The sequence below is a fragment of the Hyperoodon ampullatus genome (assembly GCF_949752795.1).
Source record: "Hyperoodon ampullatus genome assembly, chromosome: 7".
In the NCBI taxonomy this organism is placed as follows: Eukaryota; Metazoa; Chordata; class Mammalia; order Artiodactyla; family Ziphiidae; genus Hyperoodon; species Hyperoodon ampullatus.
Window position 1 is genome coordinate 73,226,124 of NC_136920.1, and position 57,099 is coordinate 73,283,222.

At 39.0% G+C, this 57,099-nt stretch overlaps 2 protein-coding genes across 4 annotated transcripts in view; both read right to left on the bottom strand.

The window, feature by feature from the left end:
* Positions 1-375: 375 nt before the first annotated feature.
* TSG101 (tumor susceptibility 101) lies at positions 376-50,747 on the bottom strand (the record flags this gene model as incomplete). 3 transcript variants are annotated; one of them, XM_079707508.1, is made up of 10 exons in its annotated part: positions 376-722; positions 2,009-2,248; positions 3,523-3,725; positions 19,270-19,361; positions 25,129-25,195; positions 28,917-29,043; positions 38,347-38,405; positions 42,381-42,446; positions 44,686-44,770; positions 50,706-50,747. In XM_079707508.1, 10 exons carry the CDS (start codon positions 50,745-50,747, stop codon positions 633-635), a joined length of 1,071 nt encoding a protein of 356 aa, XP_079563634.1. In that variant the 3' UTR covers positions 376-632. The 3 variants fall into 3 exon arrangements, with proteins under 3 accessions (XP_079563634.1, XP_079563633.1, XP_079563635.1); XM_079707507.1 differs by having other exon boundaries at positions 38,347-38,510; XM_079707509.1 differs by lacking the exons at positions 19,270-19,361; positions 25,129-25,195 and having other exon boundaries at positions 38,347-38,510.
* A 4,128-nt stretch (positions 50,748-54,875) lies between these two features.
* UEVLD (UEV and lactate/malate dehyrogenase domains) overlaps positions 54,876-57,099 on the bottom strand; it is a gene marked incomplete at both ends in the record, with an annotated part of 31,189 nt that continues 28,965 nt past the window's right edge. The window contains 2 exons of the mRNA XM_079707821.1: positions 54,876-55,043; positions 55,872-55,995. Coding sequence (XP_079563947.1) covers positions 54,876-55,043; positions 55,872-55,995 — 292 coding nt within the window. The remainder of the gene's footprint in view (positions 55,044-55,871; positions 55,996-57,099) is intronic.

Here is a 57,099-nt window from a genome sequence, read left to right on the forward strand (position 1 = left end):
TTGAGGCCAGACCACCTTAGTTAACATAAGTTCTCAGGTGTGCAGCTTGGTGCTGGCCACTCTGCTCCTTTCTTAATGAAAACAGTTACGGTTCTGTCAGGCCTGGAAAGGAAACAAATCTAGGCAGGAACTGGTAGGAGGGTACCACCCAGGACCTTTCACAAAAAAAGTCACTCAAATCCCTCAATTTCAAATATTCGAAAATTTAGATTTGTGTAGTATTATATCCCGTATTGAATAGAATTCACTTTATATGCTAGAGGATAAATAATGCTAAATTTCAACTCACGATGGACATTATACTTTGCTAAATTAGAAGCCGAGCTTCTTATTTAGGTTTCATATATTTTTTCTAAAGATGTTCAGTAAAAGAGAAAAATTATGCAACAAATTTTATTTAGCATAGTCAGTCCCAACATTCAGCACAAAAAGAGTTTACAGAGGATAGAAAGTGCATTAATAAAAGCCAGTCTTTACCAAAAGAAAACAGAAAATATATTATTGATTCAAAATATTTTACACTTGAATGATAAACTGCAATAACTTATTCTGGGCACCTACTGATATAAGAGAAAGGAAGAGAAGAAAAGAATGCTTTAGAAGAGCTCAGTCTCCAGCTGGTATCAGAGGAGTCAGTAGAGGTCACTGAGACCGGCAGTCTTTCTTGCTTTCTGCATTAGTGCCCTCAGCTGGAACTGTTTACGGGACAGAAGACGTACATGCTGTGAAGGGGGAAAAGGTTTCAACAGTTTAGACTGGCTCTGATCCAGGCCCAGGCATGAACTATCAGACAGTTTGTAACCTAGGTGGGAGCTAAGAACCTAAACTCATATCCACTCTCCTTTGGAGCCAATACTTTATTACATGTGGCTTTTTAAACTCACTGGATTGATGCTGGCAGGTTGTGTTAAGGAAAGTAGTCTTCTGAGACCCTATACAAAGGCCTTCTTCACAGGGAAAGCACCACATTGCAGGATCTGGCTCAGGAGTTCAAGCTGCACTTGAGACAACCAAGATGGCAGGGAAACTTGTACTGTGATCCTAACAAAAGTTACAAAAAACTTTTGTACAAACTGTGACTGTTTGTCCCCACTTGGCTAAAAAAGGGGAAGGGCAAGGATGAGTATAGCACAAGGCCAGCTTTTGTCCAGTGCCTAGCAAACAGTGTACCTCTCTTGCCTCTCCATGTGTATCTTTCCCTAGGCTATGCCACCCAAGCAGGGGACAGTGTACAGAAAGGAAATCCTCTCTAGGGTCCCAGCTATTCATGTGCTTGCACCAGGTCCAAGAGTGGTTTGGCCACACGCTCATAGTAAGATAGGCAAGATCAGCAAGCAACCTGACCAGCCTCGCATGTGCACTGAAGCATCAGCAGCAGCTGTACTGAATATCCAAAGGATGGCTGCTATTACTCCTAAAGCCATGCTCTTCGTGACCCAACAGAGAGAAGCAGCCAAACTTGGCTTACAGATCTTCATGTCTGTACAATAGCATTAAGCCTGGAATAACCTTTATTCAGAAGGGCTCGATTACCAGCAGGGCAAACCCAATACTTCGCAAGGCTGTTTGATCTGGGAAAACAGGTATAAAACTATGCAAGTCTAAAAAAATTAACAGAGGAAAAGAACAAAAACAATAAGGGTGGGGCAGTCAATGATCTCAGTTTAAATGATGTGACCTGAAAGAATCAATGGAAATCTGACTGTACCTCATGATCCACCCAGGCACAGTAGTAAGAGAGAAGGATTACATTCAGCTTGATGCTATCTTGTGGGGTGGGGAACTGCAGCCACTAGCCCACTTTTCTTCCCCTGCTCAGATGATCCTCAGCCCCCTCTGTAGGTGGGAAGACACTGCTCACAGCCATTTATCTCACTTGCTCTCTTTTGGAAAGACAAAGAATTTTAACCCATCTCCTACAGAGAAACCCTCTTGATCCGTGGTTTTCAAGGTCAGTGTCTCTAAAACACGTTCCAAAACCCTGGAAAGCAGAGCGAGGAAGACATACCTTCAGGAAGACATCCAGGTCTATTACTCCCCGCCTCAAGGCTTCTCCCAGGTAAAAGATAGTGTCTTCAATAGCATTTTCCTCTGCATACAGATTTAGGATCTGTTTGTATAGTGGGGCTGTGGGAATGATAACTTCATCAATATCATTGTTTTCAGATTGATTTTCCATTTTCTCCAGAGCAGAACTGAGTTCTTCATCCTTCTTTCTCAAAAGTTCTATGTTTTTATCAACCTCAGCCTGAAAACAGAATAGTCCAAGCATGATGATTTTATACTAATTGTAATGATCTGCTTGTCAGACATCTACAATTCAACTTCACAGAAACAGACGTGCTAATAAAACAATGCTTAAACAACTCATGGATGAGATTCATGTATCACATTAGTCAAAGTTAGAGGAAAAGGTGTGCTCTAACATGCCGAGTGAAAACAGGAGATGCTGAGCTGAGCACTTTTGATGGCAGTGATAAGCTTGTCACTTACCAGTGACAAATGATACTGCAAACTAAGCCATCAGACAAGACACTTTCCAGCAGGAGGTTCCTTACATGAAAATCATAAAGGAGGTCCTTCTTTCAAAACAAGTGGCCATCTGCCTCAGAGGAATAACTTTCCCCAGTCTGTACAGATGATTCAACACATAGAACTCCAAACAGTTGAACTTTATTCACAAGATACGGCAGGTGGCGGTTGCAGGCTCTGAACTGTACTGGTGTCACTTTCCTGAACTTTTGAAAATAGCTGGCTATTGAGAAGCTCACTTTACACACTAGAACCATTTTATTAGAGTAATGTGTACATACAAATCATTTTCTCCAAAGCCCTCAAACACTTAATAACTCTTTACCCTTTCATCAAAAATGCACACTTGCTGGAACAAGTTCTCCATCACAGGAATGAAAGTGAAGAGTGAAGCTGGCACTCAAATTATGCTAGTGCCTCTACATCACTAACAAAAGAAGTCACAGGGCTGACTTACACCGACTCTTCAGGGCACAGCAGTCTGATAAAAATGTGAGAAAGCTTAAGAGCTAAAGGTTGCATACACTATGGGTTATTAAGTTAGAAGGGCTCACCAAAGATACTTTAAATATAGTTCAAACAACATTTGGAAACAAAAAAGAACTGACCCTTATGTTTGTACCCAGGGTCTGCAGATCTTTATCACGACTTAGAGCTCTCTCAAATTCTTATTTCCTAGTAACTGTCTGGTAACATCAAGCACTCAAACAGTCCTCCTTTGGGTCAAAACATTATCCCCTGGGGTGAAGGTGCAAGCAAAAATCCTCTAAATACATCCACTCCCCAATCAAAGACTACATTCCAACCACAGGCTGCATTTTTTTTTAAACAAAGCTGTAGTGGAGCTATGTGAAAATGCTTAAAGGCGTGTATAATTTTCTGAACTCTTAACTATACCCACAATGTTCAGGGTAACCACAGTACATACAGAACACTTAGCCATGGCTACGATTCAATCTAAATAGTGCAACTATTCAATGAGTTACTTACTACTTCTTGATCTAAACGGGTAACCATCTCTTCCAGTTTCTGGTGACCTTTTTTCAGGTCTTCCTCTGTTCGTTTCAAGGCATTGAGCTCTGCCTGGGCACGATCCATTTCCTCCTTCATCCGCCATCTCAGTTTGTCACTGACTGCTGAGATGAGAGAGGCTCGGATAGTGTCCTCGCTGATTGTGCCATCCCTACTGGGACCTGCAGGAGAAAAAGGCAGAACACTTGCTTACTTCCCAGTCTTTTTCTATTCCTTTCACAAGAGCCATCACAAAACAGGACAAAATATGAGTCAACACTTTCAAAGTGCGAGGAAAGAAAAATTTTATGTCACAACTTCATAAAACATAACATTTAAAATCTGAGTTGATTCAGAAATACTTTCCCTGCAAGAGATTACTACTAATCCATATTTACCCACTTTCTTGCATTAACAGCCCAAACAATTAGTTATTTTCTCAATGAGGCAGAGGCTATATCCCTACAGATTACAGTTATTCCTAAATCTCCAACAAATGGGACAACAAATTTATACCAAGGTAGAACATCTGATTCAGGTCAAGTCTGTTCTCAGGCTTTACTGCTAAGCTGGAGGAGGAAGGAACCCACTCTAGAGGCCAGTAAGACTGAGAATGGGCAGTTTCCTTAAACTAATATACAGGTTACCATGGCTTCCCTTCTGTAAGACGTTTACTCCTTTACCCTTTACGAAAAGAATAGGAAAGAGCAGACGTGCAAAAGAGAATGCCATCCAAAAAATTCAACAGCTGATAAAATTCTGCTTATTCTCAGATTCTTTACTCTTCTCTCCCAAATGTACCTTCCTAATCAGTGTCTTATATAAAACTTACTCCTCGGATATTTTCTTCAAAAGGTCCTCCCTTTTAACATAAGTTTGGATACTCTTTATGACTGTCAATGTTCTTTAGTTAGGGTCCTAAATCAGCAAATGATAAATGGTATTTTCAATTATGTTTGATGATGGAATACACGTGGGGAATTATACTTACCTTTATTGCTTACAATGAATAAAGAATGATACAGATTAACAGAAAGTATCACTTCCACTTTGAGCTGAAAACTGTTATCACCTTGACACTGAGTTCTGCTTACTAGGGGGAAAAAACCCTTCAAGTCAGTTTGTAAAAATGTACCCAGAGTCTCACCACTCATGTTCCCATCCATTATAGGCTCCTTCCTGGTACCATGCAAAGTTGACTGTTTCTACAAGGAAACTGCACTGTCCAAACTACACTGCAACCAGCGCCACCTGTGCTCTTCAGCGTCCCATCTGATCACAACTCTCGCTATTCCATACACTGGTCTGGTCACTCTACTTTTTGTGGCTTTTGATTCGTAAAGTTGTTTTCTCCCAGAAGCTGGTCCATACCCAGGATACCCTGAGTGCTTTTCTGGGCTTTTGTAAATGACACTGGGAGACCTTGGAGTTCTCAGGTGTTACAGGTTTCAAAAAAAGTCTAAATCTTGGGCTTCCCTGGTGGCGCAGTGGTTGAGAGTCCGCCTGCTGATGCAGGGGACACGGGTTCGTGTCCCGGTCTGGGAGGATCCCACATGCCGCGGAGCGGCTGGGCCCGTGAGCCATGGCTGCTGAGCCTGCGCATCCGGAGCCTGTGCTCCACAACGGGAGGGGCCGCAACAGTGAGAGGCCCGCGTACCGCAAAACAAAAACAAAACAAAAGAGTCTAAATCTAGAGTTGTTGTGTTTTTTTCCCCTCTTTTTCTTGTTTCCACCACAGAAGAACTATGTTTTTTTTGACTTGGGTTCTACTAAAATGAGTAAAGACAGTGTCTCCCATGGCCAGGTTTTCCTGAGGAGTGTCCTTCGTCCATCTGTCCTAAGGACACTGCTTGTACATGGTGAAAGGAAAAGCCCAATATCAGACTCTCCCACTAAGAGTCTCCCTCTTTCCTGTTAGAAACCTCCTGCTGAGGAGAGCCCTAACAGTATCCATCCTCCAGTGTTTACAAGGAGGCAATTAATACTTCTGATTGATTGTTAAAATACAAATCCATATATGCTTTTCAGAGTTCACTTCTGATTTTACAAAAATATGTCAGCGTATTATTTCGTATTTCTGAGAAGCGAAACTATTAACTTTCAGACAATGAGTGCTCTGGAATTCAGAGTTGTAAAGCGAGAGGGCAATCTGAGGTCTTGTTTTTCACATCCCTGGCCTCTCAACACCTGACTTTTCCAAAGTGTTCTCATCAATTTACCAGCTACTGCATCACCTCTGGGCTCATTCCACTCACATTTTCCTGTCATTTTCCTCTCTGACCACCTCTTTATTCACAACCTCCTGTATAGACACCAGGATGACTCTAGCAACCTCCACAAATTCATCAATTCTTATCTCCACTCATTCCTTTTTGTACCTTCGACCTCCCTTTCACTCCTGGTCCCAGTATGTCCACTCAGTCCCAATTCCTTGCCCATCTCTCTTAGTCCTGTATACAGGCTGCCTGCCATGGCAGCCTCGCTCTCATTCTGTCAGATCACCAGGACTTCTAATTCCAAAGGCCTCGCCTGCCATAACCTAACCCAAATCCTCAATCCTTTGGATTCTTTCTTAAAGCCTTAAGCCCTCCTTTTACCATTTTCCCACAAAGGCAAAAAAAATCCTCACAACATCTTCAAGGATTGAAACAACCAGATGGGAGTCTTCCACTCTCTTCTCCCATTCTGCTTTGGAACAAGAATCCTAACCCTTTAATTATGTGCTTCACTCCTCACCATTCAAAAGCACTCGCCTCCCTTTCTCAGCAAGACAACTTGCTTTTCCTCTCAGTATGATTTAAAGACTTTGCTGTTTTAGGCAAAACAGCCGTTTTATTCTCTGATATAAATCGCACCAATGTTTCCTTAGGTCAGTCTCCTAAGGCAATAGAAATAAAAATGAAAATAAACAAATGGGACCTAATCAAACTTACAAGCTTTTGCACAGCAAAGGAAACCATAAGCAAACTGAAAAGACAACCTACAGAATGGGAGAAAATATTTGCAAAAGATGTGACCAACAAGGGCTTAAAATTTCCAAAATGTACAAACAACTCATATAACTCAACAAAAAAACAACCCAATCAAAAATTGGGCAGAAGACCTAAATAGACATGTCTCCAAAGAAGACATACAGGTGGCCAATAGGCACATGAAAAGATGCTCAACATCGCTAATTATTAGAGAAATGCAAATCAAAACTACAATGAGGTATTACCTCACACCAGTAAGAATAGCCATCATTAAAAAGTCTACAAATAACAAATGCTAGAGAGGGTGTGGAGGAAAGGGAACCCTCCCACACTGTTGGTGGGAATTTAAGTTGGTGCAGCCACTGTGGAAAATTATGGAGGTTCCTCAGAAAACTAAAAATAGAATTACCATATGATCCAGCAATCCTACTCCTGGGCATATATCCAGACAAAACTATAATTCAGAAACATAACATGCACCCCTATGTTCATAGCAGCACTATTTGCAATAGCCAAGACATGGAAACAACCTTAAATGTCCATCAACAGATGAATGGATAAAGAAGATGTGGTACAATATATACAATGGAATACTACTCAAACATAAAAAAACACATGAAATAATGCCATTTACAGCAACATGGATGCAACTAGAGATTATTATACTAAGTGAACTAAGAGAAAGACAAATACCATATGATATCACTTATATGTGGAATCTAAAATATGACATAAATGAACCTATCTATGAAACAGAAACAGAGTTAGGGACATATAGAATAGACTGGTGGTTGCCAAGGGGGAGGGGAGTGGGAGAGGATAGGAGTGGGAGTTTGGGATTAGCAGATGCAAACTGGTATATATAGAATGGATAAACAAGGTCCTACTGTATAGCACAGGGAATTATATTCAATATCCTGTAATAAGCTGTAATGGAAAAGAATATGAAAAAGAATGTATATATAACTGAGTCACTTTGCTAATTAACATCATCAATCAACTATACTTCAATTTTAAAAAAAAGAAAAAAAAATGACTTAGCTGTTTATTTGTACAGAATTTATGCCAAACCAAAATCTCTAGTTTCTTATATCGCACTATTAAGTCCTAAGTGAGAGCAAAAAGGGGTAATTTCTACAAGTTTAGAATTTTGTGCCCAAAGGATGATTTACAAAATAATGACTAGTGGAGATGGTATCTCATTAAGTCCCCATTTTATGATAAAGATGCATTAACAATAGGAATTTAAAAACTTGTTCCTAAAAGAAGTTTCTTATTATATTCTATATGAAATGGCTCCTGTGAGATACAACAAACATTCTCCCAGAGATTGGGGAACCCAAATTATATGAATATGGTTAGGTATTCAAATGTGTGGTCAATCATATGCAGCAGTTAGTGTCCCATTTATCTGTGTAGAAGTTATCTGAACTAATACAAGCTTAAGGTCTTTTTATAACTAGTCTGGATTTTTCACACACAAACATATCAACAAACTTTGTTAAAATCACTACATTAAAATGAATCAAGGGACTTCCCTAGTGGTGCAGCGGTTAAGACTCCAAGCTCCCAATGCAGGGGGCCCGGGTTCAATCCCTGGTCAGGGAACTAGATCCCACATGCATGCTGCAACTAAGAGTTCGCATGCCACAACTAAGGAGCCTGCTGGCCACAAGTGAGGAGCACATGTGCCACAACTAAGACCCAGCACAACCAAATAAATAAATAAAATATTAAAAATAAATAAATAAAATGAATCAAGTTATAATGATGTTGAATTTTTAAAAACCAATTTTAAAAAACACACTTAAATCCTGGAATTTACATTCTGTTTCTCTTATAAAATACATTAAGGCACATGCTACAATACAGGGCCAAATAAGTCCTTCCAAATAAGTCTCCAGCTAAAGCCATTAACATTCAAAATGGGAATCAAGCTGAGGCAGCAGTCACCTGGCTTTCTATAAAGGTCACAGTTCACCCGAGGAGGCTAGAAATGCCAAGTTAGACCTCGTCCTCTCCTCTATCACACATAGACCTTATTATACAGTATGTCTGAACACTTTAAATCCATCTACTTTCTAAAAAGAAGAAAACTGTAATTAAGATCTGCAATGTGAATGCCAAGAGAAAAACCCAGATTAAAGTTCAAAATTGAATGAACCATGAACCACTTTAAGAGATTGTTTATATAAACAAGTAAGAAAAACATCTGGTAGAAGATTCTTATTCTTGATCGCTCTTCAAACAAAAAAATCTTTTTTTTTCTCCAGTCTTAAGAGAAATTTTAATATTCTTTATACCTGCTATAACAAGCCTTGGATTAATGAGTTTGTGGCAAACTGCCATACCTCAAGTCCCCACACATTGTTGACCTTTACTCATGCAGAGTTGGATTTCAGAAGTGCCCTTCTACAATTCCAGATTAGCAGCAATTGAAAAGGTAACACAGATTTTGAGAAACAATCCAGAACAAAAACTTCCTTTAAATATCAGATAGGATCCAATCACTAAACTTAATCCTTAGGAAATAAGACGATTTTTCTACTATTAGGAAACCAATACTCAGTGGATCTGATAATTCAATGAATAATTTAGGCCAGTATCTTCAAAGTACACTGGTATATACACTACCTGATTTTTAAACCATCTTTAAACACTTAAAGATAATCAGTTTTATTTATCTCCTAACAGTACCTACTGATGATCATTACTTCCTACAACTCAAAAAGGAGCTCATTTATATTAGAGAAAGAATCCACGGTAACCCCAAAGAAAAATACAAAATAACTATGAACAGTAAGTTTTCTGATCTTACCTCTAACCAGCAAGTGAATCACTTGCCCCCGCCCCCAGCATTTTTCCTTCCTGAAGTTATTTGCTCAAGACCCACATACTGATCTTTGGTCGGGCATTTGTGCTACAGAGCAAACTATGGAGCCTAAGCAATCTGAAACGGAAGATTATTGACCCATCTACTGAGAAACTGGGTCAAGTCCATGTGGATCACTGGATCAAGCCCGTATTATTTCCTTTCAGAATAAAAACCGAAAAACAGGTCAATCTCTGAAATAGGAAAAACATTTCAAACAACTATATGAGCAGAGTCATTCTGATTCGTGCTATTAAACACAAATCAGGCAAATTCATTAAGCTGCTTACAAAAGGCTTTTATTTATAGTCTATGAATATATAAGCTTCTAATACTACTGGCCAGGCTCTGGGCAGGCTATGGAACTTTCTTCCAAAGAAATCAGGGGACCTCAATTTATCTTTTAAACACTATTAGAGCAGTACTCTTCTTTTTTTTTTTTTTTAAATGGTTATGTTTCCAATGTTTGTTTTACATTTAATTTTTTTTAAATTTATTTATTTTTGGCTGTGTGGGTCTTCGTTTCTGTGCGAGGGCTCTCTCCAGTTGTGGCAAGCGGGGCCACTCCTCATCGCGGTGCGCGGGCCTCTCACCATCGCGGCCTCTCCTGCTGCGGAGCACAAGCTCCAGACGCGCAGACTCATTGTGGCTCATGGGCCCAGTCGCTCCGCGGCATGCGGAATCCTCCCAGACCAGGGCTCAAACCCGCGTCCCCTGCATTGGCAGGCAGACTCCCAACCACCGCACCAGCAGGGAAGCCCCTAGAGCAGTACTCTTTATTTAAACTCTAGAAAGTTTCTATTACCACAATCAATGAGAAAAAGAAAAACAGCAGGTTTACACTTCTTGAAAATAAACACACAGCACAAAGATTTAGATTAATTTACATAACAATTCAAGTTTCAAAAGTGGAGGTTAAGTATAGACCTTATTAAAATAGATGCCAAAGTAGTAACTACTTCAAAAAAGAAATGGTGCTAAAAAATCATTCAACTATCATAATCATGAAAGATGCTACAAGCAGGCTTAAGTACAAAGGCCAATTAATCTGAAGGACAAATTCCATCCTTTAAAACAAAATGGGTCAGAATCAAAGTCATACCTTAAAATTATTTTGTGAACAAGAACAATTTAAGAATCTACCATGTTAAAGAACAAAACTGGAGGTATCATGCTCCCTGATTTCAAACTACACTACAAAGCTTTTCAGTGATCAAAACAGTATGGTACTGGCATAAAATAGACACATAGATCAACTGGACAGAACAGAGAGCCCAGAAATAAACCCACACTTATATGGTCAATTAATCTATGATAAAGGAGGCAAGAATACAGAACGGGGAAAAGACAGCCTCTTCAATAAATGGTTTTGGGAAAACTGGACAGCTGCATGCAAAAGAAACTGGACTTTCTCACACTATATACAAAAATAAACTCAGAATGGGTTAAAATTAAATGTAAGACCTGAAACCGTAAGACTCCTAGAAGAAAACATAGGCAGTACTAGGGATGTAATGTAAAACATGATTAATACAATTAACACTGCTATATTTTGTTTATTTTTGTTTGTTTATTTATTTATAGCTGCCTTGGGTTTTCACTGCTGCACACGGGCTTAGTTGCAGCGAGCAGGGGCTACTCTTCATTGCGGTGCGCGGGCTTATTGCAGTGGCTTCTCTTATTGCGGAGCAAGGGCTCTAGGAGTGCAGGCTTCAGTAGTTGTGGCACGTGGCCTCAGTAGTTGTGCTTTGTGGGCTCTAAAGCGCAGGCTCAGTAGTTGTGGTGCACGGGTTTAGCTGTTCCACAGCATGTGGGATCTTCCTGGACCAGGGATCGAACCCATGTCCCCTGCACTGGCAGGTGGATTCTTAACCACTGCACCACCAGGGAAGTCCTGCTATATGTTATATAGGAAAGTTGTTAAGAGTAAATCCTAAAGAGTTCTCATCATAAAGAAAAAATACATATATTTTTGTATCTATAGGAGATGACAGATATTCACTAAACTTACTGTGGTAATCATTTCATGATGTATGTAAGTCAAATCATTATGCTGTACACCTTAAACTTATACAGTGCTATAAGTCAATTATATTTCAATACAACTGTAAGAAAAAAAAGTTAAAAAAAAAGAAAACATGGGGAGTACTCTGACATTGGTCTTAATATTTTTTTGGATATATCTCTTCAGGCAAGGGAAACAAAAGCAAAAAAAACCCCAAAAAACAAACAAACAAACAAACCAAATGGGAGACTACATCAAACTAAAAAAGCTTTTGACCAGCAAAGAAAACTATCAACAAAATGAAAACGCAGCCTACTGAATGGGAGAAGATAGCTGCAAAAAATATCCGACAGGGGGTTAATATCCAAAATATACAAAGAACTCATACAACTCAACATCAAAAAACCAAACGGCCTGATTAAAAAATGGGCAGAGAACCTGAATAGTTTTCCAAAGAAGGCATACAGATGGCCAACAGGCACGTGAAAAGATGCTCAACATCACTAATCATCAGGGAAATGCAATCAAGACCACAATGAGGTATCACCTCACACCTGTCAGAATGGCTTTTATCAAAAAGAAAACAAATAACAAGTGTTGGTGAGGATGTGGAGAAAAGGGAACCCGTGTACACTGCTAGTAGGAATGCAAATTGGTGCAGCCACTATGGAAAACAGTATGGAGGTTCCTCAAAAAATTAAAAATAAAACTACCATATGACCCAGCAATTCCACTTCTGGGTATTTTTCTGAAGAAAACAAAAACAGTCATTCGAAAAGATGTATGCACCCCTGTGTATTACAGCATTATTTACAATAGCCAAGATACGGAAGGAAGCAACCTAAGTGTCCGTCCATAGATGAATGGATACCCCTCCTCAGCGTATGTGACCACATCCTCTGTCCCCACACTGGTCCGAGCCACCATCTCAGACCCGGATTCCTGCAGTGGCCTCCTTGGGGTGGGGAGCTCTGCTGCCACCCTTCCCTCCCGGGGTCTGGCACAGAGGCACCTGTTATAATAGCAATCAGATCAGATCACTCCTCTGCTCAAAGCCTGCCCATGGCTCCGCAGCTCACGTAGAGGAAAAGCCACAGGCCTCCCCCTGACCCACAAGGGCTTACTTGAGCCAGGCCTGTTTCCCCTCTGACCCCATCTCTCTGTGCACCCCTCGCTCACACCACTGGCCTCTTTGCAGTTCCTTGAACCATAAACATACTCCCACCTCAAAGTATAAGGCACAGAAGCCTTTTTCCAGTCTTGCAGATCTCCAGGTCACAATCCAAGCGAGCAGAGCGCGGATGGGGCTGAAACAGCAAACCAGTGTGTTTGGGGCTCAAGGAGTGGCAGGAGGCCAGTGGTGTGAGCAAGGTGGATATAGAGGAGGTGAGAACAGAATGCAGTCCTCACCCTCCAGGTCTTCCTGTGCCCCTCTTTCTACTGAATGTTCCTAGGTAGCATTTATCTCCATCTAGTGCATTGTATACTGTGCTGTAAGTTTGTTTTCTGTCTTCCCCCACTGAAATGTAAACTCCATGAAGGCAGGAAGTTACTTTGTGTTGTTCTTACTCCTGGCATGTAGCAAGCACTCAGTAAATATATGTTGAATGACTAAATGAATAAACAAATAACTGAGGAAAAAAACAGATGAATGGATAAAGAAAGTGTGGTATGGGCTTCCCTGGTGGCACAGTGGTTAAGAATCTGCCTGCCAATGCAGGGGACACAGGTTCGAGCCCTGGCCCGGGAAGAGCCCACATGTGGCGGAACAACTAAGTCCGTGCGCCACAACTACTGAGCCTGCACTCTAGAGCCCATGAGCCACAACTACTGAAGCCCATGTGCCTAGAGCCCGTGCTCTGCAACAAGAGAAGCCACCGCAATGAGAAGCCCGTGCACCGCAATGAAGAGTAGCCCCCACTCGCCATAGCTAGAGAAAGCCCGTGCGCAGCAACAAAGACCCAATGCAGCCAAAAATAAATAAATTAATTAATTAAAAAAAGAAAAAAAAAGAAAATGTGGTATGTATTTGTGTGTATGTGTGTGTGTGATGTACTGATGGTACATCCTCTGATGAACTTCATAAAGGAGCCAATTTGTCCACTGACTTTCTTCACACGTATATTCATAACATGTAGAGGTTTCGTTGAGTGGGACCACACTTTTCTGGGTACCATACTGGACCACACCCTAGTAACATTCTTGAACATTTACTTGATAAATCTTTTTTTTTTTTTAAGATTTGTTTATTTATTTTTGGCTGTGCCGGGTGTTAGTTGTGGCATGCGGGATCTCTGCTGCAGCGCATGGGCTTCTCTCTAGTTGTGGCGCACAGGCTCTAGGGCGCGTGGGCTCTGTAGTTGTGGTGTGCAGGTTCCAGAGAGTGTGGACTCTGTAGTTTGCAGCACGTGGGCACCAGTTGAGGTGCGCAAGCTCAGTAGTTGTGGCATGCGGGCTTAGTTGCCCCGCAGCATGTGGGATCTTAGTCCCCTGACCAGGGATTGATTCCACATCCCCTGCATTGCAAGGCATATTCTTTATCACTGGACCACCAGGGAAGTCCCAATAAATCTTAAATCTTTCTTAATTTGGATTAAAATATCAAACAACTTCATCACTCCCAGATCACTGCCACCTGGGTGCACCACCAGCACATCAGGGTCTGACAGAGAGTGCTATGCATGAATCAAGGTGGAGTGACTGGTCCCTCATGCCACTCTTCCCTATCCAATAGAGTTTGGAATTCTCAATGGGAATGCCCAGCTGGGGACCAAAGCTTTCCTTGAATGCCCGTTTTTCAGCCCTGAAAACATACAGATGACCAATATCCATACCTGCTTCTGCTGTATTCTGGCATGTGCTATTAAGAGAACAAACAAGTATTAATGTTGTCTCCTAAACTTATTCTTTGTAACTTGGTGGCGGTCAAGTAGTTTTAAACCTTTAAAATCAGAGTTCAAGTTCTCTTATAGTTTTGGCAATGCCAACTTGGTAAAAGTTATATGCCAGTCCTAACAAAAATGTTTTACTCTTAAGAAACATAATTGAATCTGAAGAAACAGAAACTTAAATGTTTAAGTTTTTTAGATATCAAGAAAAGTTTACATTCCTTCTCATGCTTTTGTTGATATATAATGCCTGCAATGGGCAGAAAATCTAAGGAAAACTGTCCAAATTCCACATCTTTTCCCACTGATCTTCCAGTAGAAAATGTTTTTGCTAGTCACTTGCAAAGATGATATACAAAAAATACACCTGGGACTTCCCTGGTGGCACAGTGGTTAAGAATCCGCCTGCCAATGCAGGGGACATGGGATCCATCCCTGGTCCTGGAAGGTCCCACATGCCACAGAACAACTAAGCCCGTGCACCACAACTATTGACCCTGCGCTCTAGAGCCCGAGTGCCACAACTACTTGAGCCCACACACCGCAACTACTGAAGCCCACGCGCTCTAGGGCCTGTGTGCCGCAACTACTGAGCCCGTGTGCTGCAACTACCGAAGCCTGTGCGCTTAGAGCCCATGCTCCGCAACAAGAGAAGCCACCACAATGAGAAGCCTGAGCACCGCAACGAAGAGTAGCCCCCACTCGCTGCAACTAGAGAAAGCCCTCGTGAAGCAACAAAGACCCAACGCAGCCAAAAAAACAAAACAAAAAGAACACCTGGTCTTACAGTAACTTCAACGAAGAATTTAAGTTATAGATCACAACTTTTCCCTCATTAAATAATACAAATGAATTAAAATATCACTACAATTGCCCAAACCTGATGGAAAAGCACCACCAACAGGTTTTTCACTATTCAACAGCTGCCTTCACTGCTTAGTCAATGCTGTCAGTGAGCACCAATCTCATGAAGGTGGTTTTAAAAGTCAGGTTAGGCAGGAAGCTGTTTGCCAGGTAACAAAAAAGCTATAAAAAAAGATGACAAAACAAATTCTCTGATTTTCTTATAAAGGTGGTTGTTCAAAATCTACATGTAATGGAGTGAGAAAGAGCTGTTTTAAGTACCAAGATCTGCATCAATCCTCAGTCTTCTGCAATATTTCACAAGAGACTGCTATTAAAAATGTAATCTCTATTACTTCTTTTTTTGTTTTCCCAACCTCACTGCATAGCATGTGAAATCTTGGGATCTTAGTTCCCCGACCAGGGATCGAACCCTCGCCCCCTGCAGTGGAAGTGCGGAGTCTTAACCACTGGACCGCCAGGGAAGTTGCCTCTATTACTTCACTTTAAGTGGTTCTTTTACTTCAATATTGCTGGAGATGGTTAAAAATCAACGCTTGCACAGGCATCCACATCAATAATAAGACATGAGTTAATTAATGATGCCGTGAAACAGGTGTTTGTTTTACATCATAAAATCAAAATCTTTAAAGTGAAACTATCAAGTTCCACAAAGGATAAATAACCACTTTCATTCTTTCTCATGGCCTTAGTAGCACAGAGAATAATAGCACAAATCCTGATGGCCACTGACAGACTGAGAAAATGTTGGCTATTTGTGAACTCTAATATTCAGATGATACTTTTATGTTTCTGCTTTCCTTTATGACAATTTTGAAGTTCAACAGTGTTTTGCACAATGTACTACTAAAATATGATGAAAAAATCAAGTAGGCAAGCAACAAAGGGTAGAAAAACAACATACATTAAAAGGATATCCTAGATTATCATAAAATGATAATTTGTTTCTAGCCTTTCTAAGAAAGTACTCTTAAAAATACAATAAAGGGCTTCCCTGGTGGCGCAGTGGTTGAGAGTTCGCCTGCTGATGCGGGGGACGCGGGTTTGTGCCCTGGTCCGGGAGGATCCCGCATGCCGCGGAGCGGCTGGGCCCCTAAGCCATGGCTGCTGGGCCTCCGCATCTGGAGCCTGTGCTCTGCAACGGGAGAGGCCACAACAGTGAGAGGCCCGCGTACCACAAAAAAAAAAAAAGTACAATAAAATATTAATTGCTTTGATTCTTGTTCTAAAAACAAACATTAGATTTGATTTAAAATGTACCATTTTCCCCATATTCCTATTTTTTTTATGTATGGATATCATCTATTCTAAGTTATAAAATGCTTCATACCTATTGTAGTGAAATGAGTTAACATAAAAAAGATCTTTAGGAACTGAGGTTCTCTACAAATCAAGTGCTATCATCTCAGTGAGAAACAGGGTAACAAATAGCACTATTCCTATTTTACTGATGATGCCTGAGCCATAATGGAGAGCTTAACAAGATTTAGTGTGTTTTGCTTGTGAATTAATGATCTCCCATCATCAGGTTTCTAACTTGAGCATTTAAATTACATTGTTAAAAAAAGAGCTATATTACAGAAGGATGAGAACATTTTTAAAAAACAAAACCACTGCCACTAGAATCTCAATAACTAGAACGTATCAATGACAAAAACAGCTGAAGAAAATGTTCTTTTTGGGGGAAGGGGAGATGTTTACGGCAGATCTCAGGATGCTTACAATTGATCAGAAAATGTAACAGAAAAGTAAACTTCACAAGATTCTACTTTCAGACACTCAGTAAAATATTTAGATGAACTTCTATATATCAAGCACTGTTCTAGATGTTGGGCATGTGTGTATATGTGTGCGGGGCTGGTGATAGGAGTAGATTGGTCAGGGTAGGCCTGACTGCTCCACACAAAGGAAACAGGTAGTGGACGAATCCTAAAACAGAAGAGTAGTCGGAGATGAGTTCAGAGAGGTAACAGGGGGAGGAAAGCGGGATCACAAAGGGCCTTCTAAGCCTCAGAAATTTGGATTGAATGCTGAGTGAAATGGGAAGACATTGGAAGGTTCTGAGTAGAGGAGTGATATAATTTATGTTTTAATAGGATCATTCTGGCTGTTGTGTTAAAAACAGATGTAGAGACTAAGGAAAGAAGAAGGCTTTTTAGGAGGCTTTTAAATTAGATGAAAGATAACGGTGACTTGGATCAGCACTGGATGTGATCAGATTCTAGATGTATTTTGAAGATAATTGGTTCTTGATGAAGAATCAAGGATGACACCAAAGTTAGAGTATTGAGTAGGTATCACTGGAGGTGGGAAAGCATTATAGGAAGATTGAGGGTTTAATTTTGGTCACACTGAGTTTGAAATGTCTATTAAATATCCAAATGGAGATATTGAGAAAGGAGCTGGATATAAGAATCTGGAATTCTGGAGAGTGGTGTAAGTTGGAAAGAAATTTGGGAAGTGTGGACACAGAAATGGTATTTAAAGCTATGAGATTGGTAGAGATCACCAGGAGAGTGAGTATAGAGAATGCCAAGGACTGAGCCAGGCGGCATTCCAATATTAAGAAAAGGAGGGAATAGGGCTTCCCTGGTGGCGCAGTGGTTGAGAGTCCGCCTGCCGATGCAGGGGACGCGGGTTCGTGCCCCGGTCTGGGAAGATCCCACATGCCGTGGAGTGGCTGGGCCTGTGAGCCATGGCCGCTGAGCCTGCGTGTCCGGAGCCTGTGCTCCGCAGCGGGAGAGGCCACAACAGTGAGAGGCCCACGTACCGAAAAAAAAAAAAAAAAAAAGAAAAGGAGGGACTTATAAAGGAGACTGAGCATGAGTACCAGTGAGATGGGAGGAAAAACAAGTGAGTCTGGGGTCTTAGAAAGCAAGAGAGGAAAGTGTATCAAGGAGATACAACTGTGTCAAATACTGCTGACAGGCCAAGTAAGTGGAGACTATTTAATTGGCCATTGGATTTAACATCATAAAGGTCAATGGTGACCTTGAGAGAAGCAGCTTTAGTGGAAGGACATGAGGGAAATCCCACATGGAGTGGTTCAAGAGTGAAAGGAAGAAGAGGAATTGAAGGTAATGAGTACGGATACTTGTTTCAAGGAGTTTTGCTGTAAAGGGGAATGAAGAAATGGAATACTGGTGGCAGGGAAAGGGAAATTAAGAGGAGGATTTTTAAAGGTTTTTAGGGTATATTTTTGGGTGCTGATGAGAGCAACCCAGTAGAGAACAAAAACTGATGATGAGAGGGGAAACTGCTGAAATGATGTCCCTGAGTAAATCAGAGAGGATAAAACCTAGTGGGTAGAAATAATGATCTGTGGTAACAGGGAGAAGGCAGATATGGTAGGGGCAGATAGTCATGTAGAGGGGTGGGGGTCTGTAGAAGTTCATGTATTGCTTTCATTTTCTCAACTGAAGAAAATTATATTTCAGGTAACTCTACTAATAAGCAACATAAAAAACCAAGAACTACTGGTCTGCAATAATTTGTCTTACTTGATCTACTCATATTTCCCAATGGTGCTTTCTTCTAAAGATGCTCATCTGTTTTTACATATAACCAGGCTAGGAAAACCTAAGTATCTGTTAATAGTTCAACACACATTAATGTTGACCGATAAATATGTGAAACACAGGAAAGAGTGATAAGAGTCAATCAAATTTACTTTTATGCCCTGGTAGAAGGCTCATTTATATGATGATAAATCATTTCAAGTTTTAGAGTACAGGACTCTGATCATTAACAGTTTTTGCTCTAAAAAGAAAAGAGTATTCTAACATTTCACATGTAAAAGTGAAATGGGGGGAGGTGTGATAAAATTGATGATATTTAAGGGTACAAATTTATAACAAGTAGTAAGCAAGCCATAGAGATCTAATGCGCAGTATAATGGATATAGACAATAATACTGTATGATAATTATGTAATGTAATAAATACCACTATAATGCAATCATATTACAATATATAAATCTATCAAAGTAACACACTGTACTCCTTAAACTTACACAATGTTACATATCAAACTTATTCAATAAAAAACAAAAGTGAAATGCACTTTTCACAACAGGAGACTCTGACTTTCCTTATGTGGAGAAATACAGTTTTGAACGGTACTTACCAACAGTGGTCACAGGAGGCTGGGAAGGGTACTGGGAACTTGTTGTGGAAGGATACTGACTGCCAGGTGGGTAAGGACAGCCTGGGTAACCACTAAAGAAAAGAACATAAAATATTAAATGTTAAGATGACCCAACCCTACAGTATCTTGAAGAACCCCATTCAGGAAGACTCTGTGCTTCCACTGTAGAGGGCACGGGTTCGATCCCTGGTCAGGGAACTAAGATCCCACATGACACAGCCCAAAAAACAAAAACAAAAACAAAAAAAAACAAAAACCAGGGCCAAGCAAGAGTATTTTAATCATTTACTTTAAGGGTAAATCCAGTGTCATTAATGGAATTTTTGTAGAGCTTTGCTTGAATAGACACCTGTGGCTCTAAAACTGTAAAGTCGTTAACTGGTAAGACAATGAAGTATCAAGCTTAGCTTTCTGAATGGGGTGGATTTGTTTGTTTGTTTGTTTGCTTTAAGTCTTTATTGAATTTGTTACAGTATTGCTTCTGGGTTTTTTAAAACGTTTTTTGGTTTTCTGGCCACGAGGCATGTGGAATCTTAGCTCTCTGACCAGGGATTGAACCCACACCCCCTGCATTGGAAGGTGAAGTCTTAACCACTGGACCGCCAGGGAAGTCCCTTGGCCCTGGTTATTTGAGGGACATCTTCACAGTAGCAGAAAGCAACTTGAGTTTTTCTAAGGGCAGTCCAACAGTATCAGAACCAAGAGCAACAAATATTTTGTGAGAACCTTTCCATTCTGATTTCCTAGCATACAGGGAAATAATATTATTTAATTTTTACCTGTGGTTCATTGATAACCTTTTAGAATGTCTGATCTGAAAATACTCCTCTTGAGATAAAGTTTTAAAAGCTTCCTCTTCACTCTAAGGAAGGTTTGTGTCATTCCTGTATTCACATCAGAGTTGGAAGAAACTTTCCTCAGAAGTATTGTCCTCCAATCTCCTATCCAACATTGTTTCATAAATATCATTTACAATATCCCTGACAAATGGTCATCTTTCTCTACTGAACACTAACTGCATTTTGACACAGTAACCTCTAATTAATGGTCCTAAATTTGCACTCTGTAAGATCACTTGCATATTTGAAAACTTCTAACATTTTCCCCTCAGTCTTCTCTTCTTCAGGTGAAATATTTTTAATTCCTTTAACCATTCTTCACAGCTCTGATTTTCAGATCTAATCACTTTCCTCTGAATGATCACTAATTTGGCAGTGTTTCCCTTATAATGGAGAAGAAAAGGAACAGGATGATTACTATAGCTACCTGTTAGTTGAACAATCAATTTTGATGAATCCTATTTTATCTACAATTGTCAGATCTATGACATTTGCGATTCTGATTAACATACCTTCTATGAGTCCATTAAAATTACTGACTAAAAAGACCCAGCCCAGAGTCCCGGAGCAAGAGCTCTGAGTTCATAGTCAGTAATCCTTTTGTAGGGCAGTGGCTCAAAGATTCTCTCCTATGTGTACTACTAGTTCACACTTTATAACCTGTCACCAACAAAAAAATTTTGTGTATAACTTGTTGAGGATTCAATGTAATCATGATACTCTCTTATCAATTAGTATAAAAGTAAAATCAAAAAAGAAAAAGGTTAAGCATTTCTGTTCCCAGTGGACACATGCTGAATGCTATTGCACAGTACTTTTGTTCTAGTTTCTCTAAGTAATCCATGCTGCAAGGAAACAATGTCAATCTTATTCAAATTTCTGAATCTACCTTTTTGAACACTGGAATAAATTTGCTTTTTCTGGAGTTCCTCCCATTTTGCATACTTTTTCAAGGACAATCTGTGATTTTATTGCTGAATTTTTCAGTAAGTGATATAAAACTCTTCTAGGCCTACAGATATTAACTTCAGAGAACTCCCTGTCTCTTTATTTAGTTTGCTTAATTTCTCCTTCGTAGTTATTCTCTATGTTCACGGTTAACAACTTTTCTTGAGTAAAAAAATAATTTAGTAGTACTATTTTCTATCTTTGTACATTATTAAACAATTTGCCCTATGTAGGAAATCCTTTTCAGATTTTTAAGAGCCCTTTTGGACTAAGTGTATTTAAAAAGAATTTTCCAACACTCTTATGTTCCTTTTTCTTTATATGCCCCTTCAAAATTTACTATTTATTCTATTTAAAGCACTGTTTTCAAGTGCTTGAGGCAGGAGCTAAAGTATGAGTCCATCTCTTCCTCAAGATACTAATAATCAAAAGAGGGCAAGATCCCTGTAAACAATCCTGATAGGATAAAGAAAACAATAAATGCTAAATAAAAGTTCAGGAAATGTATACAGTTGATCCTTGAACAATATGGGTTTGAACTGTGCTGGTTCACTTATATGCAGATTTTTTTCACTAAATACATACTAGACTACTATACAAGCCACAGTGGGTTGAATCCGAGGATGCGAAACCTCAGATATGACAGAGAGGCCCGACTATAAAGTTATACTTGGATTTTCAATTGCAAGGAGGGTTGACACCCCTATAGCCCCCCGACCTCCCCGTGATGTTCAAGAGTCAACTGTAGTGGAAAATCAATACCAGCTAGAGGAGATCAGAGAAGGTTTGGGGAGATCTGTAATACCTATGAAAGTTGCACCTTTATTAAAACTCTTCAGGGGCTTCCCTGGTGGTGCAGTGGTTAGGAATCCACCTGCCAATGCAAGGGACACGGGTTTGAGCCCTGCTCCAGGAGGATCCCACATGCCACGGAGCAGCTAAGCCCTTGTGCCACAGTTGCTGGGCCTGCACTCTGGAGCCCGTAAGCCACAACCACTGAAGCCCACGCGCCTAGAGCCCGCGCTCCGCAACAAGAGAGGCCACCGCAATGAGAAGCCTGTGCACCGCAAAGAGGAGACCCCACTTTCCGCAACTAGAGAAAGCCCACGCACAGCAACGAAGACCCAACACAGCCAAAAATAATAAATTTTAAAAAAACCAAAAAACTCTTCAGTCCTCCTACTCATAACCCTATATCCTCCAGCCATATCAGAGTGTTTCCTTATTCTTTCCTGGGATTTTTTTTGGCTTTCACACCTTTGATTACATAAAATTGAGTGGGCTGAACTTAATAACCAGTAAGTTTCCTCTGATATAAAATGTTATTACTGTTTGCTGCTTCCTCCACCTCTAAATGCTTACTTTTCTTTTAAACCAGTTCCTTCATTTATGAAGCTATCTCTAAGCTCCCACCTCCACATCAGATGTGACCTCTCCTTTAAAGCTGTTTATCACAGCACTTAACATTTTCTGTCTTTTCTGATATCAGAAACTGTTTTCTAATAATACATGCTTGCTAGTACATATACCAAAACCGGAACAACTATCCCTGACATACTTTTTAGTTTCCTTGTATACATGCTGCAAGGTGCTAAATAAAACTTTCAAAAGATCTTAAAATTTTAGGGCCTCCCTGGTGGCGCAGTGGTTGAGAGTCCGCCTGCCGATGCAGGGGATACGGGTTCGTGCCCCGGTCTGGGAGGATCCCATATGCCGCAGAGCGGCTGGGCCCGTGAGCCATGGCCGCTGAGCCTGCGCATCCGGAGCCTGTGCTCCGCAACGGGAGAGGCCACAACAGTGAGAGGCCCGCGTACCGCAAACAAAAAAAAAAAAAAAAAAAAAATCTTAAAATTTTAAAGAGACCTTAGAGATCATCTAGTCCAACTTTCCACAGCAAGAATAAATATTCTCATATTCACTGCTGTAAAATAAAGATTCTTGAATCACTGATTTACTAATTCTCCTTTAGGATAAAGCGAGAAAGAGGTTCTGAGGCTCTTCTGCCAAGACCTTGCATATGCAGAAGGATACAGACAGTAATGTGAGTACAGTTACCCTTAACAACTCATTAGCCTGTCATGAGATTAGATGTTACATTTCAAAAAAGCCCAAAAAAACAAAACACATCAAACCTTTGAAAAGTAGCTACCTCAAAAAGGAACTTCTGGGCTTCCCTGGTGGCGCAGTGGTTAAGAATCCGCCTGCCAATGCAGGGGACATGGGTTTGAGCCCTGGTCCAGGAAGATCCCACATGCCGCGGAGCAACTAAGCCCGTGCGCCACAACTACTGAGCCTGCGCTCTACAGCCTGCATGCCACAACTACCGAAGCCCACGCGCCTAGAGCCCGAGCTCCGCAACAAGAGAAGCCACCGCAGTGAGAAGCCAGCGCACCACAATGAAGAGTAGCCCCTGCTCGCCTCAACTGGAGAAAGCCCACACGCAGCAACAAAGACCCAACGCAGCCAAAAAAAAAAAAAAAGAATAAAATAAATTTTTTAAAAAAGGTACTTCTTACAAGTAACCTCACAAAAGACACTTTTTTTTTTTTTTGGTGGTACGCGGGCCTCTCACTGTTGTGGCCTCTCCCGTTGCGGAGCACAGGCTCCGGACGCGAAGCCTCAGCGGCCATGGCTCACGGGCCCAGCTGCTCCGCGGCATCTGGGATCTTCCCGGACCGGGGCACGAACCCATGTTCCCTGCATCGGCAGGCAGACCCTCAACCACTGCGCCACCAGGGAAGCCCACAAAAGACACTTTTGAGGTTATGTAAGATGAGTAAGATTTACATTTCTGTCAATATTTTCAGCCTTCATTTTTATCTACAAGTTTCTCTGAAGTGGCTTCATTGTTCAGGAGTCCATTTCCTTATTGTGCTTCTAATAACCATTCCCTATATGCCCAAAGTTCCCTCTTACTAGCAACTGTTCATTATAAAGGTTTGTAATTTCAAGGCTTCAGACAAAAATCCATTTCTAGAACTTAATCAGAAAATTAAAGGCCTCAAGAAATCTAAAACTTACAACTTGTTTATATATAACAATCATAGGAATCTTTCTCTCTTGTCTCTGACAGATGTTCATCTAGTCTGCTTACCCAGATAAATGTGACAGAATACTTACTACCTTATAAAGCTAGTTCTTGAAATTAAGAAAGGCCCCCAAATAAATGTTTGCTAAATTTAACTTATAAGATCCTGCATATTATATATGTATATACATATATTTATTTATGGCAGGTGTTCTGGAATTCTAGCTGCATTTATCTGTGAGGTTCTATGGAGCTAAGAAGAGTTAGCAGGGCTAAAATTTTTTTGTTAATTCTTGTTAATTTTGAGTAGCTGGAAAATTTTCATCTAGGCACCAAGTATATGCCAGTCTTGCATTCTAAGTTAGCCCCAAGACCACCTTTGGAAAGTACTCCTAGATTACCCCTGGAACAGGTGCACATTTAAAACATGGATTAATAATGATTTCTTATTGATTTTTCTAGTATATATTATTCACAGACTGATTTCACTATTAATTTAATTTACCTGTTATGTTATTAACATATGGATAATAAAGGTTGGTAGTACATGTAGTCTATGAACTGAATAAACAAATATGGGGACAAGACTGACCCCACCATATGCACCATTAATTCATTCCCTGTAGTTTACAGAAAAGGTCAGTTTTTTAAAAAGGATATTAAAATATTTTTCTCTGTGGTTGAAGTCATCATAATTAGTATTCCATTAATCTTTCAGCCATTTACACTGGATATACAGAGTTCTTGAAAGAAAGAAGGATTTCAAGGTACAAAACTAATCAAGATTATTGTCATTTCCCCACCCCTTTCCTCTCTCTAAATAGAATGGAGCTGCATTTCTCTAAATGGAAAAAACTCCTCTTGAACTATGTATATACCATAAAATTTCAGCAATAAACTGAGTTTTACCTTCCAATAAATTGCAACTAATTTCATTTTAATGCCCTAGTTAGCACCCATTATTTTTATTCTAGATCTAATAGAATTTCTAATACAATTATTCAAAAGATAATTTTTCATTACCTGGGATTGGGAGGGTATCCGGATGGGTATGCAGAAATTCCACTTGGCATGCCTGGCATGTAGGAAGCTAAAAATAATTTTTAATATTTTAAAATAGTATGCATAGTTCTGGATATATAGGGTATCAAATAAGACACACATCACCATCAAACCACAGCAAAACTTCATACAGTTGAAGAATTCAAATCTCAGCACCAAAACAAAACACTCCAGCCATATTAGTTCTTCACTGCAACTAACAAATATCTTCAAATCACATAACTCTAAAAGCATTAAACCTGACAATTCCAACAAGGATTAACTGGCGAACAGGTCAACCTGGTCAGCTCTTCAAGTTCTCAATGAGTCTATAACCTGAGACAGGAGCCAATTCAGTTTGGAATTTAGAGGAAAGTAATTGTGCCCTCCTCTGGTCCAAGGTCAGCTTCTTAGAAAGTGACCTCTTTATTATATCTAAGATACCTTTTGATATTTCTTGCAAGATTATGTTGACCGATTAGCACAGCTGGTTTTGTTGGCTTGATTGAGGACTTTAAATGACTTCAAATTACTACAAGAAGTCCTAAACAAAACTTATATTCAGCCAGACTGGTTAAAACAAACAAAAGCTTGGAAATACTAGGTGGAAAAAGGTTCAGATCTAGCAAGCATAAAGAATGCTTTATATATATATTTTAAAGAGAACACTAATGACAAAGAACTAGTCAGTGATGCCAAGAGGCTAACCAACATCCAGGAAGAAAAAGAGAAGTTAATTTTGGCCTTAACTGGAAACAACTTGTCTGAGAATCAAATTAACCTCAGTGAAATTTTTCTCACTGAATATAATGATGAATTAGCCCTTAATCCAATCAATAAATATTTTAGTGCCTTTCTGTGAAAGGCACTGGATTATTAAAAAAAAAAAAAAAAAGAAAGAATTCCTGGCCTCAAGTTGCTTATAGTCTAGTGAAGGAGATAAACAAGAAAAGAATAAAAATACAGAGTGATAAGTGTCATGACAGGAGAAGTACAGAGTGATATATATGGGATCATACAGGAGGTAGCTAATTAAATGTAGGAGGTGGGGGTAAACAAGAGTGATCTAGTAGATGAATGGTATACAAAGGCTTGAAGAGAAAAGTGGAACACTCAAGAAATAAACTTTTAGAGCACATAATGCAAGTGGATGGGAGAAGTATGCTGGGCTCTGACTAAGGGCCTTAAATGTCTTTATCAGAGTTGCTGAGCTTACATCCCCAAATATCAGTTCATAGTCTTCTTGTTAGGATGAATCTATAGATGTCATAAGTAAATTTTTTCTTAAGTATAATGAAGCTAAAGATGATGTTCAATGCTATTTCATAGCAGGAAAAAAAACCTCCCAAAATGTCATAATTGCTAGATCTCATAAAACATTTCTTCTTCCTGGGCCAAAACACAGTTGATCTTTATGAACATCAAAAGATGAGGCCACTATTAGGTGTCAGCAACATATACAGTCAATTACCAGTTTCTCTCCCCATTCTAGTTTCTCTTAAACACATATAAACTACCACTTCACAGTTATAAGCAATTTCCTCATAATTATAGGCAATTTTCCTTTCTAAGGTTCTGAAAAGCTAGTAATTTGACCAAAATCTTCAAATTTTGATTTTGGGAAACAACAAAAGTTGAGTCCAAGACTGGTAAGGAAGCAGATAATGAGGTGAAGTAATTTCAGAGCCAGAATAAAATGGAATACAAATAAGCATAATATATGGGGTTATTATAAGGATTAAATAAGAACTAATATGAAGTGCTTAGCTGTGTCTCATGGTTACCACTGAAAAACGTTGACTATTACTGTTAGTTGTCAAAAAATGAGGTTTGGGCACAACAATTTTTTAGTGTGACTTACAGATAGCTCAAAAGTTTTCCTAAAACCAGAGATCAAAAATGTTTACAGTAGGGCTTCCCTGGTCGTGCAGTGGTTGAGAATCTGCCTGCTAATGCAGGGGACACAGGTTCGAGCCCTGGTCTGGGAGGATCCCACATGCCGCGGAGCAACTAGGCCCGTGAGCCACAACTACTGAGCCTGCGCGTCTGGAGCCTGTGTTCCGCAACAAGAGACGCTGCGATAGTGACAGGCCCATGCACCGCGATGAAGAGTGGCCCCCACTTGCCACAACTAGAGAAAGCCCTCGCAAAGAAACGAAGACCCAACACAGCAAAATAAATAAATTAACTCCTACCCCCAACATCTTCTTTAAAAAAAAAAAAAATGTTTACAGTAATGATGATGATGATAATAATAATAAAAATAATAATAGAAGTATATAATTTCTTAACTAGAAGATCGTATTTGTTTAAGTATGGATCCAAATTTCTGGGCTGTTCCTTGATGTGTGGGTGTAGGACGGAATTCAGACTTTCATTTCTTTGCAGTCATACATAACAATAATGAATATCATTTAAATGTATAAAAAGTATTGAAACTGTAATGGACAGACAACAAGTTGGTCTCTTTTAGTAATTTACTTATATTAGCTCTATATTGTTTAATGTGATTTATAGTGAGTGAGTGCAAAATGGAAGTGTAATAGTGACCTCTTTAGTGAGGTCTCTTTCTTGAATGCTGCACTTCCAATGTTAACATAAAACTAGAAGAAATTTAGGAAAAATATGTTGCTTAGGGGACTAACATTCTGAAAAGGTTACCTTTATCTTAAGTGGTCACTGGTTATGTTATTTGAGCAAATAAATGTGAACGATGATCTAGGAAATATTTTGCATTTCAACATTAGATGGGCAAGATAATCGAACCTTGGATATTAAAGTCAACAGAATTTATTAAGATGAAAACAAATTTATGATACAAAAGAATCCCTAGAATCTTTATTAAAAGAGCAACAAAATGCTACAACCAAACTTATTCTGGGAAAGCAGAGAAGGAAAAGGAAATGGATTCAGAAAGTTCTGTTAGATTCCCATTCAGCTTGTTAGTCAAGATGCTCCTCAAGGCAGAATGGATTAAAAAGGAGGAGGATAATTTTCAGCAGGAGGAAAATGAAAGCTCACATAATCTAACTTATAAGATAAATTAAGTCTGGTTAATTATCTTAAACAAAAATTTGTTTAAAAAAATCGCAGCTCAAAACACAATGAACAGGTTTAGTAAAGTCAAAACAAGTAAGTACAACCAACTCTCAATTATCCAGAGTGATTTTAAAGTATCAGTAAATTATTTTTGAAAAACCCAGAAATAATAGAGATAATGTACAACAGTTAGGGGAGAACTGATATTGACTCCATGCCCCCACCCTCTCCACTCAAAGTAAAATCATGAATTGGTTGTACTCAAGAGAAGAAAGCTGAGAGCTAGATGTCCATTGTGTACACCCAGAATAGCTGAATGTGAATGATATAGTTTACTTTATAATTGATTCTTATCTACAGCACTGATCCTGGAGTTGCAAACAAAAGGTCAGATTGCCTTTCAAGTTGTATCTGCTTCCAAACGGATCAAATAAAGCTATTCCATGGCATGCATAATTTTTTAAAAAATTCCAGCTCTATTCCAGCATTCTTTCTCCTCCATTTTGGAATCCAGCACACCCATAGTTAGATTTCTACCCACAAACGAAAGCCCAAATGCCAGTCTTTGTTGGGAATCTGTACATGCAGATGTGGGGCCTCAGAATACCTCCAAAAAATCCACTAACTTGATAAGCTAAAAAGCAAAGTGAAGTCATCAAAAAAAATTTTTTTACAAGATTTTGTTTTCTTTTGTTTATATGAGTTTAAAAATCAAATTTCAGTTCACTTACTGTTTGGTGGCCCTGTTGCCTGGTATGGTGGATAGGATGCTGAAATAGTAGCACGAGAAAAGACTGGAGGTTCTTCTCCAAACACCACAATCATAACTTGAATAAGCCCCAACAAGTCTGACTGTGGCTAAAAACAAAAAACAAATTTAAGTCATTTACAGATTTACTTTTTGGCAATAAGGAAAAGTCTGGCCATTTCTTATCTGTTTTCAACTTAGCTCGACAATTTCCTTTGTAGGACCCCAAACGTGAAAATTCCATTTAATTAATTTAATACAGCTAGGTGATTTCTACTTACTATTTATGTGTAGCAAGGCTGCTACTTCATGTATATAAAAACAGCACTAGCCAAAGCAGTATACTGCAAAATTCAGATGGTATTGTTCTTCATTTGACTCCATACAGCTAACCAAAATTTATTATATTTCCAGTGGACAAATTAAGGATGCTGGTACGAACTCAGGGATGGATGTAAGCAGTAGTCACAAATATTATTTAAGGCCTTTAAAAGATAACATTGTTACCTTGGAAACACATGTTCCTAGATTAATTTTTATTAAAGATAGTATTATGAACTCTGAAATTACAGGTAGACTCCACTTTAGAAATCACTACATTGCTGTACAAAAGATATAAATTATTAAAGGATCTTTCCTTCCAATACCATAGTTACAAGGAGAGTGCCTGTATCCCATAAAGGCTGCTAAACTTTTTTCTCAAGTATCTATTGATCACTAATTTAAGACAAACTATGCTAGGCAAAGTTGTTCAAACTGACTTATCTGATGGTTCTGTTTTCACCCATTATATTTTGTGTATATCTCACCTCACATACTTCATTCATTAGTTCATCAGGTTCTGAAGGATTACTCAATTATCTTGACCAGCTAATCATCTTCATAACTTCCCTTCTCCTGACAGAAGAGTTTACTAGCAGCTTTCAACTTTCCAAAGCACCAATTTTGTTCCATTCTGTCCCAACGTATGGACAGTGACAATAGATAACATTTCAGAAAGCTTCTTACAAAAACTTGCTAATTCGCACCATTCCAATACCCTTCTTATGTCTGTCTGTAACACGCTGAGACAGGGAGTAAACATGTACAGTATCTGTGTAGCACCAAGGAGCGTTGGCTGGAGATTATGGCTGGTGTGTGAGGGGGGGTGCTATTGAGAATCACACAATTTAATCTCTTGTTAATTATTTAGTCCAACAAAACTCCCTAACTAAATCATAAAATGATTTTAAAATCATGCACTTTAAAAATTGAGATAATTCACATACCATAAAATTTACCATCTATAGGTGTATAGTTCAGGACTTCCCTGGTGGTGCAGTGGTTAAGAATCCGCCTGCCAATGCAGGGGACATGGGTTCCATCCCTGGTCCGGGAAGATCCCACATGCGACGGAGCAACTAAGTCTGTGCGCCACAACTACTGAGCCTGCGCTCTAGAGCCTGAGAGCCACAACTGCTGAGCCCATGCGCAACTGCTGAGCCCACGCACCACAACTGTGGAAGCCCACGCACCCTAGAGCCCATGTGCTGCAACAAGAGAAGCCACCACGATGAGAAGCCCGTGCACCACAAAGAGTAGCCCCACTCGCCACAGCTAGAGAAAGCCCACGTGCAGCAACAAAGACCCAATGCAGCCAAGAATAAATAAATTTTTAAAAAGTGTATAGTTCAGTGGTTTTTCTCCATCACCACTGTCTAATTCCAGAATATTGTTATCATCCTCAAAAGAAATCTATCCCTATTAGTGATCACTTCCAATTTCCCCCTCCCCTCAGCTCCTGGCAACCACAAATCTATTTTGTCATTGGATCTGCCTATTCTGGACATTTCATGTAAATGGAATCATACAATTCGTGTCTGGCTTTTTTCACCTAGCATAATATTTTCAAAGGTTAACCCATGTTTGTAGTATGAATCAGTACTCCATTTATACAGTCTTATAACCATAGTTTTGTCAAGACAAATTTTATTTTAATTCTTTACCATACCATTCCTTTCACATTAAAGTCTTTGAAGAAAGGAAAATTAATCGTTAATACCTACTTCCAGGCCTATTATAAAGCAACAGGTCATGAATATTTCAGAATGACAAATGACTAATTCAGAATGATACAGGATACAAAAAACATAGCAAGAATATTAGTTTATTTTAGGTCAAACACCTAAGGGTCAACTGAAACATATAATATCTTTATAAAACTGTTTTCCTATTGAAAACCCTGAAAACTTGAAGAGCAAAATTGCTTTCTTCTCTATCCCTTTTTGTTTGCTTTTCCAGCAAGCAATAAAAAGGTCAGATTTTCATTCTAAGCAGTATATGATACATGTTCAGGATTAGGATTAATAAGCAATTGAATTAGTAAGCTCAAGATAAATGAGAGCAGCCCTAGTTCACGTTCTGTGCCATGCTAGATTACTGCAATAGCCTTCTGTGCAGCTTCTAGTTTTACTTACTGATTATGATTGAGAGAATTTTCTATAAAAGTTCATGCTCCCCTCCCATTATACAGAGTTGTTGCTGAGAATCAGTTGCTTAGGCGGAAACATTTTCCAGTCCTTCTTGCAACTAGTTTTTACCAATGGACCATAAGCAGAAGAGATTTAACTTTTAAGCCAAGGTGCACAAGAAGGAGGGCCACCAATCTCTTTGCTTGTCTTCCTTGATGCGGAGGACTCTGAAGCCCTGGGAGGTGGTGGCACAACAAACTGGAAAGCGCCTGGTCCCTGAAGCTCAAGTGAGGGAAAGCTGCCTGCCAGTGAGGAAGACTCCCAGTGGACTATTATGTGAGCAAGAAATTTCCAGTGTTACGTCTCTAGTATTTGGGGTTTTATGTTTTAAAGCAGCTAGTGATTTTCAGTCAGAAAGCTAATTAATGTATTTATCTAGTACACTTCAGACATTATACCTAATAATCATTGCATTTAATGCCTTACTTTTGTTCAGAAATCTAAAATGACTCCCAACTGCCTATTAAAGGACGAAGTCCTTAGCTAAAAATCAGGATCTTCCATGATATAACCTTGAATACCATACCAAAGTTAGCTACCATTATGTCTTTTTTGTTAGATTTGTGGAATATATCATACACACAGAAATGTATAAAATGTATGTAACTTTAAAGAGTAACAATAAAGAAAATATTTGTGTAGCTATCATCCAAGCTAAGAAATAGAAGATTGCCAGCAACTTACAAGTTCCTGACTGCATCCCCCTCTATCTATTCTATAGAGTTACCCACTTCTCTGACTTAGCAGATAATCATTCTTTTCTTTAAACTACTACCTTATAAACAATTTTCTAAACAGTATGTTTAATTTTTTCTGTTTCTGAACTTCATATGAATTAAATCAAACTGTGGATTCTATTGAGACTTATTTCAACAATGTTTGTAAGATACATTCCTGTTAAAGAGTATAGTTATAAATTCATTTTAATTGCTGTATGGTGTTCCACTGAATGAATACACAACTTCTTTATTCACTCTCCTGTTGTTAACAGTCATATGGGTTGTATCCAGTCTTTGGTTATTTATGCTGCCATGAACATTCTTGCTCTGTTTCCTAGTATGTATGTGCAAGGGTTACTCTTTTTTTTTTTGGCTGCATTGGGTCTTCACTGCTGTGCGTGGCCTTTCTCTAGTTGCAGCAAGAGGGGGCTACTCTTCGTTGCAGTGCACAGGCTTCTTATTGCGGTGGCTTCTCTTGTTGCAGAGCACAGGCTCTAGGCGTGCGGGCTTCAGTAGTTGTGGCTCACGGGCTCTCGAACACAGACTCAGCAGCTGTGGCACATGGGCTTAGTTGCTCCATGGCATGTGGGATCTTCCTGGACCAGGGCTCAAACCCGTGTCCCCTGCATTGGCAGGTGGATTCCCAACCACTGCACCACCAGGGAAGCCCACAAGGGTTACTCTTGTGCAGTAGTTATCAACTGGGGGTGCTATTTTTGTCTCCCAGTGGATATTCAGAAATGTCTAGAGACATTTTCAGTTGTCACAACTGTCATGCTACTGGCATCTTGTGGATAAAGGCCAGGGATCCTACATCCTATAATGAACAGAACAGCTCTCCCACAATAAAGAATTATCCGACGCACAATGCCAGTAGCACTGAGGTTGAGAAACCCTGCTCTAGTGTACATACCAAGGAGTGGAATTGCTAGGACATAGGGCATGGGCCTTTACAACTTTACTAGGTAATGCCAAACTAATTTCCAGAATAGTTGTGTCAACTTTGCTCGCATCAGCAGTGCCTAAGAGTTCCCTTTGCTCCACATCCTCTCTAACCCTTAGCATTGTGAACTGGTAGTGCAAATTTAATGTGCATGTAATGGTATCTCGTTATGGTCTTAATTTATATTTCCCTCACTACAAGCAGGATTAAACATCTTTCCATATGTTTACTGGCCATTAGGATTTCTCTTTTGTGAAGTACTTGTTCAAGAGTTTCATCTATTTTTCTATTGGGCTTCTTTCTTTTAATGATTCCCAGAAGTTATTTTTATGTTCTGGACATTACCCTGTGGGTGTTAAGTACTACAAGTATATTCTTTCAGTTTGTGGTTAGTCTTTTCAGTTTTTAATGTGTCTTTCATGAACAGAAGTTCTTAATCTGCATAAGCTCAAGGTAAAATTTAGTTGTCTTTTCCTTTATAGTAAAAGTTTTCCATCTTGTTAAAAAAAAAACCTCACCTATTACAAGATCATGAAAGGCAGTCTCCTATATTATGTTTTAAAAGTCTTATTTTTTTGCCTTTCACAATCTACCTGAAATGGATTTTTGTATATTATACAAATAGGAATCTCACTGTCCCAACTCCATTACTGAAGTTAATCTTATCCCCACTTACCTACTATAACACCACTGTTATACATCAAGTGTTTATGTATAGGCATACCTTTTCTTACTGTGCTTAGCTTTATTGTCCTTTGCAGATACTGCAGTTTTTACAAATTGAAGGTTTGTGGCAACCCTGCGTTGTCACATGATGGTTAACATTTTTTAACAATAAAGTATTTTTTTAAAATTTATTTTCTTGAAGTATAGTTGATTTACAATGTTAACTTCTGCTGTACAGCAAAGTGATCCAGTTATACATATATATTCTTTTTCATATTCTATTATGCTTTATTATAGGATACAATAAAGTATTTTTAATTAAGGTATGAATACTGTTTTTTTAGACATAACACTATTGCACATTTAACAGACTACAGTATAGTGTAAACATAACTTTTACATGCATTGGGAAACCATGCAATTTGTGTGACTCATTTTATTGCAACATTTTGCGTGACTCATTTTATTGCAACATTTTGCTTTACTGCAGTAGTCTGGAATTGAGTCCACAATATCTCCAAGGTATGTCTGTATAGTGTATCTTTTTTCTGGGTTATTTATTATGTTCCATCTATCCATTTGAATATTTCTCTGACAATTCCATACCATCTTAATTACTAGTTTTCTAAAATGCATTTTGATACCTCTAGGGCAAGTCCCTTCCACCTTATTCTTCTTGGCTATTCTTAATATTTGCATTTCCATATAAACTTTGGATTCAGCTTATCAAGTTCACAAAATTAACAAATATGCAAAGAAACAAACACTTCTGTTAAGAAATAGATCAGGGCTTCCCTGGTGGCGCAGTGGTTGAGAATCTGCCTGCTAATGCAGGGGACACGGATTCGAGCCCTGGTCTGGGAGGATCCCACATGCCGCGGAGCAACTAGGCCCGTGAGCCACAACTACTCAGCCTGCGCGTCTGGAGCCTGTGCTCCGCAACAAGAGAGGCCGCAATAGTGAGAGGTCTGCGCACTGCGATGAAGAGTGGCCCCCGCTTGCCACAACTAGAGAAAGCCCTCACACAGAAATGAAGACCCAACACAGCAAAAATAAATAAATTAATAAACTCCTACCCCCAACATCTTCTTTAAAAAGAAAAAGAATAGATCAATTTGTAGAGAACCAACATATTTATAATACTGAGTCTTCCAATCCATGAACAAGGTTCTCTATTTTTGACTTAAGTCTCCCCTAATATCTTTCAATAAAATTTGGAATTTTCTCCATAATGGATTTGTACATCTTTTGTAAGGTTTATTCCTACGTCAACAGCATTAAAAATATAAAGTATTCATAAATCAGTTCATTAATTCTCTATTCTGCTATTAAACCCATCTACTGAGTTTTTTTGTTTTTTAAATTTATTTTTTTATTTTGGCTGCGTTGGGTCTTCGTTGCTGCACACGGGCTTTCTCTAGCTGCGGAGAGTGGGGGCTACTCTTCGCTGCGGTGTGCGGGCTTTTCATTGCAGTGGCTTCTCTTGTTGCGGAGCACGGGTTCTAGGTGCGTGGGCTTCAGTAGTTGCAGCACGTGGGCTCAATAGTTGTGGATCGCAGGCTCTAGAGCGCAGGCTCAGTAGTTGTGGCACACGGGCTTAGTTGCTCCATGGCATGTTGGATCTTCCCAGACCAGGGCTCGAACCCGTGTCCCCTGCATTGGCAGGCAGATTCTTAACCACTGCGCCACCAGGGAAGTCCCTCTATTGGGCTTTTAGTTTCTGTTATTCTATTTTTCAGTTCTAAGATTTCTATTTGGTTCATTTTAAATATAATTACAATTAATTCTCCATACTGAACATACTAATCACAATCATTTTCAAGTCTGTGTCTGATAACTGGGTTACCTGGGGGGTGGTATCCTGTTTCTACTGTCTTTTTTCCCCCTTTGTCCTATCTCTCGATGTACTTGATAATTTTAAATTGTACACTGGACACTTCGTGAAAAATTAGGCTCTATATATTATCTCCTTCCAGCAACAGTTCACTCTATCCTATGGCCGGCAGATACCATGAGAATTGTAATCAGGCACTGAACTGATTCAAGGGTGGAGTTTTATAGGGCTCATTCTGCCTGAGTTCCCACTCATGGGGTGTATTCCTCCAGTGGTGCCAACTGAGAGCCTAGGATGTTTACTCGTACCCCTCCTCCTTGTGAGTGGTTCCAAACTCATACTGCCTCCTCAACCTAAGACTGCTGAGAACTTGGCTATGAATTTCAGAGGCTTTCTGCTTAGCTTTTTAGCATCTTGTCTTTGAAATTTAGGAATTCAGCATATCCCTTGAGGGGGAAACTCAAATTATCTGGCTCACTTCTTTGTAGCTTCCTTTTCTCCCAAATCTTGGCTCCTAAGATACTGGCTGCCTGGCAGACAGAACAGCAACTGTTGTCTTTTCAGCCCTGTGAGACTGTTAGAAACTGTGCAGTCTTCTTTGCCTCTAGCTAATGCTCTCTGCCCAGATTCTCAGCCTCTCACTCTGTACCAAGAATCAGTAAATACTCTTAGGGAAAACTGGCAGAATGTTGACTCATCTCTTTGCAGCAAGGATCTTGGCCCTTCAAGTCCTAATTGCCTCAACAGTTCTCCAAAGCCTTCCGCAGATGTTGTTTGCACTTTGGCTTTTCTAGCATTTTTTTGGATAGAAACTGCCAGAGCTATACCATCAGAGGCAGAAACAGAAGTTTCTTACTAGTATTACTTCTTGATAGGAACACTTTGAGTAATGAGATTTGAACAGTTTCACAAATGTATGCCACCAGTATACTACTGGGTTGGCCAAAAAGTGTCTTCTGTTTTTAAGTAAAAATAAAAGACACATTTTTCATTTTCACCAAGAACTTTGTTGAACAAAGTATTCACCGTTTTGTTCCACTACCTTCTGCCATTTTTCAGGCAACTTCATTATTCTGTTTTCCCAAAACTTTTTATCTTTTTGAGCAAAGAACTGTTCCCGGTGCCTTTTACAGTCTTCCAGGGATTTTTTTTCCATTAAGAGAATTTTGGAAAGACCAAAATAAATGGAAATCTGAAGGTGCAATGTCTGGTAAATATGGCAGATGAATCAGAACTTCCCAGCCAAGCTGTAACAGTTTTTGCCTGGTCTTCAAAACACACGCCATCTTGCGTTATCCTGATGGAAGATTATGCGTTTCCTGTTGACTAATTCTGGACGCTTTTCGTTGAGTGCTACTTTCAGTTGGTTTAACTAGGAGCAGTACTTGTTGGAATGAATCGTTTGGTTTTCCAGAAGGAACTCATAATAGAGTATTCCCTTCCAATCCTACCATATACACAACATCACCTTCTTTGGATGAAGACCGGCCTTTGGTGTGGTTGGTGGTGGTTCATTTCACTTGCCTACGATCTCTTCCGTTCCACATTACTGTACAGTATCCGCTTTTCACCTCCCATCACAATTTATTTAAAAAACGGAACGTTTTCATTACGTTTAAGTAGAGAATCGCATGCGGAAATATGGTCAGGAAGTTTTTTTTTGCTTAACTTACGTGGAACCCAAACATCAAAGCGATTCACATAACCAAGCTGGTGCAAATGATTTTCAATGCTTGATTTGGATATTTTGAGTATGTTAGCTACCTCCCACGTCGTATAATGTTGACTGCTCTCAATTAACGTCTTGATTTGATTGCTATGAACTTCAACTGGTCTACCCGACATGCAGCATCATCCAGCGAGAAATCTACAGCATGAAACTTCGCAAACCACTTTTGACACGTCCGATCATCACAGCACCTTCTCCATACACTGCACAAATCTTTTTGTGCATTTCAGTTGCATTTTTACCTTTCAGGAAATAATAAAGCATAATATGCCAAAAATGTCGTTTTTCTTCTATCTTCAATATTAAAATGAATGGCTACACAAAAATTCACCAATTTTGATGTCTTTTTTTAAATGCACGTTGATAGGACAGCTATCACATACGATCTAACAAAACTGTTTCGAATGAAGTTAAAGACAACTAAGTGCTACTAAAGCCATCTTACGGAAAAAAACAACTGAACCTTTTGGCCAACCCAATATATATATTTTTTCAAATAAATAAATAAATTTATTTATCTATCTACGTATGGCTGCATTGGTTCTTTGCTGTGGCACGGGGGCTTTCACTAGTTGTGGCAAGCAGGGGCTACTCTTCGTTGCGGTGCATGGGCTTCTCATTGCAGTGGCTTCTCGTTGCAGAGCACGGGCTCTACAAGCACGGGCTTCAGTAGTTGTGGCATGTGGGCTCAGTAATTGTGGCTCACGGGCTCTAGAATGCAGGCTCAGTAGTTGTGGCGTGTGGGCTTAGTTGGTCCGTGGCATGTGGGATCTTCCCTGACCAGGGCTTGAACCCATGTCCCCTGCATTGGCAGGATTCTTAACCACTGCACCACCAGGGAAGTCCAGATATATTTCTTTTAAAGAGCCTTTCTGAATTACCCAGCTCAGTGATTAGTGATCTTATGTGAATTTATTCTCCTTTAATCCTCCTTGAGAGTTAACAGAAAGTAAGTGCTAGTGAACAAAATATATAAAATACAACGAATTCGCAGAACACTGTTAATACTTACGTGTTTCCATTCATGTAGATAAGGAAGATATATCTTCCCGTTAGCATCCACATGCTTTCCTGTTTTAATAGTCATTGAACTAGTAGGCTTAACAAAACAGATAGGGGGATTATATGGGTATGTGTCCAGCAGCCACAGGCATATTGGAATATTATATGTAGTACCTGAGAGAGAAAGAGAAACTTCAGTTACTCTACTTTTATTATTTTTCAATAATGGCTTAGTAGGTAAGCAACAAAGAGCTACAACTAAGCAACACTTTTTAAAAAAATCACAACAAATATTTTACGTTTCAAAGTTCTGTTTAACATCAGTTTCTCAAATTTTCAGTTTGTAAAATACATCAGCAGGATTAAGGAGCTAATTAATCACTACTCTGCCAGTGTAGTAAGTGTACTTACTGCCGTAAAAACGTTATTCACAAATTATCTTTTGGTTCAAACCATTCTTTGTTATTTGACTCTTGTCATTTCAGTTAATAAAGTTCACTGGTAAAGGATATAGAAGAAAGACCATAGATAATGGTGTCCTTTCGGAAAGTGATATGCTAAACTTGAAATTCCCTTGCCAAAAGTCACACTGTAAGACCTAATCCAAGTGTCAAACAGATGCTGACTGGTGGCCACAGCTTGACCAATGAATATGGCATTTTCAGTGGTAGTTTCACAATCAATGATGTTATCCCCTTTATTTTGCTTTATGTAATAGAATCTCTCTCAGTTGAGAAATTTGACTATATATAGTCAAAATGAACAGTGTTTCAAAGGATCTGATAGTTAATATACTGAACATAAATCAAAGACTTTTCTTCCTAAGGTTAAAGCCCAGTGTCCCCAGCAACCATTTGAATCACCTAACATAATTCAGATACATTTCCCCCACTCAGAAACAGTTTTACTTCATAAAAGTATATACACATAAAATTCACTTAAAGAAATCAGACAGTTATGGGACTTCGGATTTATTTTTTAACCAAAGTACTTCTAGAATAAAAAAAAAAGACTCCAATAAAATATATCCTAATACATAAAACATAACTTTATTTCCACCATCTAGAATTCTTTGCTTTGTGAAAATGACAGATTCTCTAGAATTACTTAGGCTTAGGAACTGTGCTGTACAAAAATATGGTGAAGGAACAAAGGTTTAGTTTAAATAAAATTTACATATATGTATGCGTGTGTGTGTGTGTGTTTGTGTGTGTATGAAAAAGAGAACCCTTGTGCACTGCTGGTGGGAATATAAATTGGTGTAGCCACTATGGAAAACAGTGTGGAGATTACTTAAAAATTAAAAATAGAACTACCATATGATCCAGCAATTCTACTTCTGGTTACTTATCTGAAGAAAATGAAAACACTAATTTGAAAAGATATATGCACTCCTGTGTTCACTGCAACATTATTTACAATAGCCAAGATATGGAAGCAACCTAAGTACCCACTGATAGATGAATGGATAAAGAAGATGTGGTATACATATACATAATGGAATATTACTGAGCCATAGAAAAGAATGAAATCTTGCCATTTGTGACAACATGGATAGACCTAGAGGGTATTATGCTAAGTGAAATAAGTCAGACAGAGAAAGACGAATACTGTATGATTTCACTTATATGTGGAATCTAAAAAACAAAACAAATGAACAAACAAAACTAAACAGAAACAGGCTCATAGATACAAAGAAGAGGTGGTTGCCAGAGGGGAAGAAGGTGGGAGGAGAGAAACAGGTGAGGAAGATTAAGAGGTACAAACTTCCAGCTGTAAAATAAATGAATCACAGTATGATAATGTACAGTGTGGGGGAATACTGTCAATAATTATGTAATGTTTTGTACGGTGACAGATGGTAACTAGACTTATCATGTTGATCATTTTGAAAGGTACAGAAATATCAAATCACTATGTTGTGTAACAGAAACTAACACAGTGTTATAGGTCAATTATACTTCAAACACATACAGATAAACAAACAGAAAAAGAGATCAAATTTGTGGTTATCAGAGGTGAGGGCTGGGGGGAAGGGAGAATTGTAGGACGGTAGACATAAAGTACAAACTTCCAGTTATAAAAAAGCAAGGGGACTTCCCTGGTGGTGCAGTGATTAAGAATCCGCCTGCCAATGCAGGGGACACAGGTTCGTACCCTGGTCCGGAAGATCCCACATGCCACGGAGCAACTAAGCCCATGTGCCACAACTACTGAAGTCTGTGCGCCTAGGGCCCGTGCTCCGCTACAAGAGAAACCACTGCAATGAGAAGCCCACGCACCGCAACGAAGAGTAGCCCCTGCTCGTCACAACTAGAGAAAGCCCGCGAGCAGCAACGAAGACCCAATGCAGCCAAAAAAAAAAAAAAGTAAGTACTGGGAATGTAATGTACAGCATGATAAATGTCATGAACACTGCTGTATGTTATATATGGAAGTTGTTAAGAGAGTAAACATCACAACTTGATGAAAACTTAAGAATTTCATCACAAGGGAAAAATATTTTTTTCTGTTTCTCTAATTTTGTACCTATATGACAGATGTTCACTAAACTTACTGAGGTAATCATTTCTTGATGTATGAAGTCAATCATTACACTGTATATCTTTTTTTTTTTTTTTTTGCGTTACACGGGCCTCTCACTGTTGTGGCCTCTCCCGTTGCGGAGCACAGGCTCCGGACGCGCAGGCCCAGCGGCCATGGCTCACGGGCCCAGCCGCTCCGCGGCATGTGGGATCTTCCCAGACCGGGGCACGAACCCGCGTCCCCTGCATCGGCAGGCGGACTCTCAACCACTGCACCACCAGGGAGGCCCTACGCTGTATATCTTAAACGTATATAGTGCTATATGTCAATTACATCTCAATAAAACCGGAAGAAAAAAATAATAAATGTCCTTAATTATGTCTATGATAGTCTTCTGCCTCCTTCTCTCCCCCACATACATTTTTCCCTCACCAGAGCTTACTTCCTGGGGTAAAGGCAAAGTCAGTAATCCTGAAGTTCACTCGTATTTGCTCTATAAAATGCTGATGCCGAAGTGTTTTTTCCCTCTGCCTGGGATGTCCATTCTGTTATGAATGGTTCACTCAACCTTTAACACCAAATTGAACGTCATTTCTTTGATGACCTTCCCACGTGTTCTTGTTCTCCTCTATAATCTCACAGCACCTTTATATTTCATTACTCTATAACAGGTATAGAATAGTGTAAATATCTATTTATTCCCTGTTTCCCCTATTTGTGTATGTTCTTCCGGAGAAGGCACATCCTTTATTCACCTTTGTATCCCTAGCCCTTTTCCCCAACGCATAGCAGGTACTATATAAAATCAATGGGTAGGTTACTGAGACACAGGTCTTAGCTAGTCACAAGGAATAACTAACAAATAGAGCTGTCCACAGCTGCTCATGAAGCTGAATGCTCCATTATCATTGTAAGTATTCCAGCAGAGGGTGGCTGACTAACAGAGATGTAATTATCCATCATCAGCATTGCAACCATAAATAATAGCTACTTTTGATATACCAGCCTCTGTGCTAAGTCCTTTACATACATTATTACAAATGAATTCTTCTTTGAGTTAGGTACTATTATCCAAATGTTACAGATGCCCATTGTCACAAAACTAATAGATTACAGAGGGAGAACTAAAACCCTACTCTGCCCTGACTGTAAAGCCTCTATCTTAGTCACTATACTATACAGCTTCCCATTGTCAGATAAGTTTGAGTAGGGTGGGAGCTGAACTAGGAGGCAGCTAAGATCCCTTTCTAGTTCTAAGATTCTCTGATTCTATGAAACAAACTCTTCCAGTGCACTGAGGCACTTATTTGTTGATATATCTTGGTAAGGAAGTAGGGGAAAAAAGCTGAAAATATGAGGTGCTGCTGCCAAATGAAGTTCAATTAGAATAGGAGGTGAAATTTCTATATTATCATGAAAGTCACAAAAAAGCAAGCTTAATTACCTACAATTCTTTGGCAACTAAATGTGAATTAAAATGCATCTATGTTGGAAACATGAAACACATAAGACATTTACCTCTATAAGGCACAGGAATCGTTCCAGTGAGGTTCATTAGTTCCCTGGAACTGCCATCATTAAAAACTGAAAGGTAAGAATAATGAGTTAATCAACAAGCATTCTCACAGATACTCCCAAATAAGTTATTCTTATGTTTCAGAAACAACAGTTAAAACACATTATTACCCTTGAAATGGACTAACTTGTTAATGTTCATACATTTTGTCTAATAATAAAGTATCCTTTGTTGATTCACTTAATGGGATCAGCTTTTGAATGAGTAAAGATGCTATGAATTACTTGGAAAAATAAACGTTAATGCTACAGTCCCAATAAATATGAGCTCTGGATCCCCAAACAACATGATTATAAAATTACTTAAAAATCACTAACTGACACCATATTAAATATTAACCTAATATTTTCAGATGTTTATTCCCACTCACTGTCATTCTCAATCCCAATGTAGTATCCCACAGTATGAAAAAGGAAAAAAGTTTTCACAAATACGGACATCTTCTTTTAATACAAATATTTCTCACATCGCACAAGTTTTCCTACCTGTAATTGACTGAATAACTAGGGCACATACTTTGTGTTACATGGACTGCTATTATCTGTAATAATGATTTGGAATTAACACTGTATTACATAGAGGAAAGGCTGTAATGTGAAGTACAAGAACACAGAACTGTACTGTTGACCTCAGTTCTTTTACCTACTATTGACAATTATAAACTGTGCTGTAATTTATTCTGATTTTGTATTTTAAAAAGACCACTGTATTTAATTTTAGGGTTATATTTACTCTAAAAGCATGTTGATGACAATGGTTTAGACTTGGTCCAGCCTGTGTGGCTGTATTGTTCAATGATGTTGGAGTCTTTGTCAGTTTGTTTTTTTTTTTTGCAGTACGCGGGCCTCTCACTGCTGTGGTCTCTCCCGTTGTGAAGCACAGGCTCCGGACGCGCAGGCTCAGCGGCCATGGCTCACAGGCCCAGCTGCTCTGTGGCATGTGGGATCCTCCCGGACCAGGGCACGAACCCGTGTCCCCTGCATCAGCAGGCGGACTCTCAACCACTGCGCCACCAGGGAAGCCCCCTCTTTGTCAGTTTTGATCAACATTTATTCTTTTAGTATTCAGTAAAAACTGTACACTTACCATAAAGTTCTAGTCTTTGTCACTTTATTCCCCCACTGAAGCCATTTTAAAATTAACTCTAATTTTTGTAATATGAGTTTTTTTGCAGATCTAAATACCATAGTACAGTATGTGGACAGGAAGGAGAATTATGCCCTAGTTTGGGAGAGGACTTCTGGTTCATGACTTTGTTGTTCAGGAAATTCAGGATTGATTCCCCCTCTGCTGCCTCTCACCAGGCTCCTGTTTACAAAGCCCTGGAGACTAGTGGGGTTTAGAGTGAGAGCCTCAGCTACAAAATTCAGCTCTTTGCCCTCATTGCCAAGGGCCTCACGATGGGCAGGAGGCAGCATGGGTTTCCCTTGGCCCTGGCACATTTGGTGTTTACCAGGAGACGGGGTTGGAGAGATTATGTTAGGATTGGTAGGGCCAAAAAGACTGTTTAAAAACAAACAAACAAAAAAAAACCCCTCTAAATATTGTCATTTCTTACTTAAATCACAACTTTATTTCATCTCAATAGAAGGTGGACACAAATTGTCACCTACCTACTCTACAGAATTAAGGACAATAGTTTTTAAGTGTTTTCTTCATCTATAAAATGAAAAGGATAGTCCAGAATATAGTTTTACAAAATGTGTTCTCAAGAATATAAAGAGATGCTCTAGAGAGAAAAAAGGTTCACTAGTTAATTAACTTTAGAATATACTGAACGAAGTATTATCTTCTCTCCCCCCTTGGTGAGGCATAATGACACATTAGCATATTAAAGGCTCTGAGAAATCTTGTTGCAAAGAAACCCATTTAATTTTGTTTAATCTATAATTGCTCAAATGTAACCTCAGAATCCCCTCTACCCACGCCCCCAAAGCAACATTCTTCACAACTATGTATACTATTTTGGGAAATGATGGACTAAACTATTTTTAACATCACCTCTAGTTCTAAATTTGCATTAGTTCTATGTTAGAGTAGTATATTAAAACTTAAAATAACGAAACAAATGTAAGATGTTATTATTAGATCTTGTAATTTCCTATCTCTCACAGCTTTTTTTAGGTGAAGGTTAGTCCTACAATGAAAAAACCAACAAACTTAAAGGGAAAATGGGAAACCTACAATTATTAACAAAAGGAGTAAACTCAAAGTATAGTACTTGATATTTTTATTATATAAACTCACCATATGAATCCAATACAGGTTTGAGATCTTTGTATAAAGTAATAACACTGACAGTTTCACGTACAGTTAGGTCTCTGTATTTGTACTGAAAAGGAAAATTACAAATGAATTTAGTTTAAAACCAATGCACATATTTTACTGCTAGGTTAATTTTCTTAAAATCTTATTAATAGCACTCTTCTTAAAAGTATAATGGTTCTGAGTGATCATTAACATTAATTAAATAAAGACTGAAAGAACCTCAGTAGCTTTTTCTCCTGCCACCTATTCAAACTTTTACCTCCATTTTAGCTCTTTTTCCAACTTAAAAGGCCCTCTGTCAAATCAAATCTTAATCATTCTCAAAGACCTAGTTTGCATCACTTTCCTTCTCAATGAATCCTTTTCCAGACTTCCCTTTATCCCAAAACGATCTCTCCCTCTCCAGCATTCATCGTCAATACTATTTTGCAATTTACCATGTGCTGTATTGTATTCTCATACCCCTGCCTTGTACCACTCCAGTCCAGGAAAACTAGGAACCTTGTTTACACACTCTTAGCCGATTAGGAAATCAGGAGATGGGGATCCCCATCTGTTCACAACACACTGAAGCTCACCAGCTGACAAGCTCCATTCATGCACAAAGCTTTCAATCAGCTTTTAGTGCTTCTCTCTTAAAAAGGAACAGTCAGCTATTCCAAAAAGAAAGACTCCAAGAAACATGTCACAGACGGAAAGGGAAAGAAGGAACTAAGAATAAAAATAATGCAAGGAGCAGAAGAAAACTTCAAAAAGAATTAGCACTAAAAATTTTAAAGAAAGAAGAAATGATATTGTATCCATAAAACAAGAACACTCAGAAAAGAAAGGACTCTTGGACGTAAAGAAAAGTGAGAGTAGAAAAAAAACATCCAATAGAAGGATTAGAATATAAAGTCAAAGAAATCTCAGAAATCTCAGAGACCAGCACAAAAAAAAGTGATAGACAATAAGGGAGAAAATACAAGAAAAATTAGGAAATAAATCCAGGTCTACTCAAAGGCATCTCTTCAGCAGTTCTTGACCTCTTTTGTCCTGAAGCACCAATTTTTCCATGCTATGGGATCAGTACTATTACCACACACATATTCTTCTTTCTCCTGTCTTATTCACACAAAAACATTCCTTACCTCCCTTCCCCCTCCACCTACAACCAAACTTCTCTCAGTTCCCCTTTACAGGAAAAACTCCTGCAAGGAGCTTCCTACTTTTGCTGTCCGTAATTGCTCTCTTCCTACTCTCTCCTCTTAAAGCTTTTTATTATGGAACATTTCAAAGGTATCCAAAAGTAGAACAGTATAATAAATCCCCTGCTTCAGCACTACACCCAGCTTCAACAATCAACTCATAGCCAATCTTATTTAATCTATAATCTCATTCACCTTTCCCTCCTCCTGTATTATTCTGAAGCAAATGGTAACATCATATCCTATTACCCATAAATATTTTAGTACGTATCTTTAAAAGATAAGAACTTTAAAAAAAGCCCACAATACTATTATCATACTAAAATAATCACTATTTCCTTATATCATAAAATATGCAGTCCCATGTCTTTTTTTTGGGGGGGGTTGTTTGAATGGAGATCCAAATAAAGACCACATATTTCAATCTGTTAAAATGTCCTTTAGGCCTCTTTTAATCTACAGATTCTCTCCCACCCCTCTTTTTTGATAATAGCTTTACTGAGATATAATTCACATACCATATAATTCACATATTTAAAGTGACTTACGTAAGGCTCAGTGGCTGTTAGTACATTCAGAGTTGTACAACTGCCACCACAATCAATTTTAGAACTTCATCACCCCCAAAAGAAATGCACACCCTGTAGCAATCACCCACTCACTCCACCAGCAACATCCCCTTTCACCCTAGACAACTACTAATCTACTTTGTTTCTATCAATTTGCCTATTCTGGACATTTCATATAAATGGAATTATATAGTCTGTGGTCATTTATTACTACCTTCTTTCACTTAGCACGTTTTCAAGGTACATTCATGTTGCTGAATAATATTCCATTATATGGATATAACACATTTTATTTAACTACTCATCAGTGGGCCCATTTCTATTTTAACCCCTTGAAACTTACTTGTTGAAGAAATCGGTTCATTTGTCCTATAGAAGCTCCCACAGTTTGGATTTTGCTAACTGCGTCCCCTTGGTGTAGTTTAATATATATGTTCCTATTCCCTTTGTATTTCTTGTGAATTAGTAGTTGGATCTGGAAGTTATGATCTTTTTCATGATTTTTTTCTAAATTTTACTTTTTTTTTCCTCCACTGTCTTCCCCTCTCTCTGGCAAGATCATTTCACAGATGATGGTGTTTTTCCATCAAGTAGCATAAGACATCTAGGTATCTCTCCGTGATGTTGACCACTGATGCTCAAAGACTAGACCCATTCTCTTCAAACCTAGTCCAATCAGGGTTTTCCACTTTCACTGAAATTGCTCATTAACGTCACCAGTAACTGCCACACATGGCCATATGCAATAGCCAATCCTCAGTCTTCATGTTACTCAACCTATCACAGCAGCATTTGACCAAGTCAATTCCTTCCTCTTAACACATGTTCTTCACTTGATTTGCAGGACACGACTGCTTCTTTTTCTCCTCTCTGTGGCTACCCCTTCTCAGTGTCTTTGCTGGTTCTTTCTCTTCTCCTAACCTCTTATCTTAATAATATTGAGCCCCAGGGCTCAGTCCTTGGTCCTCTTCTTTATCTCAACTCACTCCTTTGGTGATCTCCATGCATGGCTTAAAATAACATTTATACACTGATACCTCCCAAATTTAAAAATTCCAGTCTGAACCTCTTTCCTGAACTCCAGACATGTATATCCAATTACCAATTTGATATCTCCACTTGGATATCTAATGAATGTCAAATTTAACATGATCAAAATTGAACTCCTTATCTTCCCCCCAAAATCTATGCCTCTTACAGTCTTCCACGTCTGTATCCTTCTAGTTGCTCAGGACAAAAGCTTTGACATTATCCTGGATGCTTCTCTTTCCTACACATCCACAGTGAATCCGTCAGAAAACCCTGTTAGCTCTACCTTCAAAAATATCCAGAACCTGATCACTCCTCACTACCTTCATAGGTACACTTAGGTTACTACAACTGCCTCCTTAGAGTTGTCTCTGCTTCCACTCGACTGAACCTCCTACAGTCTAGTCTCAGCACAGCAGCTAGAGCTATACTGTTAACAGATCAGGGGTTTCCCACCATACTCCAAGTACAAGCCAAAGTGCTTACAGTGGCCTGCAAGACCCTCCAAAATCTACCACCCCTTTAATCAGCACTGTTTCCCCTTACTCACTCCAGTCCAGCCCCCTTAGCTCCCTTTGCTGTTCCTCTATCATGCATGACAAGCTTCTGTCTCAGGGCCCTTGTGCTTGTTTTTCCTTCTTCCTGGAATGTTTTTACTCCAGATTGTTCCAGTTTGCTTCCTCACCTCTTTCAGGTCTTGCTCAAATGGACCTCAGGAAGGTCTTCCTTTACTATTCTATAAAATTGCAACCTATCCTATTCTCACGTTTGAGCACTCTATTACCCTTTCCTGCTTTACTTTTCTCCAAAGTACTTAACACCTTCTAACATGCTACTTAATGTACTTACTGAGCTGTTTGTTACCTTCTAATAGAATTTAAATTCCACACTGTCTGTTCACTGTTGTATTCCTAGAATCTAAAACAGTGTGAAGTGCATTACAATCTTTAATGTGCCAGCTCTCTCCTACCTAGTTAGTAGTGACTCCACCTCTAGGAATGCTGTAGATATAGCATGTAAGAATACAGGTAGTTGTCTGTGTGAAAAATATAAAAGTTATTTGTGTAAAGCAAGATGGACCAATAGCACAAATATACCTCTCTTAACTGCAAAAACAATGACAGAGAGGGTGTTAAACTAAAAGCTGTATTTAAGCTGGGAGCTAAAATAAATGCTCAAAGGAAAAATATACCTGTAGTAATATATCAAAAGATAATATACTGTTCTATGTCAATTATACCTCAAAAAAGACGTAAGTCAAAGCAGGTGGCCCAAAGTAACATGTTGGGTGATGAAGTCCCAGAATCAGATAAAGAATAAAGGACCATCACCCTAGCAATGTGTCCAAGGTCCTGGCTACCAATGCCTACACTGGACCACATCCAACTGAAAGGATAACACCTGAAGCTAGCCCTCCACCAGGAGGAAGAAATTCCACAAATTGCTTCTATTATCCTACTTACTATTCCTACCTATCTTATCTCTTCACAGGCTGGAGAGAAAACATGCCGATACTCAGAACTGACATCACCACTTGTAAGAGACTCGGTTTTTCAGAAACCGAGCCAAGAACCAAAAGAAAGACAGAATGCCCTCTCCCACCTCTTCCCTATGTCCTTTTTTGTTCTTAGGATATGAAGAGGGTGGAGGGAAAAGACAGGTGGAGGTATAAAATATCTTCTAAAGATGTCCTGCCTCTGTCTTTGAAGGCAGGTTCCTCTACAGAAAGTTTAGGAAAACTAATTATGGTTTCAAAAATTCAAAACCAATATTTGAATATTCCTGTCCTTGTATGTAAATACCTTCATACATATAAATTAAGGAATAAACTTTAAAGGCAATGTTATCAACTTTAAAGATTAAAAAATGGTACGGAACAGATACTCTTCAGTTACATAGTATATAAAACAATGTACTTTAAAAAAAAGCAATATATAAATGTTACAACATAGACCTCTGCCACAATCTTCTAGGGCTCCCTAAAACTTCCTCTACAATTAAGGATAATTATCGAAAGAAAATCAAATCAACTATACCTCAATTTTTTTAAAAAAGAAAGAAAATCAGAAGCCTAGAAGATATGATTAGAGCAATCAAGAGAAGCTTTATTTAAAAAAACCATCACTCTCTATTTAGAGATTATTTGCTCTTCAATCAAAGACTATGGGGATGATTTTACTGGGGGAAAAAGTATATTTTTCAAAGGAATAAGTTCATACATAATAGTGTACTTTAATACTATTGAAAACTGTTTAAACTTCTTTGCTTCCTACCATTCTTGTTTTGACAAAAGTATCTAAAGCTAATCGTTTAACTGGAGAAGATTCTACACTCAACCATTTCACATACCTCTTATTCCAATTAGCTTTGGTAAACTGAAAAAAAACAAAAAACAAAAAAACCACCCAGTTCACTCTGGTATCAGGTGCCACATTTTAAGTAGTTGTCAAAATAACCCACGGCTTTAAATACAAAATGCCTACCTACTTTTATAAAAATGAAAAAAATACACCGGTCTTGAACGGTGAAGATTAAAAATTTCAAAGCAAATAATTCCGCGTTGTAAGTAGCATACAATTAAAGGTAGTCACTCTTAGCAAATCAAAGTCCCTGGAATGGTAATGGAATTCTATTTATTTCACCCGATGTAGTGAGGTACCTGTATTCTGGCTTCTCAGGACGTTTTTACTTATAACTGAGCCAATTCAACCAGAAGTTATGATCTCCCGCGGGTCGGCTATTGAGCTGCGTGAAGAATACAAACTGAAAAGGACACAATCTCCGGGGGCCGGGAGGGAAGGGCGAAAACGCACGAACCCTACACTGGGACACAAGTGGAGGAGTGCCCACGACCGAGTTTTAAGTACAACCCTCACCCTCTCTTTGTGTTGATAAAAACTAAGACGAAAACTATACTGCCCCAAAGACTGCTCCAAACTCTCTCCCTGAAGAGAGGAGGGCGGGCGGCAGGTGGCAGGCGGCAGGCAGCCTCGGCTCCGCGCCTTTGTTGACCGTCGCCGCCCCCCGCCGGCCCCGGCCCGGGATTCCGGCACCGGGCGACAGGCATCCCGGGGCTGGGGCGGCGGAGGCGGCCGGGCACAGCCCGGGGCTTCGGGCCCGCCCGGGGGTGCTCGCTGGGCTGGTCGGGAAGGCCCGGGCGGCGCAGAAGGGAGCGGTGGGTGGGCGCCGAGAGGCAAGCGCGCCGCGGCCTCACCTTGGACACCATTTTCTTGAGCTGGCTCTCCGACCCCGCCATGGCGGCCGCCTCGCGACTCCCGTCCCCACAGGCAGAGGGTCAGCCGCTCCAGGGCTGCCCCAGGCTGCCCCACACAGTCGCACACAGCGGAGCCAGCCCCCCACCCCCCAGCCTCTACCAACAGGAAGTCGGCCACCACGCCAGCGCTTCCGGTTCCCTTACGTCACTTCCGACGTCGGTGACCAAGGGTGGGCGTGGAAAGAGCTCGGCAGGCTGAGCAGTTTTGTGGAATTTTGTGCTCTTCTCTTCAAATGGCCAATGTTTTTACACTAGTTCATTATGGTGTGAATCTTTCCAAGAGTGCACTCTTGTTCCGAGGGTGGAAACTCTGAGCCGGGATAAGATTGGCAGGTCTTTGACAGTTGCCCTTAGACTAAGAGCGTAGGTGCAGGGAGGGGAAGAAGTACGAAGATCTTGCCAGTGAGCTTAAACGACTGATTCATCAAGTGGGAAGGCACTGGATTGGAATCAGAAAACTGTTCTGCCACTGACTTGCCCTTCTGATAATAGCAGGCAAATGCACTGCTAGTTCGGGCTTCAGTTTTTTCCAACTCTAGGATGAAAGGCTTGCAAAAGGCGATGCCCAGGGTCTCTGATTATCAGGTTTTCATTTTTAAGGTGAAAAGTTCATCATACTACATTCCCGAGGGCAAAGTGCAGAGACCTTGTTTCACAGGAAGCCAGGCAGTAATTTCTTCTACAGGAAATCATTCCCCTAATCCAAATGCTTGGATTAACCATTTTAATCCAAGCCCCCATTTCTCCTTGGTGCCCAGACATCCTACCTTCTACCTTGGACTCCGTGTGTGTACTAGCCTGTCCACTAACAAAGTCCAAGTCTTTGAGGGCAGACTCATCTTCAGATCCTCATTGTCTTATTATACAGTGCAAGAGTAGGTACTCTATCTTAATTGAATTTCTATACCCATAGAAGTTCCTCATGGTCATTTATATTAGTCATTATTATTGCACATCACCACCAGTTTTGTAAGTACAGTGCCGTTCGAGGTACTGTAAAGCTTGGGTTTGATGGTGTGAAGTACGATTATTTGGATGATATTAGCATAGTGCTACTGGGGAACAGGCTGTGGTATTAATTCTCTTCTAAATTGGCATCTAAATGAAGGTCACATACACAAAGAGGGCCTAAATGACAACATGTGGAAGCATCATTACACACTGTTGCCAACACACACAAAATAAAGTCTATTTTAATAGGTATCTTTCTTTGGACACTATATATTAGTTAAGCACACAGTTCCAGTCAAACCAAACTATAGGGCAGTCTATCCTTCCCTACACCTCTTCTTTGTCACTTAAAAGTAATGTGCTTTTCAAACTATTCTTAAAGCCACAGCTTACCCAGGAGCACCTTCAGTTACAGCAGTTATACTTTTATCAATTGGAAGAGTGTAGGTAATATATTGTTCAAAAGGTGTTCTTGTTAATTTTTTAAAGTTTGAAAACAATTAACAAAATCCATTCTCTTCGTTTTGCACTTAAGCCACTTAAAATGAAGTAACTAAATATCCTGGGGACTGTATGAATTATAGGAAAGAATCTTTCTCCTCAATCTGAATATATTTCCTTCCACCCAATAAATTAGGAATCTCCCGGTAATTTTAAAGTCAAAGTTTATTTTATTCATTATTCTTGATATTTAAGAATAACTACAATGTAAATTGGAAAATAAAATATTTATCTGTTACAATATCAAAGAAGCATTTTAATCCAAGCCCCATTAAAAACCATAACAAGAGGCACTGCATGATTTTGGAAAGATGAAAAAAAGTGAAAGTTAATAGAAGCATCATGAATGTCAAATTATCACCAAATCACAGTGAGGTGGTGGTGGTACTGCTTCTTGACTTATATATGGAACTTACCATATGATTTATAATACTCAACACTCAAGGAAATATCTGATAGAATTACTTCTATATTGTGGGCTTCTGTAGGGCAAGGGCTATTATTACTCATCTTTTGACTTCTCAGATTCTAACACAGTACCCGGAATAACAGTAGACGCAATAAGTATTGCTGTAGTGACATGTTCCTTTTATAATTAATGTAGTGAATTCTTAGCAATTCATCTATTTATACAGTATCTTGTGATTAGGTTATTGTTCAAGAGCACAATTAGGTATCTGATATTAGAAAAGGCGACTTTAAAAACACAAGAAATGGTCCTTTTAGTTTTAATTTCTTATTTCATACAAAAGGACAGTGAGGATATACTATTAGAGTTAACACCAAAATAACCTACCCATGCAATGAAATTACACAGAACTAATGCTCTTCTCTTCAAATGGCCAGTGTTTTTACACTAGTTCATTACGGTGTGAATCTTTCCAAGCATATTAAATACTTTTCTACTTAAACATGGAACACTGAATATAATTTCACCTTTTCTTTATGATTTAAGCTCATCATTATAAGCATCCATTATTATTCTAAATCAGCATTAGTTTGACTGTTTCTACCTAAGGTATGTCTGCCCTTATAATCCATCAGGCTCCTATCTCATTGAACAGGTTTGGGTTACCTATAATATGCTTTCAAAGCACCTGGGACTTCTTCACAGCACTTATTACACTTGCAATTGTACATTTATTTGTGAGACTTGATTACTATGTTTCCATACTAGATTATAAGCACCATGAGGGCTTGTACCTGGTCCAGGTTTGCTCACCACTGTATCTGCAGTGCCCAGTATGGCACCTGGTATATAGCAGGCTCCCACTTATTTAACTGAATGACTAAATAACTAAACGCCTACTTCAGTGCATACCTCCCCCATTCGCCCCAGCTATTTGCTGAGGGCAAGTCTGGAAAGTCAGAGAATCAGTCTTTCTAAAAACTATATTGAAAAAAAAAGCCCCTACATGAGAATATAAGAGTATAGAACCCCAGCTTTAGGGCCTTGTGGTAACTATTTCCGCTTTTATGCTTTTTCCCTCTTCTCGTACTTAGAAAAAGTAGAGGTTGTATGTAAGTGTCCCTTAGTCATGAGATCTTGGGCACTAAACCTCAATTTCCTCCTCTATAAAATGATGATAATAGTCCCTACCTCAGTGGGTTACTGTGAGGATTAATAAATAATCCTGAGGAGTAAAACAATAAAAGTGCTCATCACATTGCCAGAAATACTAGAAGTGTTGATGTTAGTTGTTGCTCTTAGTTGTGTGTCACATTCGTAATAATATGCTATCTTTCACATATGAAGATATTGTCATTATTGACCCATAACCAAAGTAAATCATTTCTTCAGAAGTAGTTAAAGGATTTGCTCAGACAATCAGCCCACCCAACCTCTCCCCATTAAGACCAATGGCTTTTATGAAAGCCTCATATTTTAGCTTTAAAGTAAACTGCTTGGCTTTCATTCATAACCTACTTCCATTAAAAATACACATTCTCTACGGTTCTACTTATGTCACAGTGCATTCTTGAGATGTTGGAGATCTTATATAGCCTAGGAAATAGAAAATTCCAGAAAGGACAGTCCCACTGGAAATTAAAGTATACTTTTTCTTCATATATTAAAAAATTTCATTTTCCTTTTTACTATTTTAAAGTACGTGTAAAATTCTTTTCCATTTTTTTGGTAGCTAATTAATTTGAAGAGGGAAAACAAAATGCTTTATTATCATTACTACGCACTGTTTTTAAAGAAGAAACATTAATAGCTTAAATTGTGGATCCTTTGAGTGTACAGCTGGCACAGATTTTGTAAATCCATGCTGGGCTTTCGGCTTATCATGGTTATTTTAACAGTCAAAGAGTAATTTTCCTTTAAAAATGTATCATTTTCAAAGTATTCCCAAAGTGCTGAATGTGCTAATTGAGGATACATAATTTTAAAATGATGCGTATTGCAGATGAATGTTTATCTCTGCTGTAGGTTTAAAGAACAGTATAGATATCTCAAGAACAACGAAGAAAATTAGATTTTTTTCCTTCTTATCTAACTACCTAAGGATTCATATTACAAAGCCAACCAAGAAACCATCTACCTTAACCAAGCAGTTTGTAAGGATAAATAATAAGACACAGAAGTTCTCAGCCCTATATATATGTTGGTAAAATTAAACGACCTTTCCTTTCAAGTAACTCTGAACTTCAGAATCAAAGTTTTAACTGTTGCTGGAGACTATGTATTGATGATGCGCTGCTTTGGAGTTTCTCAGTCACTGTATCTTCTTTCACTGTGGTCTTGATGACTTCAGACACTCCACTGGTTCCAAGGATGCAAGGCAAACTTAAAAACACTTCACTATTTATATCATAATATCCCTGAAATGAAAAAAATTGGGGTTATATTAGAGCTGAATCACTGCAAAAAAGATAATACCATAAATATGGATATTTTCTTGCTTTTCTAGTCCTAGAAGTACAAAGTGATACAAGTTGAACTTTAAAAAAATTTGTTCATTTATTTTCTAAATTCGAGTCACTGTTTCACAAAATTTTTGTGCAACGGGAGGAACTTGGTCAAAGACACCCACTTTATGGGGAGGTAAGCTAGCCCCCTGCAATATGAGTAACAGGCTGGGGGTTAAGAAAAATAATGTCAGAGTGAATTCCCAGGGGAGGGGCTTAGCATGGACTCTGAGTGCTGTCAAATTTGGTGATCTGTTTTCAGTCTTTCCTTCCATGTTTTATTTCCCTTCTGGTATTCCTAAGTTTTCATGAACACTTGGTTAAGCATTTGTGCCTCATCTTAGCTGTGCTTTAGGGACTCTATACTTGGAATAAAGCAGTAAAAGACAAACTGAACTGGAGAAGCAGACTGATGATTGGCTAAGACCAGTTTGCACGTCGGTCTGGGGTGACCTGGCTGGCTGAGGAGATAAATGACAACCAGAAGAAGTTTGTGGAATTTATAAATGCTTCTTGGGGATTCCAAAAATTAATGGGGGTGAAGGGCAACCTGGTAGAAGCCCAGACTTCCCACAGCCAAGCAGGACAGAGCTTAGACCAAACTGTCTTCTCCCATGTGTTACTCTAAAAGCTGGTGATACTGAAGATACCTGGGTTACAGTGTGAACAGCACTTTTTCTGGCTTTATATTAATAATATAAATATTTTAAAATATGATGAGAGAATGAGAATAGCAATTACCTTTGCTAAAACTGATACAGAATGCACTTTCTTTTTATCATTCACAATACTGTCAACCAGGTCAGCTACTGACAGTCCAACAGACCAGGATCTTTGACCTTTTACCCTTAACAGTTCCATGGCTCTAGGTTATAAAAAACAAAAACAAAACACACAAATCATGATTTTAGAAAATGCACAAAATATGTACATTTAGTTTTAGCTTCTGTTTAAGGTATTAATTAGATATTTTTATGACACAGAAGTGAGAGTTATACAGCAATTGTTAGGAAAACCTACAGTCTAGTAATGAAGCTTTTCTTAAAATGTCAGGCAGTTCACAGACAGTCAATACAAATGGCCTAATAATATAAAAAGATGCTCAGCACCACTAATATTTAACTAAATATGAGTTAAAACAATAAATACATCAGTTTTGCCCATCAAAATTGGCAAAGATTAAAAAGACTGATAACTACTTTCCCAGAAGCTACAGAGAAACAGGCATTCCCATAACTGCTGTTGAGAGTGCAAAATTATTCAACTTTTAAGAGGAAGATCTGGCAACACTTGATCTAGAAATTCCTCTTCTAGGAATTTGTCCTATAGCAATATGCTCAAGTGTGCAAAGATATACATATAAGTATGTTTGTCTTGTTTGAGACACAAAAAATTTTGGAAACAATTCATGAAAAGAGGACTTGTTAAATAAATCACTACCAAATGTAGTGCCATATAGCTTTTATTTTTTTAATTAATTAATTTATTTATTTTTGGCTGTGTTGGGTCTTCGTTGCCGCACGCGGGCTTTCTCTAGTTGTGTCGAGCGGGGGCTACTCTTCGTTGAGATGCACCAGCTTCTCACTGCAGTGGCTTCTCTTGTTGCGGAGCACAGGCTCTAGCCGCGTGGGCTTCAGTAGTTGTGGCACATGGGCTCAGTAGTTGTGGCACACAGGCTTAGTTGCTCTGCAGCATGTGGGATCTTCCCAGACCAGGGATCGAACCCGTGCCCCCTGCATTGGCAGGCGGATTCTTAACCACTGTGCTACCAGGGAAGTCCCCTAGTGCCATATAGCTCTTGAGAAGAATATAAAGTAGATTTATATGTACAATAATGGAAAAATATCCAAGATTTATTATTAAGGAAACAAAGCAAGTTGCAAGATAATATAAATAGCATACATTTATTATTATAAAAATAATAATAAATAATAATGATAACATTTACAGAAGCATGGGAAAAAATGTT